The sequence below is a fragment of the Amblyomma mixtum genome, chromosome 3 (assembly GCF_055824585.1).
Source record: "Amblyomma mixtum isolate Tamu chromosome 3, ASM5582458v1, whole genome shotgun sequence".
Classification (NCBI taxonomy): domain Eukaryota; kingdom Metazoa; phylum Arthropoda; class Arachnida; order Ixodida; family Ixodidae; genus Amblyomma; species Amblyomma mixtum.
The window spans coordinates 160,652,699-160,713,646 of record NC_143014.1 but is presented as its reverse complement, the minus strand read 5'-3'; the positions used below and the strand labels follow the sequence as shown (position 1 = coordinate 160,713,646).

Genomic DNA, 60,948 nt, shown 5'->3' with positions numbered 1-60,948 from the left:
CCATTAAAATGACACTTAGGACAACTGTGTCTAATGTTTTTTCGTAGTAAAAATTGATTCTATGGTTATTTCTGATATGTTCATGTCTGCCCGGCAGCAAAAGACGCATTTATTTCTGAGAAACTCCCCTTTAAACATTTTCCCGCTATCCAACTCGAACTCGTGACATCTACAACGGAAAGGAATCCGGGATTACAGTTTTTGAGTGAATGGCGGTGTAACGTAGCCTGAGAAATTTACGCAAAAAAATTAAACATTTTCTGCGCAAGCAATTTACTTGCGAAATGTGTTAATTATGGCGACATCGGTAGTAATTTTCTCGGATTTTTATAGCTTTTAAAAGCTCTGTTTCAAGTGAAACTAGTGTGTCATTAAAAGTCGCCAATCTGTCGTTACAGGCCAACTGCATTTGTCCTAGTGTCCCTTTAACACTGCAAACCCTGCATGCATTAGTGAAGTGCGTGCGTGCGTATGCAGGACATGGACAGCGTGTGTTACGCATTAAAATTTGCGCGAGTGATACTTGTAAGCCTTTGTGTGCGTGGACAACATCGTCCGGGTCAGTCTATGAAAGTCAAGGTATCTCATGATCATCTTCCATTTGCACTCTATCTCTCTTTATCCTTCCCTTCCCTCTTTTCTCCGGTTAGGAGTAGAAGGCCAAGGTCACACTCCCACCGGCCGACCTCTCCGACTTCCTGTCATTAAAATTTTCTCCCTTTCTCTCAGCTAATTGAACGAGCGGCCGTTGTTTATGTCCAGTATCGACGTAGGCAACGTGGAGACCAGTAACGGCTTGTCGAATCCCATAAATGAACGCGTGCACACGTTGAGAAAGACGATGGTTGGGAACACGGAGGGTTTTCTTATCAAGAGTGAAGGTGGCGTCTAAGGCACAGAGCTAATGCTGCTCGCGTATCGTTGTGTAGCTCTTGAAGACGTCATCGTACGAGATCATGAATTATTAGGAGCCCAGGACACGCTACCACCAGCGCTCCTTCTGAGATATCGTCGGAGCACCGCCATCTTCTGTAGCCTGTTAGCTACGTTCGTTCGGACAAACGAGAGACACACAACACAATGTCATACTTTGGTTTATTTTTACACAAAGGTGTTTTACAGCGACCTGGACACATGGAGTTTATTGTGTAAATAAATGCGCACCGCACACATTTTTTTATCGGCGCTCCACGGTCCTCAAGAACGAGGCTTTAAAAAGATCGTGCGTTACTTCAACTAGTAAACTGCAGTTGAAGTCAGTTAAATGTGCATACGCTAATGTACGAGGTTCATTGGCTAGAACACAACTGCTAACAGGCATTTCCTCAGACACAACCTTTTTGAGCAGGATTCAAGCTACTTGCACCAAGCGTTCAAGAGGCATACAGCGAAAGTTGTAGAAGTAGGCAGAGACTTCTTTTGCAGCGACATCAGGAAGATTCTGGAAGGGTTCAAAAATATTCTGAAGTTACGGTTCTGAAAGAGGGAGAGAAACGCTGCCGAATCATCTGAAAATATACATGAATATCCTCAGAAAACAAATTTTGCCAGCTGGTAAGCAGTTCCACAAAATCCCCAGTATTGTATCACAACTCAGAGAACATGAAAAATATGCGTTAAAAGCCACAGGCTCACCCTGATATTTATCATACGGGGCGCAGTATGAAAAACAAAGAAAATTATGCACTGTGGCGTTTAACGTCCCCAAGCAACACGAGTTATTAGGGACGGCGTAGTGGAGGTATCTGGATTATTTCAGATCACCTGTAGTTCTTTGCGTGCGCTGATATCGCATTGCACACGGGCTGCTATATGTTTCGCCTCCATAAAAATACGGCCGCCGCGGACGGAATCGAACCCGCGACCTTGGAATCACCAGCCAAATGCCAATGCCTCTGAGCCCTCACGGCAGGTAAAAGAGTGAACAAAATTACATTTATACAAATGAATAAAGGGGCTTCTTTCACTGCGTTTTTTCATCGTTTTCTTGCGGACGCTATTATCATCGTTCCTTCCATTGCGCTTGATTATTGCAACTTTCATGTTTTTAACAACAGCGACTAGGAACACAGGGTATTCGTATTAAAAGCTCATTGTTAAGACCAGCTTGTACTTGTTAAAACTCGCCGTGCCGATAATGAACTGGTGAATAAAAGAGTTATTTTTGTGCTATTTTTTATTATTATGAGCCGCCAAGTTCAGGCGAACAGCCCTTATCGAAGCCCGGTCCATACTACAGTGTGTACGACAAGTAGCTAGCATTTGGTAAAAGAAAAGAGGTTGACAAATGCTTTAGCTTATGTTGATCGCCAATAGGCAAGTGAAGTCATCAGAGTGGTGAATTCGCACTTACAAAAACAGACATTACACAATATCAGGTTAAATGCCAGCGTCCTTGTGGTTCTTCAAGAAGGAATCTTTTAACGCTCTTCGAAGATTCTTTCCAGTGTCAGATTTTGGAATGCTTTCCACAAATTCGATGCCTCCATGAAGGTGCTTATGGAAAGCGGATTGGTCTGAAAAGCGAGGAGAAAATACGCATAAATCAGTCAGTATTTACATGCCAAAAACTGCACGGTGGATTACCAGGCACGCTATAATAGAAGGCTCCGGGCTAATTTCAACCGCGTGTGATGGGTTTTTTAATGTGCACCTCAGGGAGGTACCGGCAGCTTCTGCATCCACCCGAAAAAAAAAAAAATTTACAGACGATTACGATAGTCGGGAACGCGAAATATGAGTGCAGCCTATTTTCACGCCACGGCTGGCAGGTGGCGTGTTATGCTGCTAGCTACCCTCCGGGATCTACCCGTGGCAGCCACCTTCCGATTGTCCATTCCTCCGCTCTCCTCGTGGCAGGTGGCGTTTCCCTCTGGTCGTACCTGCCACCTGTCAGGTGGCCTCTTACGCCAACAACGCCGACGCTGACGGCTACGACGCAGAATGCACGAACGGGTGCCTAAGAGCTGCGGTCTAAAATAAAAACGCACCTGCCTTGGCCAGATCTGAAAAAGCCACCTTGTGAACAGAGAAATGTAAGCAGGCAGAAAGAGGAAAAAGAGAAAAGTATAACCGAAAAGGCATGCTTTTGTTCGTTAATTTGTGTGAACCCCGACGCTTTCGAGCAAAGGCATTTGAGCCCTACGCCTGCAAAATGTTCTGCGCTTCCTCATCTAATTTGCTGGCGTACTTCGCATTCTGTCCGGGTGTTCAGCGCTGAAATCACATGCACGCGAGCTTGCCTACCGGCTACTAGTTTTGCGATCTCCTTCTTGAGATCGTCGCTCGCAGCGGTGTCCTGGAAGAGGACGACGAAGGCCCGCGCAGCTTCGCCGTACTCTCGGTGAGGCACGCCAGCTACCACCACTTCTTTGACGGCCCGGTGCTGCACCAGCAGGTCTTCGAGTTCCGCCGGCGCCACCTGCTGGTCCATGCACTTGATGAGCTCCTTGATGCGGTCTACGACAAATATCTTCCCTTCCTCGGTGTAGTAGCCAATATCACCTGCGCATATAGTGGCAAGATCGGCAAGACGTTTTCGCAGGACTTTTAGTACAGACTGGCAAAAACGTCACCGCTTGGAAGAACTCAAGCGTATGCCTCCATGACTCGATCACAGCTGTGTTTCCGGAAAACATTACTCCTTTTGGGGCTTGTGATGTAATGCAATACTCAAAAGTGTTAAAAATTAAAACCCTTGTGGGCGTGCGCCATCCAGCTACAGCTTGTCATCGTGCTTACACGCCTCGAATATTAAAGTTTAACGAAACACCTTTGAACCACGGTCCGAGAAATGTAATGTGGCCGAAAGCAATCTGGAAAGCACCCTTTCTGTAATCATGTAAAACGGAAAAGTTGTTAGCGCTATGAGGGCTGATTATGTTGTGAACAGCAGGACAGCATGCTCTGCTGATGCTGTGTGCCACGAAATTTGCATTCCTCTGGTGCAGAATTTTTTTTCGTGGGATATTTAGGTCTTCTTGCAATGAGCCTCTGATCGTTTGCTGCGAAATTTTTAAGTACAACTTTTTTCAAGTATAATGGAAGCACCTGACAAACTGAAAACACATAATTTTACTGCCACATGAGAAACTATGGCGGAGCAGTAAAAAAATTTGTTGTGTATCGTAACTACAGGATTCCTTCTGGGGGATGAGCTGTTGCGTCGCGATTATTAATTGTTCACAGTCAACAAAAACAGGTGCGCCGCTTTGTTGTGAACAGTGCGGAAGAAATGACGAACGATCAACACAGGACACAAGTGTTCCCTTCCGTCGTCACTGTTGATCTGTTAACAACAAAATGTGTGTCACCCACTAACCTACAGAGATTACCATATATGTGCAGCTCTTAGATATCGCCCATATGGCCTGGGGCGATGTAGCCGCCTCGTCATGTGTTCGTGAAGGATAAGCGAGTAGGAAGTGGCACTAGCGCAATACAATTTCCTCCCTGCGCGGCAGTAGTGAGACAGGGTGCATTCATAGAGGCGCTAGCAACGACTGCTAGTTCGTACCTGACTGAATGAAGCCATCGTCATCGTAGAGGTTCTTTGTCGCCTCAGGCTTGTTGAGATAGCCGAGGCAGCAGTACGGGCCTTTCACGCAGATCTCCCCGGACTGACGGGGCCCGAGCTTTTCGCGTGTTTCCACGTCGACGACCTAGGCAGAAAAGGCAAGGATGCATCGTATGACATATCAACAGTAAGAGGTAAATTACACGGAAGGTCGCATATCATGAGCAATAAAAGTAAATGAGCTCTCACTGCAGATGAAATAAAACGAAAATATTGCAGGCCTAACTCCTCCCCTGCGAGCACTACATGAAAACCTTTCACAGTCACCACGATTTTTGTAATATATTGACCAATGGGTCTACTACCTGTCTTCATCCTTTTTATGCGGGTGTGCCCGTACCACACGTGTGCAGTAGAACCTGTGCGGAGATTCAATGTATGTCTGTGCGCACAACCTATATATGAAAACCTGTTGAACTTGTGTTTCGCACATGTATACATGTACAAACGGTGTCTTCCAGCGTCGTCCTGCGTCTCTCTACTGTGCCTGCGCCCTTTCAGTTGATTTTTATTCTTCCAAAGAATGAGTGTTATAGTACCAAACGGTAATTTTTTGGTGCGATAAATTGTGGTTCACAATCGCATGGCACAAAATGCGCGGCGTTCGAGCGACTAAAGGTCAGCAGAAGGGAGAGAGAGAGAGAGAACAACTTTTATTTAGAAAGCCTGCAGAGTCGGTTAGGCTCCCTCCAAGCAGGGAGGACAAGCTTTTACCGCGACGCGGCCACTACGTCAATCTCGTGCGTTGTGCTCCTTGAGGTCTTGTTACGTCCCTCGCTACTTCCGCGGGTTCGAGAGGGCCGCCGCCCCCTTCCTGGGGGTGCCGCCCCCCTCTCCTCGGTTTCGCTCGGTCGCTGCCTCTCGAGAGCTGCCGAGACCTGCTGGACGGCCTTGAGTTGTGTCTTATGATCACAGCTCCTCGTTGCAGCCTCTAGCTGCGGCGGGATCGTCGTCTTCTCGCTGGCTTCGCGCGGATTTACGCTACAGTCCCAAAGGATGTGAGCCGCGGTGGCTCTCTCCTTCGCGCACAGTCTGCATATGTCACTCGCGTACACACTCGGACACACGTGCTTAGCTAGCACCGGGGTGAGCAGGGACCCCGTCTGTAACTGTCTATATAACACTGCCTCCTTCCGGGTATATATAAAGAGAATGATCGGTCTTGAATTCCGAAAGCCCACTTCAGAATGCCAGAACTGCGGTAGCTTGCACATTTTCTCTCCAGTCATGAAGCAAAACTTTCATGGTTTGATTGGAAACAATTTGCAGGTATATAAGTAAGAAAGAAAAAGGTTACGTTGCGAAAAAAAAAAACTTGCTCTTCCACCTTTTACGCCGTTTTAGAACATCTTTGAGAACAAAACTGTGGAAATATTGAAATCTTCAGTTGCAACGGTTCTAAAGCAGCTATTATTGAGTTTCTTGAAAACACATTAGATGTAACAAAAATGCCGAGTAGAAATGTTGCATTTTTTTTTTGCATTCACTTGAAAAGGCGACGTTTTAGTGACGGTGCCTTTTGAGAAGGTGCTTCCCGCTGCCCCAAGAAAATAGCCTGAAATCCGAAACGGTTGCAGTAAAAGCACCTGTTTCCATATTCCGCGAGGTGCTCCAGTACTAATAATTACTGTCATGGCACTTCCAAGCTCGCGCAGCCCCAGTCGCTATCAGTGCGCACCAGAGGCCGCAGTTTGGCACTCTGAGATTTCATGTGCTTTCTTTAGAGAGAGGAAAGGATACGCTTAAGTGGAATTTTCCAGAAATGGCGCTATTTGAGGTTTCTTTCCGCGCTCAACGACCCTATTACAAGCTTTATCGCTTATGCGCTCTCCTTGAAGATCAAGTTAACTGAGCTTAACCGAATTATCACGCAAGTGCACATGCACGTTTTATCTGTCTGTGTGCGAAAGTGTGGCGACACAGAGCATTCACACACCCTATTCCTACGCAAAATGCATTCGACTCAGTTCACCAAGCAAGCTCTCAAATGTTCTATTGGAGTCTGGTTCCAATATACAAAAAGGAGAGCCGGAAAGATGCTTTAGAAGCACGTATTACTGAATCACAAGCATGAACTAAAAGAATTTGCTCCTTACCTTGATATACGTCAGGGGAATAGGCTTTCCAACGCTCTCATAATCATCAATACTGTTGTCGGTGACAGTGACGGCCCCACACGTTTCGCTCATGCCGAAAACTTATATGAACAAAAAAAAGATACATAAAATGTTTAGAATTTGTAGTAAAATCTGCTGTTAGCTTGAACATTTTCACTCTATTGAGGATTTCTTCCAACATGCAGTACGTGTTATTTCGAGATGCTAAAAGAGCAATGAAGCTACAGCTAGATTACTCCTGCATGCCCTTTAACGGGAGACCGGTGAGATACACAGGAAAAAAAATTATCTTACGTCAGTAGCGTAAGAGAGTTTACAACAGACAGGAATACAGTACATATGCGTTTCGGCAAGTGCAAAGCTCCTGGCTGGAGGCAAAGAAAGGGGGGGAGGGGGGATGGATTTGAAGAGGTTTGGAGAAGCCATTTTTTCCGATTAACATGCGCGATTAAGAGAAAAGTAACCCTCGAGCAGAAGTATAAGACCGTCATACAGTTTCTAAGCTGAATATCTTCTAGCTGGCAAAGCGGGCAAGGACATGGCACAGCACACCGAAAAGAAAAAAAAGACGTAACCCCTCAGCATCCTACCATGGCGGAATGCCGTCAGCTTGAACTTGTCGATAATGGCCTTTGCCATTGTGGTTGGAGTGGTCGAACCTCCAACGAGCAACGTTTTCATGCTGCTCACATCATACTTGTCCACGCTTCCGCACTGCACCATCTTCTGGACGTACGTTGGAAACTGGAGCATTAGAGTAGCCTGCAAAAGAGCATAAGAAACGAAAGCTTAAAACAGCTTGCATGTATTTGAAACTGAAACCTGTGATTAGTCCTTTTCATTCAGATTGACGGTATTCGCTATAACGGGCAGAATATTAAGGTACGGAAAGGTTGACGATGAAAATTTCGATGTTTCATTTTGTTTAGATTGCCCAAAATTGGATATTTCGAACGCCTCAGCACTTCTTTGATTAGGCGGACAATGCCTTAAACTCTAGCGTACGCAATCCCCCTATGCTACGCGGTAAGGCAAAGACGAGGCAGTACTGATGTTTTCCAAGGGCGACCGACGAGCTGCTTTCAAGCTAGAGGTCCACGTTAGTTCTGAATTGGGAACATTGCGTGGCAAGATACTTCAGTGAAGAGAACCTGACACGTTTCGAAAGCTGGTATTTCCCAAAACACGCGACGAAGTTGTTGCGCCGTTTTATCCGGAACTGTGCCAATCTGCTTAAACCGCTTGAACTCCTGCTTTCGGCGAAAAACATGACGCATCCACTCGAATGGGACGAAGGTGCACATAATGCGTTTCTTGACGCCAGAAAAGCCATGGCTGACGCAGCCTTGCTTGCTCACCCTAAGCCAGACAGTTCCTTCGTCCTCATGACAGACGCTTCCAGTACTGCTTTGAGCCACATTTAAACATCACACTGATGTTGCCTGGCAGCCTCTAGCTTTCTTTTCGAAGTTAATGAGCTCTAACCAGACCCGTTAAAGTGTGTTCGGCGGGGTGTTGCTAACCATGTACCTGGCAATCCGACCCTGGAGACACCTGGAGGGTTGTGCTTACACAATCTTCCCTGAACACAGGCTTTTAACACGCGATGGACCATTCAGACAGCTTCTACTCACCACGCGAGATTCGTCAGCTCGCGCACATGTCTGAATACACAACGGATATTAGTCACGTCAGCGGCACCACCAACATTTCTGCGGACGCTTGCAGTCATGTGGATGCTGGCAGTACACTTTTCCCCACACCTTTCATGACCTCGACGGCGCTCGGCCTATTCACTCCGCACTGACATATCTGCGAGCGCCTCTCGCATCACTCCAACTCGAGGTTATCCAACATCAAGGCACTTCCCTCACATGCGACTGCTCCATGGGTGTTCCAACTCTATTTGTGCCTGCTTCTTTTCGCGATTGAATTTTCAATGCCCTGCACAACTTGCCTCATCCTGAAATCCGCGCGACGCAGAAGCTCGTGGCATGTTGCCACTTGCCAACGAGCGGAAGTTTACCGCCGTGCTGTTCCGCCAGCCCCACCTTTTCTCCCGACGCACGCTTTGATACGTACGGTCCACGCTGACCTGGTAGGATCGCTTCCTCCTTGCCAAGGCAACAGGCACTTACTCACCTGCGTGGGAAGTTACACCCGTTGGCCTGAAGCAATGCCCTCACCGGCATTTTTACCACCACCATAGCAGCTGCCTTCGTTTCCATTGGGTGGCCAGCTTTGGATGTCCGTCTATATCATCACCGACCATGGCAAACAGTTTTTTCGAGTAGTGTTGTTTCACCTTCTCGGCCCGACTCGCCTGCGAACCAGTGCGTTGCACCCCCGAAGAAATGTCGAACGCTTACCTCGCTATCTCAATGCTGCACTCAACGCGCATGCCGCACAAACGGAGTGGTTCAGCGCATGCCCTTCGCCTTATTGGGCATTCGCTGCGCCTTCAAACAACACCTTTCCTGCTCAACAACTCAGCTCGTTTACGGCACACCATTTCGCCTTCCAACCGATTTATTCGAAGTTTCTCCATCATCTCCCACCCCCAAAGAGCACATCAAGATCCTCCGCAATCTGTTCCGGCCTCAACCATCGCGCTCAGGAACAATTCGCACAGTTTGTCTCGCCCGACCTACCGACCTGGCAACGCATTTGTCCCTAAAGCATTCCACCAGAGCCCGCTTCAGTCGCATTACCTCGGGCCGCTTCGCTTCCTTGCTTTGTAAGGAGGGGCCCAACGCAGAGTGGCACTAGTCGGAACTACGACGGGGGGTCTTTTACTTTTTCCTGCGATAGTACATTGCATACCTGTAGGTAGTACGTGGCAAATAGCGAACTCCTGCAGTAATTGTGCCTAGTACCGAATAATTAACTTCGGGTTCGACTGATCAGCAGAATGCATAAGCCTGGTTACATATCACCTTGGCATCTGTTCCCTATTATTCGCTGCACCATTGCTTTTCAGGTGCCATGTTTATCTGAATCGTCGTTGAGAAGCACCTGCTGAGCTGGCACTGTTCCTGCGCCTCTCTCTACTCATTCGATGCGCTGCCCCTGGGACACTGCGTCGGTGGCGTCGTCTTCAGAGTAAAGAGGAATAGGAAAATGGAAGCCGGAGTGCTTGCAGCACACCTCGTTCTTTGTCGGCCTGTTCAACTAAAGTACTACCGATTCATCTTGCTACACCTACCGCTGAACTGTCTAATCGCTTGAACCCTTGACCACAAACCTTGTGTCTTTCAATTGTCTTGAGAACGCTATCCGGATCAGAGAACGCCGCGATGATGACGCTGGCGCCCACAGTGAAGCATGTGCTGTAGAGCCAAAGACCGGATACGTGCGTGAATGGGGCAGTGCCAAGCATCGTGTCGCTGCTCCTTATGAGGCGCACTCCATCGTCCCTGAAAAGTGTAAGCCAAAAGATGGCGAGAGTTCTCTAATTTTATAGCCAATTTTTTTTCGCCGCACTCAGGGCTTTCTTTTGGTTTTCCACAGCACCTCACGATTATTCCGATACACAACTTTGTGCTTGCCACTGTTGGAAGTGAGGTTGTTTTGAGGAAGAGCTGAAAATTTATATTTATCATCATTTCTTTGCAAATGCGTCAGTGAATTGCTTGGGCTTTTTTTTAATAATAAAAATAAGTGATGACAATAACCAATGAGAACAAACGTAAGTGAATTGAAGGAGTGTACGATTGGGGGCTAGTTGGTAATCCATGAACTAAGAACGAAAACCACGCAAAGGACGATACACAGGGAAGAAGTAGACAGGACGAGCGCGGACTTGCAACTGTTTATTGAAACGCAACAAGCAATCTCTATCTAATCGAGTTCAGGAACTTCAGTTCCTTCTTGTACAGATGGACCGAAGCCTCGCTTACACACTTTTCGGGCCCATATCTATCAATCTGCCAGACTTTGAAGTACTGCCCTATGTACATAAGACCTCGCATGGCCTGAAGAGGGTGGCAAGAAAATTCGGTGTGGAAATCTTCTTTTCGGCGCCTTGTAAGCTGTCCCGTTTGTGCGCGCTAACTAACACTGAATCAAGAACAAAAGCAGGCTGTGGTGTTAACCACGAAATCAAGTTTGTGTCCTGTAGAATGGGAGTAGTGTATGAAATCCCGCTTAGTTGCGGCACAGTTTACGTGGGAAAAACGGGACGCTGCATTAATAAGCGCCTACAAGAACATAAAAATTCGTTGGGCTCTCACAGCGGCATGCATTTGCCAAAACACTGTCTCTCGTGTGACAATAAATGCACGCCACTCTCTGAGCGTACAAAGATAATCGGAAGGGCCAAAGACCAGAAAACACGTGAGGTCATCGAAGCCTGGCAGATTGATAGATATGGGCCCGAAAAGTGTGTAAGCGAGGCTTCGGTCCATCTGTACAAGAAGGAACTGAAGTTCCTGAACTCGATTAGATAGAGATTGCTTGTTGCGCATGCGTAGGGTTGGTGATGGAAGGAAGATATGTTTCAATAAACAGTTGCAAATCCGCGCTCGTCCTGTCTACTTCTTCCCTGTGTATCGTCCTTTGCGTGGTTTTCGTTCCTAGTACGTAAACGTAAGTGCACATGCGGTCAAGGCGCTGATCTCTCTGAGTTCATAAAAAATAAAGCACTATAATAGAGTCAATTACCGTATTATCCGGACTATAGTCCGAGACCGATGTACAGTCCACAGGGGCGAATTTAGGCTTCAAGTAAAAAGTTCTTGCTTAGATAGTCCGCACCCGGTGTATAGACGGCAAGGACAAATCCTGGCTGACAACAGATTTTTTAGGTGGCCAACAACCTTTATGCAATCGGTAAGCAAAAATTTAATGGTCAAGAAGTAATATTCTGGGCCTTTCATAGACAGCATAGATGTCAGGCCTAAACCCCGTCAAAATCGTGCACTTTGCCCAGGGCTGTCGGGATAAAACAAGTCAAGCATGTCGGATTCGACAAAGCTTTGCCAGTGTACGTCATCGCCGTCAGAATCCGACACCTCTGTTGCAGCAGTTTATAGCCCGGCTTTCGTGAAGCCGTTGATGAATTTCCTGGACACTTTCTTCAGCGGTCACAGTCCGAGGCCTTACTTCTCTGCCTCTGGCGTTATTCATTGAGATTTTGCGGTTGTGCTCACAAATACAAGCTCTGATCAAAAAGCAGCCACCACGAGCAGCATTCGCTTGCACATCTAAGCCGATTGCATATGAGAGCTAATTTTATTGTATGATTTAGCGGGGCAAAATGTCGCAAGGGCAGTAGGGGCATGCATTTTTTTTTAACTTTGACTGCCATGCTAGGCTTCTGCTTTTTCAAACAACCTTACAAAAGTAAACCTTGTAAAGCCCGCTCAACGCGACGCGAACTTTCACCTCTTAAACATATACAGCCCGCGGACTATACTCGGGAAAATACATTAATTCATAGATTTACGTCGATTGCGCGCAGAATTGGGTGCTTGGATATATAGCTCCGCGAGAAAAAGCTCTTGGACGCGTGCTCCATGAAGCCAACCATTTAAATCAAGTTTGTGCAGCAGTTTTCGCAATAATGAGAATGACGACCCAGCAGAGAAGCAAACGAGGGGAAAATGAACAGTACCCCACTTTACAATACAGTTTACAACTTTCCTTTCAAAATCAATCGCATACCACTTGCGATCAAGCGGGTAGACCAAGTACGTCAAAATCGCATCCCTTTAGAAACAGCCGAGCCAATATGGCCGTGCTAAAAAAAAAAAATGAGAAGTTGCAGACATGAAAATGAAAGCACTGAAAGTAACGCATGAGGGGGGGGGGGGGGGGGGGGCGACAACAAAAATGTACTTGTACAAGGAGAATGTTAATTCCTGTTTATTTATTCTATTCAAGAAAGTTTACTCTCAACCTTTGATGTCGTAACAAGTAGGGGTGGTTTTCCCTTAACAAAAACGCCTATGGAATTTTAGAGCTATGGACAGGAATGGTTTTTCTTTGTGCAATGTAAATAATAAATAATGACGGTTGCCAGCGGTGGACGCGGGGACATGGTTCGAGCCGGAGGCTGGCTTCTGAGTAAAGGAGTTAAAATACAGGTTGGTGGGTGGGCACCGTTCTTTGCCTTTATGTTTTGTGATCAATGCGCGACGAGGCACAAGGGGGGAAAGTCACGTGCTGAGCATTTAGGCTCAGTTTTAGTAGATTAAATGCAAATGAGATTAGACAGTTTTTGAGAAGTCAGAAGAAGATGCAGAGATTTAATCACTGAAAAGCCGACAAAACGAAAACGAACAGTCACCGGTTTGAAAAAAGTGAGAGAAAGGTATAGTTTGTGTCCCAAGTTGATTCAGCCTACTGAAGTTTTGAACATAGGAGGGTTTTATGCAGATTTATTTCAATCCCAGGGCCTGGCACTGAGTCCTATAAATAGCAAATATAGCAAAGCCTATTGTAGAACGAGAGCGTTAGGGAAAGTTCAACTGCAAGTCAGGCAATAGAAATTTAGGTTCTTTCAAGTGCATGTTCAACTCTTGTCCTTTCAAGTGCATGTATGCACTATAAGTTTCAGCCAGGGCGGTCACATGTAGAGCATCATTTCAACACAGCTGGATAGCTCAGCTTTTCACGCGTACAGCGTGCCCGAAGGAGCGCTTACCCTGAAAGAAGGAGCTGAGAGATAATATTCCGATGGGACATCATGACGCCCTTGGGCAAGCCAGTCGTGCCACTCGAATACAAGACGGCCACTACGCCACGCGGGTCAATGCCAGCAGCCGAGTACCCCGAATGAAATTCTTTCAGCGCAGAGAAGCGCACCATGCCTTCGTGCTCGCCAAATGTCACCAGTGTCTGCACAGATAATAGAGAACGTTAGTACAGGGCGATCCTTGGCCGCCACAGCGATTCGCTTCAAGCTGAGCTATCTGCGCACGCGCAGATGGCCCCTCTGGCTGCAGGCGCGGGCGCACACCTGCCACTGCGCAGGCGCAGCTGTGTCCCCGCGTAAGCGGACCCGCATTCCGCACCAGTTGTTGGAAGGGCAAAGAAACATACTTTAGTGCATGCGACAGGAAAACTAACCGTTGAAACCTAAGTCGCAATTCAGATAACCTCGTCTGAAGCAGCGATAATATTGTACCCTACAGAGTATAGCAGAAGCTCAGCCCACACTTTTGGATAAAATGTTGCACCGGTGAGGGTTTAATCGAAAGAGACACCAAAAATTGAACATGGAAGCGCTTTAACAACTGCAACCTGAGATCTCTTCGATGCTGCGTGTAGAATAAATTCCAAACGTATATCCTGCCAGTTTTTTTTTTTTAGTGTCGACGAAAGCTCTTTTAGCTGCACTCCGGCAGCAGACCCCGTTGATGCAGCGTTTCAGAATATAACAGGATCCCACGTCGCGTGAGTTGAGGGAGAAAAGGGCGCGAAGCGGAGGAGAGCACTTTCATAGGTGGAAGCGCGCGGTAGCTTGTCATCGGAGCAAAATGATACCGTGTTGTTCAAAGGTCACCCCCTATTCCGGGTACTAGGCACAGAAGTAGACTCTTCATAGCTTTCCGTTAGTTTTCCCGAGATTTGCGGCCAGTCAGTGGACGAGACCCAGATGGCGGAAGGTATGTTCCCTGGCTTCTGCTCAGAAATTTGACTCAAAAGAACGGCGGACAGTCCACGTGCAGTATATCTCATTTACAGGGTATTTACAGGGTTTGTGTTCCTATCTTTTGCCCATTTTTAGCGCTCAAAGAGAGCGTAACTGCGTAACCGGCGCATAAGAACGCTTCCTCACATCCATTGCGTTCTTGCATGTGATACAGCTTGCTGGCATTAAGCCTTCACTTCAGGTCTAAAACAGCGCGAAAAACTGAACGTTGTCCTGTTCACGCATGAAAAAAAAAGGGCAAAAAACTTAATCCTGCTTCTACTCCCCATCGTATTAAGTTTATGGCAGCGAAAAAATATATATACTATTAGCACGAAACAAAGCATAAAAACTATGTAGAGCAAAGTATATGCATAAAGCACGACAATACAAGTGCATGGCCTTCGGTATACCCTTTTCTACTATGAAGCGTGTGCGCTTGAGTAGGGTGTCGAGATTGGAGTGGTACAGGTAGCACAGCTGCTTCATACTTGAGGTCACTTGGGTGAAGAATTTCGTAGTACGAAGACAGAGTATGTTTACTATTCACGTCTATTAGTTGCCGGCTGCCACTTTTTGGGTATGAGTAATAACAAGCACCTATATTCCTCACAGCAGCGCAGATGAAATGTTAATATTTGCTGTATGTCACTCAAGTGCAAGTGAAACAATTCACCTTGACTGACGGCACGGTCTCACAAGCAGCCTTTGTTTTTTCAGCGCTTGCGTCGTCGCAAAAAACCAGTTTGGGGCCCGAGTCACTGAACTGGTACTGGACTTCGCCTGTTTTCATGAAAGATAGGAGAAGAACAAAGCCAAATGAATAATCTTCAGGTTTCATATGATTGTGATCGATCATGAAAGGAGGAGGGGCAGCAAAATGCAGCAGAATAAGCAGGTGCGCGTTTTACTATTGCGTTTCATGCTTCCTCAGAGCGTGTATACAGCGAGCCACAACGTCATACATCCGAATCAATAACTACTGCAAGGCCAAGTTAAACCTCTTCGCCGCACATATAAAGCGCATTTAAATCATAAAAAAAACTTTAATTCAGCTTTTAGTTATCTCCATTACTACATCGCCCAGACCTTAATTTCCGGTCTATTTTCGTTCTGTTCTACACTCTGAACACGAATAATCCTATATGGGAGTAAAAAGAGTAAGCTGTCCTCTAGCGCACTCCCTAATAAGGGCATGGTATGCTCTCCAAGTTCTGGAGTGGATTTCGATCACTAAATATATGTAATATTTGTTCTTTTGGCAACGAATGTATATTCCCACTGCAAAGCACAGTATTTGGTTTACACCATATCATTGTCAGTGGTGTAGCGCATCAGAATACAGCTAAGAAGTGATAACTAGTAGGCTGGTTAACTAATACTGAATAGTTTGCTGTTTACCTATTTCTGATTGCCTCATTTATTGAGAGTTGTGTGGCCCACGGTAAGTATTATTACGGGGGGTTAGCCCAGCGGCAGACGGTACAGGCCACAGTCAGAAGGCACACCGAGCTAAATCACTCCAGCACAAACTGCCACGTCCTCGTCGTCGTTCACTGCCGAACGTCCCAAAACAACGTCGTCTTCTCCTAGCAACTATGCACCGTAACAGTATTATTGATGTCAGATTTCCAGAACACAGTTACCCTCGGCGCTGTGGGCCAACAAATGTTGGCTATTTCGAAGAGTTACGTGCACTGGAGGGGTTGCTTTGCCTGCAAAGTTTTCGAAAGCGCATTTATTTTGGTGCGATGAAATGACGCTCTGACATAACAATTTTCGTCCGATTTTCTTTGATTCTAGCAATCAGCCCGCCTCTCTGACTCATTCCGGCGACATCGAAGGCACGGGGCAATCGAAGAAGAAAGAATCGGAAAGAAATGGAATCCGAATGAAATCATCATAGCACTTCCTCCTGTCCTCTACCGAGGATTAAAGAAAAAAAAATCCTTGTACACACAGGCCGTAATAAAAACTACCGTTAGAGAGACAATCAAGCCCAAAACTCTTCGTGCTTAAAATGTGATGCTCATGCTGGCTCTGATGTGTTTTTTTTTAAACAGCGGGGGATCGTATTTAGATGGCCGTTTTAGTCAAGGCACAGTATAGGCTGGGTGCTTGCTAATAATTGCGCTTTCGTGGTCCTGCAGGCGTAGAAACTTCCTGTTCTCACGCTCTCTGTTTGCTGGCCCGTTGCAGAAAACACATGCAAATACCCTTAACGGATCTTTTATCTCGTTTGTGCGCAAATATCCATTTAGTATGACTTCTATGGTACATTTCTGAAAAACGTCTGAATGTGCCGGCGAACAACTCAGGCAAAGGATTGGTTTTGGTTTTGTGGGGTTTAACGTCCCAAAGCGACTAAGGCTATGAGAGACGCCGTAGTGAAGGGCTGCGGATATTTCGACCACCTGGGGTTCTTTAACGTGCACTGACATCGCACAGTACACTGGCCTCTAGAATTTCTCCCCCAAAGAAATTCTAGCCGCCGCGGCCGGGATCGAACCCGCGTCTTTCGGGTCAGCAGCCGAGCACCATAGCCACTGAGCCACCGCGGCGGCTCAGGCAAAGGAGAAAACGACGTGGTTCCACGCGTCGGTTCCCGGAAAATTGCCAATAAGCTGACGGCGTGATAGGTATACTGTCCGCGCCGAGTCTCGTAGACGTGGGTAATGTTGTTTCAAGGTCTTGTAATAGTATGCCTCATCCACCATTGGTCTTGATTTGACCATCCTCTCTCTCTCTCCCTCTCTCAACAGGTGAGCTGGGATCTGGAGAAATATCCAGGTCTTTTCTGCAGTGCGTACAAAAACTTGTTGCCACCAAGTGCGAACGCTAAATCGGGTTCGCGAAAATCCGGCATGCAAACCACAGAAAGCCTTTATGCATTGAAAGTAAAAACTGATGTTTTCGTGAATGCCCCCCCCCCCCCCCAAAAAAAAAAAAAAAAAGAGAGGAGACAGGATACACTTACGCTGGGTAAGGTTGCCCTTGGCAAAGACCATGCGGCCACCGGCGAGAACAGTGCCATAAAAAGCGGTGATCAAGTCGACGTTCACGCCGCTGTGGATTCCCGCCAGGTCTCCCGGCTGGAAGCCCAAGTTTCGCAGACCGGCCGCCACGCGCCGGCATGAGTCCTCCAGCTGCCGGTACGTGCACGACTCGCCCGTTCCGGCGTCCACCTACGCAGAGCAGAGGTGGCACGCGCAGATGCACCTCTCTTTAGTGCACTGACGAGTTGCCAGGCCTCTGAAGAGACGAAGAAATGGCACGCGGCACATGAGGATATCCGAAGTATAGCTTACTTATATAAAGAGGCTAGCTTAATCAGAAACGACAGACAAATTAGCGGCCTGTCGGTAATTTATACACGACAAAACAGTATTCGGGGAGCAAGGGAGTCTTCGGTGGCTCTCTCGAATACGCATAGAAATGCAAATTCAAAGTCGAACGAAGTCAGAAACACAGGTCACGCCTTGGTCAAAAGTCTTCAGGCCAAAGGGGTTTCCTTTTCGACCATGCAGTCTAGCACTTGTAGAATCTGAGCCTGTAAATCATACCCCAGAATTCTAGACAAAAACATTTTTGAGAGGGAAATCGTTTATGCACGCCATTTTTGCATATAATGTAAGATTTCACTATATATCCGCAGATCACCCGACAGCAGTCTTGAATTTTTCGATCAAAGGTGCACTAAAGAGGAATCTGAACTCGTCTTTTTACCGTGGGAACTCGATCTATACGTTCCGAGCATTCTCAGAAACTTTGTGTTATTGCCCTGTGCGGCAATAAAGCCTGTAACACGTGTCAGGCATTTCAAATATTTAGGCGTGACCATATGTGAGGATTTGAATTGGAAATTGCATGTCAATAACATATGTGCATCAGCTGAGAAAAAACTTTGGTATTTGAAACGCAAACTTCGACTTGCACCAGCAGATGTCCGACTCACTGCATACGTGACTTTAATACGCCCCAAGTTAGAATATGCAAGTGTTGTATGGAATCCTTTTAGAAAAAAACCAAATAGATAAAACTGAACAGGTTCAGCGACGGGCTGCAAGGTTCATACTCTCAAAATACAGGTCAACAGACTCAGTCACGGAAATGCTTGATAAATTGAACTTGCCGCAACTTTACCAACGACGACAAATAGCCAGACTAAAATTCATGTATCTAATAAGTAAAGGCCAATTCAATTTCAACACAGAACGGTACCTTCAAACAGGATCATCACGTCCTGTACGCGGTAGCCATCCTAGGCAGTTCCTTCCTCTACAGGTAAGAACAGATACATTTAAGTTTTCGTTTTTTCCAAGAACAATTCAACTTTGGAATTCCATACCATACGACATAATAGAAATCAATTCCCTTGAGCAATTTGAACACTCTATCCTCCACCACTTCGCTGCTGATACATTAACAGTATAGCAGTCAGACAGGTACCCCTTCCTCCCCTTTATTGTTATTTTTATTTACGAAGTGCGCTGTAACCTGAAATGTAGCACCTTTGATAGCCCTCTAACCCCAATTTTTGATGTTACCTTCCTACCATTGTGTTCTTGTACGGCGAGCTGACTGGAAGTGTATCCATGAAGAAAATTGTGTATATAGAAAACTGGCGCTGGCTTGAATTGTGCACTTATGTCGTATTTACTGCACTGTGTTTGTGTTGTATAAAAAAAATTACCGACGATTACGTTACTTCCTAATGCGAAATTTGAGCGCAGCAAATAAGCTGTTTCACCTTTTCGATAGATTGAGGCAAAGAAATCGAGCAACACATGTATGCGCTATCACAGAATTTTTTTTTATTTTTCGCAGGAAGAGGGGGGAGGGGGGCGGCGTGTACACCCAGCGGCAAACGATGGGGGCAGAAGCGCGCGCAGCAAGCGGACAACACGATAAAGGGAGAAGGGAAGAGATAGCAGCGACTGACTGATGCCGCTGACGCCGATAGTGAGTCAACCCCAGCTGCGGAGTTGGTTTCAGGGACAACGCCGCCGATGCCGACACAAACAATATGATACCCTCGCTTCCGCAGCGCTAAGAACCAGGTCTAGCCGTGGGAAGGTGGTCACGTATTCGTCGACGTGCCGTGGCCTACGTGAAATAACCGGCGCGTCGGCAACTGAAGAGCACCCTATCCGCCACACAAGAACAGGGGGGGGGGGGAGGGGGGGACCCTTTCCTCCTCTTTCTGCATGGCGGCGACGGTGTTCTATGCAGTCACGTTATCTTGACTCTCTAGCGGCGTCAGCGGCATCCAGCGGTATCAGTCGGTCGCTGCTAGCGCTGGGGGGATGAAAGGGGGGCGGAGCTGGTTACGAGGCCGACGGCAACGCCGACGACGACGCGAAACCCAGGAACGGACGCCAAAGAGCTGCGCTCTAAAACAAGTCATTGAATTCCCACCCTGTATCGGCCCAAAAAGGGCTAACAGTATCAATAAATAAATAAATAAATAAATAAATAAATAAATTTAAATCGGATTAAACGTGCCAGCACCCGCCTTTTTTAACTCACCGCTGACGGTGGAGGAGTCAACCAACTTTTCAGCCAGTCCCGCTCTGCCATCGGCGCAGTGATACGTAGCGATCGGCGAAAGCAGAGAGTCCGCGCGTATTTTTATTTCCGTGGGCCGAATTTCCAGCTATGTAGTCTGACTAGGTCTATATAATCACGGAACCCTAAAAAACAAAACAAAAGCGAAAGCGAGACTGCCACGCGACTGCCGGAAGTGCTCTCCAAGTGTTATTTGAATCCTCCTACCTTCAGCGGTGAGTTAAAAAATAAGGCGCGGGCCGGGGCGTTTAATCCGATTTAAATTAGGGAAATCGGCCGCACAGGACAATAGCTCCATGTTTCTAAGAAAGCTGGGAACGTGTAGATCGAGTTCCCGCGGTAAAAAAACTCTTTAGTGCACCTTTAACGTTTTTGCTATCGTCAAAAGCGTGCCTCACTGGTTTTCAGTGACACTCTTAACTGTTGGATGCGATCGATGGAAACTTGAAAGAAAGATTTTGCTACGTATCAGAAGAATGGACCATTACCTTCAATATTTCCATAACAGTATCTAAGAATATCCCAATTTTCAAAGTTTTTGTCCGAGAATGCTGGGAAAGAACCTGTGTACTCCCCTTTGAATACCTTTTAGTTTCGAGAGGCGTTGTAAGTGCTACAGTACTCGGCACAGAAACATGACTGAAAAGCAAACCTTACGGCCCGGAGACTTTCGTCCACTGGTGTATACGCGAAGACAAACACGGTGACTTTACGGCTGTTGGCTCGTCGCAATTTTCAGAATTCGCGCTTGTAACTGTAGCATTCAAGCGATCGCAGGAAAGAGCGCCATCTGCGCCACAGTGATAAAACTCGAGAAGTTTGATATGTGGCATCACCTAGTGGCGGCTAAGTGAACTCTTCTATTGCAAGGTGCCGCGGCAGCCTAAAGGCGTCGCTCGAGTTTGTAGTTAACTTTGCAATGCCGAAAATGTAGTAGCGCCAAAGTAGCACTTTTACGAACCCAAATCGAATACCAATAGGCTAGCTTTGCTACCTATAGCGCAGTTAAAACCGAATCCAATCAAATATGGACCTAATAGTGGAAGAACCGAATCAAATACGAATCGAATAAATGTGTGATTATTCGCGACTTGTGCGATGGTTTGTACAAAACGAATAATCATACGAAATGTATGAGCGCTACATATACGTATGGGCATTACGAACGTCGCTACAGAAATGGACGGCGTCGGCGCGGGCTGATCCCTCCTCGCTGCAAAGACAAATCGCAGCGGCATGCTGCACGGCGTCGAAGGGGATCTGCTCCTGAAACAATCGTGAAAGAAAAGTACGGTGTATCCTATACGAACTTCATGCCAGTTACCCGAAAACCATTAAAAAACGAGCGAAAGCCTTCGATTCGTTTCGAATAATTTTTAACACGCAATATTTGATTCCTTCAGTGAATCCAATGGAAAGATGTTCGATTCTCTATTCGAAAATATCGAATATTCGCACACCCCTACGAAGAAAGAAAACCTAGAGCGCCTTCCAAACAAAAATCAGAGAACTTAACTAACGAACCTCAGAAAAAGAGAAGGCTGTAGTGAGGAAATGAAGTGTCTGTGACGACCATACGAGAGCCTTCTTTGCGACATTTAACTGTAAAGGGGTGCGAAGTTCAAAAATTAAGAAAATAATATATATATATATATATATATATATATATATATATATATATATATATATATATATATATATATATATATATATATATATATATATATATATAAACTATTGTGCCGAGCGAAGAAAAGATCAATGTTTCAGGCAGTACATTCATGTAAAATGAACCGCAAACTTTGTTAGGGGCTAGTTATTACGCCACCTGGGAAAGTACAACGCAGAAAGGAGAGGACGACAGACGAAACTCTATGAACAGAAGTAATGACTTTTGATATTTGATTTTTAATATTTTAATGCTCGACTCTTAGGTTGTTGCCCAGTGCTTCACAAACTCAGCAGAGGTCGTACTAGGCTGGTAACAGAAGCTGCAAAGATGGTTAAGGCAGGGTGTGCTAAAAACAAAACAAAAACGCATCCATCGCTCTTTCGATGAAAATGTTATGTAGAGGCTATGGGTTAAATCAGGTCCTGGGTGCTTCTTTCGCTTTCTCTTTAAGCGTTTACCTCACAGGCCTACCACGTCGGTCGGACATGGTCCGTGCCCGTTTTGTCTTTTCTTTTTTAATTAACCTTCGACCAGCTCGAGCCGGATGAAAGTTCCCGATGGGAAAGTTGAGCTGCCAGAATACACTAAGAGCTGTGCAATTTCTCCGAACACGGTTTTTCCAACATTGAAAATTGCGCCAGTAAGGGCTTCTTTAGACAGAACAAGCACTGCAGTTACAGATGTACTTGTTTTTAGACTTAGGTATTACGTGCTATGTAGCAATACACTATGTGCGTAGGGGACCATTTTGATTGCATTGTACTTCACTCTTCTTCCTTTAATTTTTTTGTGTTCATTCCTTAACTGTGGTATGGGGATAGCCAGATCTTGTGCAGCTAATGCTCCCTCTTCTTCATCATTTGATAAACAGTAACAACCTACATGCAGTGCTTGATTACATTAAATGCTATACGCACATGTATTGCTCCCCAATAAAGAGAACAAAATATTAGTTCCTCTGCGCAAGAGCAAATGTCACTTTGTTTCGGACCGTAACAGCACGTGAACTTAATTTTGTAAATATAGCAGCGCAACATACGATACTGTACGCGTTGGACCTTTGTTTTTGACGGTTGGATATGCATTTCCACTTTCAAGGAGTAATGCTCTATTCTTCTTTCAGAAGGCGAAGAGGGGCGGCTAAATTCGGGCAGCCTCTTCAAGCAACAGTTGTGTTGTTCGTGTGAATATTTGCAAATGCGGGTTTCCTTGGGACAGAAGCTGCTTTAAAGAAAACGAGCAACAAGCGCTTCTTCAATCAGGGCATCAAATTTGTTGCTGGAACTGACATTCCTCGAAGAACAGGAAGCAGCACGGAAATCGCGTCCGAATCGTACTTGCTTTGAATATCCTGAAACTATCACCACGAACAATTTTATTTGGCATTCGCATTGCGACAGCATTTTGTCTATTCTTGCCAGTCTCTTGGATGGATGTCGACTGAGGCAAGTCCTCACGTTCCGATTTTTCTCAGGATGATTAAAGAATGCAGCGCCTCTTTGCGCAGGCGAGCGTTGGTATTTCATTGTGGAATGGGGACAAGAGTGCCCAAGGATCCTGTTTTTTACAGGTGGCATTAGAAGTTCATGGGAAGGGGCTGAGTGAAAACATTGGCAAGTCAAACATTATTGTAGGAGTTACTAATACGGGACAAAAAAAAGTAAACGAAGGCCTGCTGTTTGCAACGTAAGAATAGTTTCTAAATTTCGTTTGATTATTTCATCGCACAGTCTTAGATTTGTGCGAAATAACACGTTCTTAAGCAGTGATTTGCTGATGTGACAGCGGATCGGGACCGTTAAATGGTATTAGATATGGTCAAATTTTAGGATGAACGTAGGATTCATTGGCAAAACAGGGTCCAGCTCGACTGGACTGTGAGGTGTGCAAAATTTATTAAAAAATGAGTCGTCTCTAAGCGCAATAAAAATATTCGAAGTTTCGTGCGTAATCCATGCTCGTAATATGAGTTTAATGAAATGATTGACCATTAAGGAAAAGCTGCGTGTGAAGAGGCAGGTAAAAACGAACACATGCTTGTGTTGAGCCTTCGTTAAATTTTCTATATCTCAATTTGAGAACAGATTCTTTTTTCCGTGCTCGAGATTTTGAGCACATACTCGCAGTGTACCATCAAGTGACGAAGGAAAATTTTGAACTTGCTGCCCGCGGAACGATAGCAGTGAGTGCACATTCTGCACTTATGTGATGTGCCTTCAATCATATCCTTGCTCTAGAAACTTTTTTGTGAAGGAGAGTGGCGCGAATATTCAAACTTTGTGAATACCGGGTCATGTAATTCTATGCGATGCTTGGAGTTCGCATTACGTTGGACTCATAGACAACTGAAAACATTTTCTAAGCAACTTAAAGTTCGGTTTTACCGTTTTATGAGGATTTAACGTTGCAAAGCGACTCCGGCTATAAAGGACGCCGTAGTGAAGGGCTCCGGAAATTTCGACCACCTGGGGTTCTTTAACGTGCACTAACATCGCACAGTACACGGGCCTCTAGAATTTAGCCTCCAACGAAATTCGACCGCCGCGGCCGGGATCGAACCCGCGTCTTTCGGGTCAGCAGCCGAGCGCCGTAACCACTGAGCCACCGCGGCGGCGCATCTAAAGTTTGCTTGTGCTCAAAAATAGATCTTCGTTTGGAAGAAAACTAATACCCCTGCTGCACTAGCAAATTTAATGCTATTCTAATCGAATGATATTAGAACCTGATTTCATTAATTGGCTACTACACAGGAACATTTAATGCCATTAGGTTCGAATGACACTCGCCATGTAATGAGTTTGGGGAAGTCATTCGCATTCGATCTCGAACCGAATGCCTACTAGATACGCAGCAGAAACAAAGACGCGACAAAAGAATGTGCGCACTGCCAAAGTTAGAAACTGTATTTTGTAGTTCTGCTAAAAAATGTTAATTTTGATGTGAAGCTGTTCACAGTAGAGGCTGTCGTGGATAGCTAATACTCTCGGCACAGTAGCAGCCAACGGCTGCGGCCGAGCGTGAAGCAGGGCCTTTCCCATGACTGTCGATCATTTTGGGTTACGTGTTTCTGGCTGGTTGGCATTCCATGCTCGTTTAGCTCGGGCGTACTTAAAGACGTAACTGAGCAGTTCACGTTTTAGAATTTTGTTTGTTTACATTTATCGTATTTGTGTTTGACATTGTACTTGGCTTGGATTTTGATGGCTAAAGTGGTGCAGAATGGCCGGACATAATGTTTTAAGCTTATGGTTGGTTGGTTTATGGGTTTTGACGTCCCAAAGCGACTAAGGCTATGAGAGACGCCGTAATGAAGGGCTCCGGAAATTTCGACCACCTGGGGTTCTTTAACGTGCACTGACATCGCACAGTACACGGGCCTCTAGAATTTCTCCTCCAAAGAAATTCCAGCCGCCGCGGCCGGGATCGAACCCGCGTCTTTTGGGTCAGCAGCCGAGCACCATAACCACTGAGCCACCGCGGCGGCTTTAAGCTTATGATATTGTACAGAAATGTTCTCACCCCCTTTTTAAACACTACACAACAATTTCAAACATCTTTTATGCGCGCTGATTTCTTTCAATTGTACAATTTTTTTTTCACTGATCGTCACTGCCATCATTATCGAAGGAAATTTTTTCCCTTATAGCACCGAAAGAGATCGAATGACATTCTATGTGTCGAATGCCATTCGGTTCGAATAACATTGAATTTGCTAGTGTGACAGGGACGTAAGACGGCTATCGCGTAACGAGCTAAGAGGCAGCTTATGAGACACATGACACAAGTGCCCGTTTTTGTGCAGTCGTGAGGAAATATATATCTAGGTTGTTACCTCAGAACTGTTCTGTCGTGTGCATCGCAGAGGAAAAAAAAAGTGCTTAATAGTTCTGCTCTGTGTCCTCGACAGGCTTGCCTTTCGATTTTGGCGACTGCTCTTCACATCAACAGCACCTTGATTTTTTTACCTGGTACCTATTCAAAAAGTTCCTTCTTTAGGTCATGTGTAGTTAATTATGCAGTTTGAAGCAGAAGAGATAATGCACCGATCGCAGTGATGGATGAAGCTCACTTCATATAGGCTTGTAGGTACGAAGCTTGAGTACTAAGCCCATTGTAGACGGAAGAGTTTAGCGAGATTTGTTGCACAGCTTTTAATTTGAGTTGTAAAGAAAACATATTCGTGGGAATTCTCCGGGTGCACACAAATGGGAAAGACCAGAGCAGCTTCTCCTGTATTTTCTATTTCTTGACGGTGAGTCTGCAAAGACCCAGCTTTAAATTGTTTCATCTAGATCTCAACCAACTAGCCTCGCAACAAGTCTTGTGGCCGACTAGCTCCTATCTGACTACGTGCAATATGCGTTCAAAGGCGCACTTCTTTTTATAGCCGAACTCGCCGACATCGTATCAGACAATAACAATGATAGCAGAGACCACGCTGAACAGGGACGGAATAGAGCTGTAAAAATGACCAACACTGGCTCTGGTGTTTGTAGAAAGGGGGTCCAGAGCTTTTGTGCCTTATTTTTTACTCTCTGACGTGTCTCATGCGCTTGTTTTTGGCAGCTCCCTTTTTTGGAAATTCTACAAAAAAAAAAAAGAATTGCAGCATAAAACTAATTCATGCAGGGCACAGCCGAAGACCTGGAGACCAAATTGTTAGCGCCTGGGTCGAGGTTTCGCTTTGTAGGCACGGATAGGGAGCAGTCACATAACGCGGGCTAACATAAGGGTTAGAATAAAAAAATTGAGCGCAATTATTTGTGGACAGACACAAGAGCACAGACGACGGTATGGGCGCTTACTCTAACTATGTTTATTCAAGTGCACACTCCTAATTTTTTTCCAGTTACGAAGGTTGACAGCGCAAGCACACGAGGTATAGCACATGAGCTATCCGAGGCGTATCGCAAATAGCAAGAGGCAGCATGTGCGTCAGTTAACTTTCGAGCCAGTGAAAGAAAGTTACTGAACAATAGGTGATAAAAGGATTATGTTTTGCTGCAAAACCTATAGTATTTGTTTTTTTTTGTCATCTGCTTGCTTTGTTACTTCGTGCGCTTTTGCTGTCGGCATTCGGGGTAACAAGATTAAGGGCGTGAACTTCAATAAACGTAGCTGGAGCCAGCGCCCGTGCGTCATGTGTGTTATTGCGTTCGTCCGTAAAAAGTAACGCTGAATTTCTTCCCATTGGATCACGCTTTACCAATTAGCGCTGTAACGTGCTCTGTTAAAAGTGAACAGAAGAGTACACAAAGGTGACGTAAGCGAGCGCTTGCATGTGTCCTTCCTGTGCTTGCGTTGTTTTACAGTATGTACATGGAAACACTGAAATATTGTCAAAATATTTACTGTGAAATTTTGTTTTCGGTGCGACGAGCGAAATGTTATCAGGTGTCGCGACGAAGAGAGATCAAGGAAACTAAAAAGCGGGTCTAAAGGAAATGGGACAACGTCATTGGTTTGAACATGCGGTTTTTCGGATAATTCATAAAGCCATAAGTAACATGTAAAATGTGAGAATCCTTCAGGCTGATACAGTAGTGGACCAAAGGAGGTGGACAATTAAAACAGCGTGAACTAAGAAGCATGAGCAGCTGCAGTTGACGGAGAACGAATCTGAGCTGCAACGGAAAGGAAGAAAATCTAGCAGTGGAATTATAGGATACTAAGCAGTAGATTCGTACCCAGTTCATTTAGATGGTTCTCTGACTGTACTCCACACCACAGGCAGTATGGAAAAGTATTCAAGATGTAGGGAGTCTTGAGGACACTGCAACAACTGCCAGCTACGATGATAATTTCGAAATCGATGGCTTTACTTGTTCCGACGGCCATATTAGAGAATGGTGAAATTCGAGCATGTGGCGTTACCCAAGCTTCACTTTGGGGTTGCGCATATTATTTACTGATGTAGATGTTAACACTAAACTTTCCACTGGGGCGCCTCTTTTTGCGGTGGATTTTGATGGGAGCGCAGGACACCAGTAATTCCGCACAAATGTCGAATAAAAAGTGGTATGCGTTTCGATTAAGCTCACCATTACAGAACATTAGACTCTTACGTTATCTGCATTCAGGTTAGTACCCTGCGACATAGTCGCTTGGCAAAAATATTAAGATGTAACGCACCCGCGCCTTTTATCAAAACCCAACTCGCGTTATTCAACATGATGCATTTACATTTATTGAGTTTAAACCGAAGAGAAAACACTCGTGCAAGACAGGATCAAACTTCGTTCGTCTCCTTTATACACCGGTTGAAAGCGTTCGAGTGAACCTTCTGATCCGTATTGTTTGATCCACATTACGACACTGACGCCACTAATTACCACAGAGGAAGCACCCTGCGCACTTATCAGTACGGTAACCCCTTCCGCACCCATCCTTCTTCTGAAAAAAAAAAAAAAAATGTGCACTGTGCATGCAGCATCGAGGTGCATTGCGAACCCGATATGGGCTTACTGCGACGCCGGCTACCTCGGTGAATGTTGCGCATAACGCGACTCCTGTAAAACGTCGCATGTGCGGAACGAAACTGATCAGCGTTGTTTTTAAACAGGCGACAGCTGCTGGTAAATCAATTCCAGGATTAGCGTCACGTCACGGGGAAATTTAAAGAACCGCAGCCTAAAATAAGTCGCCGCTCGCGCACAGAGCTCAAGTTTCCGTACGGCAAACGCCACTCGACCTACTAATGACGCACTAACCAACAGGGGAGATATGTTAGAGCTGTCAGAGAAGAGCAGTGTTTCCTTCCTAATCTTGTTATTCTACAGACTAGTCAATTTTCTTGCACACCCGGAACAGGTACCGGCAGCTTTTAAAGGGGCACAATGCCAGGAGTCGTCCTCCGGACAGCGCGGCCATATACACACACGTGCCCATTCAGCACACGCGCGTGAAACCTTAGAAATTGAATGGATGGCCGCAGCGCGCGCCGATCGCCGCTTCGGGCCGCGCCGATTGCGCTGCGCGCCACGTTAGCAATTTTCCACCGGCGCATGCAGCGGCAGTCTGTGCGCGGTGATAAATGCGCCGGCCGAGCCCAGCTCGGAAGCCGGCCGATGAAGCCTGGCGCTGGAAGAGCGTGCGTTTCCTTCCGGCCTCGGCTCCGGCGCACCTTGGGCGCCACCGCGTCCGCCCCGTGCAAGAATGGGCGACTTCATTACGCGCCGCAGATGAGGCGCATTGCTCCGCAACGAGGAAGCCGATCGCACTTCCGCTACGAGAAAACGAATGGTGCGGTCGCCGATCGGCGCCGCCACCCGGTGGGAAAGAAGCAACAGAAGTGAGGCTTCCGCTGCGCAGGTTCGCCCTCCGAGGCATGCAACTTCTTCCCAAGGATCGCCTTTCGTTCTCCACCGGCCGTTGAAGTAGAAGCTTCTGCGACCCATTCTTCTCGCGACTAAATACGTGCTTCGGACATAGGAAGCAGAGCTGGGGTTTCCAAGAATATTTGCATAGCAGCAGCAGCAGCAGCCCCCATGCAGAGAACTCTTAAACAAGTTGAAAGGCGCTGGAGTAGCCGCGCCGTCCTAAGTCGCAACCGGGAACTCGAGCGTTGGCCTGCTGCCCGAGTCCGAAGGGACATGTGAACCGCGGTTTGGACGTTCCAGGGGATGCGCCTCTGTGGTCATGGAAACCGGGTAAGCAAAGGATTGGCAGCGCTAATGTGCGGCGATGAGATAGGAGTGTAGTGACTTCCTTTACCTGGAGGAAAGGCAAGAGGAGACGAATGTGTCTTTCTGCCCACCGCCAAAGGCTCACTAACGATCTGTTTCGCGTCGTTTAATGCGGAAAGGAGCGTCAAAAAAAAAAAAGGATTAAACATACGCTGACGACGCTGCTATGTCCCATTGGATCTCCTTCAACGTAGGCGTATTTCTTCTCAGCATAGCTAGTTTAAACCCAATCTAGACCACTTAGTCGATAAGATTGGTAAAAAAAGATAAAAGGAAACAAAGAAGAGAACCATTCCGCTTGTTCTGCGCATCTCGGCATGCTATCAGAGCTGCGCAGAGACAAGGCGTCCGAAGAAAATTAACAGAAGTGCTGGAAGCTTTGTCGAATTCATGCAACAAGCTTAACGCAACACTCCTGCCGAAGGAGTGCGTGTCTGCACGAACGCAGGTAGCTGGTCGCAGCTACCAGACTGCGAAGGGAAGGAAGTCTATACTGGAGCAGCAATTTGTGGTGAGTAATAAAGACGCATACTTCATTAAGGACCATTAGATCTGCTGTGGAAATCCGGACAGTAGTGATCAAAAGAATTATGGACTAGTCGTTTGAAGACAATGTTAAGGTATGTGCCTCTTAAGAAACAATAGCATAAAACCAGGACTGAAGCCGCAAGCAGTGCAGCGTGCCTTTTGAAGCACGACCCACGAGCGAAATAAAAATGTGCGGCGTGGCAAGGTAGGCGGTGTCCACGAGCCATTTGACGACTTCAGAATGTGGCATACGAAGCTCCAGCTGAAACTTCTGATGCCACAAGCTGCATAGTCGCGTGCCGACGTTAGACTTTCGGTTTAGTTTAATGATGCAGAGTTGTCTCGATCACGACGTGTTAAGATTAACGGGCTCACTTCGTTCAGCGACAACCATTCTTGAAAAATCAGGGAAAAGCTACGAAAACGAGCCGTCAGCTCTAGACCTGTCCGATTGGCGAACTGCACTATCGTGGAAGCCCCCGCTTCGCGCTCGTAATTCTCCCTTAATTGCCGAAGAAAGCTGACAGTATAGTATAGGCCAGAGCAACGCTTCTTCCTTCAGGGGGACACTGGGATCTTTTTAGATGCACAACACACTTAATAGCCATATCGCTATCCTTAGGCCGAACGTTATCAGCTGGTCCAGCCTTTTTGAAGGAGACGACGAAAAACAGCCGCAGATAGCTCGCGCAGCAGGCATTAAAATTTCACTTACCACGGCGATGCGATCCTTGTACTTCCTGCAGCATCCCCTGAAGAAAGTGCCTAGATCGACGTCCGGAATGTACAGGTCCTGAACGGAGGAGCTGACGACGCAGTCTTCAATGACTGCTGCCATGCCGCTTGTGGCTGTTGTGCTTTGCGCTCCAAGAGCTCGACTTCGGTTCTCGCGCGGAACAGGCATGTCTGGTTGCCTATATTCCTTTATACAATGGATGACGCAGGTCTGGTAGCAAGGAGGTCTGGTTGGAGCGGAAGCGTGGACAGCGCACGTCGATTAAGCGGCCACGGTCGACAGCTAAGTGAGTTTTGTCACGCAAGACTCATTATGTGAGCAGGTGGAAGTTCCGACGCAGGTACACACTAGAGCACGGTCATGCCAGCAGCAAAGACCGACCAGTGCCAGAGCGGGTATAAGTATGTTACCGCGACGAGAAAAAAAGAAAGGAGAAATCGCTTTGCAAAGCATTATCAACGCAAACGTATAAGGACGTCTCGGCTATCTTTATGACTCGGATCTTTCCGGATGACTTTATTATGCCTTTAACGTGCCAGCAAAGGCAAGCGACAGAAGGAAAAGAAACAGAAAAACAGTAATTACTGGCACGGTCACTCACGAGACACAACATTAAAGATTTCAGGCCCCGGGGTAAGAACGGAACGTCACACAAGACGAGTTATGCAATTGCTGAAGAGGAAAGTGCCTGAGGAAAGTGCTTTGTGACGACGCAATCTTGAAGGGAAACTGGAGGCATATCGACGTTGGCATAGATTGATAGATAGCCGCTTTCTAAAGACAAAAAGGCATTTTTGCCAACCGAACTCGTACAGGGAAATGAAGGACAGGCTATCTTTATGACTGGCCCCCACTGGCCTCTCCCGCAAGTACGGGGTGATACCGTCAAGGCATTTTTTTTTATTAATAAACGAGAAAACGAGATGACTCGCCCGAATATTTAGGCCGCTTTCGCACTTCTTTTACACAAAGAGTATAAGAAAGCACAAATAAATGTGAAAATACAAGAAGCGAACCCGAGACACTAGACATCACAGCCAACATCATGAGCTTGAAAAGGAGTAGGGAGAAAAAGTATTCCAACTTTAGCTCCACAATACACAGCTACGAAAACGTGTAGAGCCATGAAATACCCAGCTAACGGCTTTTACTTAGAACTAAAATATTGATATCATCAGTGCCGCTTTCTAGGACTACAGAGGCGAAATTTTTTGCTTACGTGCTTTCTTCATTCAAATGACGCATGAGACACTGGTGTACAGCTGCAACGGAAAAAGATTAGCACAAGTGACTCATGACCGGAGCGGAAAAATTGCGAGACGCGGCGCTATTGTAGCCGTATGCGCAGATAGCGAGAGTGCCTGGCACATTCCACTTTCCAAAGTGGGGGTGGCCGACAGAAAGCAGCCCATTCGAAAGCAGGCACTGCCACACATTACTTTTGACCGTGAATCCCCAGCACATTTTTAATAGAAAACGGTGATAAAGATAACGTTGCTCGCCACGCCAGCGTAAAAAAAAATTAAAACGAGAATATGTGCTTAGCCACCTTAGGACATGGTTTGGCTGATAAGACACCTAAAGGCATTCGTTTAAGATGTTGAATTTCTGATAGGCGAATATCTAGGTGGGCTGCTTTCTGCCGGCCACCCCCGCTTTAGGAAATGGAATGTTCCTGGCACTCTCGCTATCGGTGTACTCGGCCACAATAGCGCCGCGTGTCGTGATTTTTTCGCTCCGGTCATGATTCACTTGTGTCATTCTTTTTCCGTTGCAGCTGTACATGGTGCGCCCCGCGGTTTTGCCTATGAACGCTAACTAATGTATAATTTAATTTCTTTTCAAGCTGTTCCGGTTTCGGTTTCATCAACAGAGTGAGGGCCAGGACATATAGTTGGCGTTTAGGTCAGGCAAACTATGAAAAAAAGGTCAATACAACCGCTGAGACGTCCTTTGTTGTCATTCCAGACATTGGAGCAGGCAGGCTTAAGTGTTGCAGTGAATTAAAGCTACACATCTGCGATTATATTGCAAGCTCTTTAATGCCTCACGTGACCTAACTACACGTCACAACCATCGTTCTGTTGATGAAACCGAAACGGCCTCAAGAAGAAATTCAATTACAAATTACAGGTGAATTCCACGCGGTGGTCCATGTATTCTAAAGTCTAACGCATCATTTTAAAGAAGAATACATGTAACTAAAATTTGGTGTTTATAGTGACTAAACACGTATGATGAATTCAAGTTCAGTACACGTGACGCCACTGACGGCAGCGTTGTGTACTTACTGTTACGTTTCTTACCTATACAGTGACTCGCCGTTGTGGCTTACTTGCTTTGGTGTTCGGATGCATAGCCAGTGTCGGGGACTAGAATCCAGGCCCGCAGCAGGCGAACTTCAATGGCGGCCAAACAAGAGCGTCCGTCTGCTGTGCGGTGCCTGTGCACGTTAAGCAACCTGCAGGTGGTCGAAATCAACGCGGAGGCCTCCACTACGGCGTCTCTCGCAGTCAACGTGCAGCTTCTGGACGTACCGCATGACGCACAAACGTACCATAGCTGTTCAACGTGTCACACGGTGCCTCAATGGATTTGGATCGCCACCGCGGCGGCCATATGTCGATGGAGACGGAGTACAAAAACGTTCCCGTGCTCTGCGATGTCAGTGGAGGTTAAAGAACGCCAGTTGGGCCAAATTAATCCGAAGCTGCCTCCGACGCCGTCGCTCATGGCCCAGGTGTCGCTTCGGGACGTTAAACCCCATAATTCACATTTGGTGGCCTGTGTTCATGTCCTTACACTGCGAACCACTGAACGTCAGGCCTGGCTATGTATTCCGCTTTCCTTCGTAGACCGTCGTTACCAACCAGTCCGAACAGCCGCTGAAATGCTGTAGGAAGCTACCAAAGCATGCGAATAAAAAAAAGTATGACGTTCTAGTTGCTCTATTATTATCAAGGTAAAAGCGGAAAAGAATCTTACCCTTTTCTTCGCAGATTGTGACAGATTGTAGTTATGACCCGTCTTTGAATACTTCGTGCGGTAACGAAGGGGGGAAAAACTAAAAATTGCGTTCGCACCCGCGGTAATGCTGATAAGCGTTAGCTGGTCGGCAATAAGCGTTTGCAGTTGTTGCATTTGCTTTAAATGCTGATGCTACGCATGAGCGGGTGACGATTGTGTGAAAGTGACAACTACTTTACGATGTTAGAAATGTGCCGGCACGAAAATCAGCATCCTGTCGTGCGGCGTGCTTGCGGCCAGCGTCCCGCGAGCGTTTGTCGTCGTTTTGACCAGCCGCAGGTTTGTGGCCCCGACCTCCCGCATACGTGCTGTGTTCAGAACAGAATGATCCGCCTCAGCTGCATCCATGGCCCTCCCGCAACGTGACTGTGCCACATCACCGGTGGCGGCTTCATCATAACTGCGGCGGTTGCTACTGCGCAGGCGCGCAGGATGCTACGCTATCCTATCATTTCGTGATGCACTATCGAGCGGTGTTTCGATGCGTTTGACACAGTCTTTTTTCGGTCCTGCGCCCTACCTGATGACGAGGCAGTTAGCGCGATGCATGGCCTTTGTGCACGCGATGGTCACGTTGACAGCGATTGCTCGTCGCAAGGCGGGGGAACTTAGCTGTAACATTTGGCACTCAAAAAATAAAGGAAAAAGACAGCAGACCACTGCTGGCAGCCCACGTCACTGTCTACAAATGAACTGCTCAAAGGCCACTGTGCTTCGCTTTGATTTAGTTCTCAGCGAAGGCTTTGACATACTCGACAATCCGGCCTAATTTTCTCATCAGACGCAGAATCCAATTTGCACAATTAATTTTCCTTAGATAATGGTGAATCAGAGGCTATGGCGCTGTGCTCCTAACGAGTTCGCAAATTGGATATATTGCCACGGCAGCCAGATTTGGCGTTGGACGTAAAGCAAAAAGAAAGACGACAGGAATATAAAAAGAATAACTAAGTGTTTGATATTTCCCTACGGGCTGAAGGAATTCCAAGTGATCGAAACTCCTCTGGAGCGCACTAATGGTGCGCTGTTGACGGTCTATGGAGTGCGTTGGGACGCAAATGCAATGAGCATTGTTATTACGCCACAGGGTGCCAACCAGTAGAAAATAAATCGCTCTTTCACGAAGGCTCAACCTGACATACGTGAAACAGCGCGAAAGAAGAAGCCCGAAGGCGAAACGAAGAAGGGACAGAAAAGAGCGCTGTACTCTGCACTTGAACAACGGGGGGAGGAAGGATGGGGGGGGGGGGGGGGGGGGGGGGGGCGCAGAGCACCATTTGCGGCTTGCCATCAAGTTACAGCCCCGTAACCGCTAGTGCGACAATGAAAGGTCGGCACATCAACTATTTCGTCCGTGCGCTGCGCGCATTCAAAGGCTGTGTTTAGGGGTAGCGCAAACGGAGGCAACTGACTGGTACCGGTGGCTGTTTCGACGCAAGACGAAGGAAGCTCTATTGCATGCGATTTCGCTGTCAGGATAAGGGTGTGGTTAATTGTCTTTCACAAAGAGGAGCTTGGCGCCGATAGTGTTGTCGTGATTTTGTTGGCGTCTTTTCTGTTTGTAACGTCTCGAAGCCACATGTGGGCTGTGCCGGAAACCGTAGTGGAGGGCTCTGGATTAATTTCACCAACCTAGGGCTTCAACGAGTATCATAATGGGATGGCATGAAACCGTTCTCTCTTTTATTCCCCGTTTGGATGCGGGCACCGCGGCCATGAATCGACGAACCCGCTACCTTGTGCTCAGCAGAACTGCTCAGCCGCTGCGATCTGACTGTAAGTAAGAGATGACAGCCCAGAGCGGCCGGTGCGTGTGCATGTGCGTGCGCGTGCGCGCGTGCGTGCGCGCGTGTGTGCGCGCGTGTGTGTGTGTGCGTGTGTGTGTTTGTGTTTTACCCGCCGCAACGTGCGCAGTCCACTTCATGGAATGGCCCGGTACCCCCCTGAAGATGGCTGTAGGCACAAGTCTGCGGGCTTGTTGGCGACACTTCGTTGTTATTTTTACCCTAGGTTAAAATTTTCCTCGGGGTAAAATCGGTCCCAGCAAATCTGCCATGTTCTTAACATCCGGCGAGTATTTTTTTTTCCAACGCGACCACCGCCAAGTCCTCGCAGAGAAGGGTGCATAGAAACGTGGCTCCCCTCGATGCCAACGGATTAAGAGAAGATGACGGGGACAATTGGCGTGGCGCTGAAGGGTAACTCAAAAAATGGGTCACCGGTACAGACCGGGATGCTGCAAACAAGCTAAGCAAAGAGTTTAGAAGCTCCAATTTGACGGGGTACAGAAAGCCGCCATCGCGCGAGTTACGCGGCCCTATGGAGCCTGTTCAGTTGTGTCCAGGAGAAATCATCGCTGACCCACCGCGCTTGCCCATTTCACCATCCACAGACGGTGGAATCCAAGAATGAAGGCTCGTGAAGCGCAGTGGCATTTCAGATGAATAAGCCTCACGAAATATTTTTAAAGTTATACTGAACCAAACTTTTGGAGCTGCTCTTTTGCATGTAAACAAGAGCTTGACTGGTAAAATTGATAAATGCGACAAGCATTTTAGCGAAAAGAGGCGGAGAGCACGTTTTTTTCTCGATTTTATTGCCGTGTCGTTGCGCCTGGCGGCCGCCTGGGGAAGCTGCGACTAGACGTCATAACATCCGCGCGCCCACTGTTCCCGCAGGAGCACGATTGCCATCGATACTCGTGGAGAAGATCAGAAGCCTTATCGCTTGGTCTACCCAAACTGCAGCGCGACACCGCGTTTCGAGTGCCGCGACGAGGGTGTCATCACGTCATGCGCTTCACCTCGCGCCGGTCGGGAGGGCTTGGCGCACGCTCATAAAACATCGAAAATAAACCATCCGCTGAAAAATATGCGAAGTGACGACCAGATTTTGATGTAATCACATTCCGAGAATCTATTTTCAGCGTTTTTGTTAAATTTTAAGATTCTGCTTCAGTATCCCTTTAAGGATCGTGCATCTGTGAGAAAAGGAGAAACGAGACCCTTCTGTGGCGATCATCCTTGTGTCATAGACACGGTGTGCTATTCCTAAAAGATAGTAAGAGCATTCGGCAATGTTAGGCCGCACGAGAACTTCCCTGAGCATTCTGAGCGCAGCGCACTTCGGAAACCAGTATCAGGAAAGAAATATAACGACATTGTAGGTCTACGTGGCGTTCTGCTGACCTCTGATCCCTCACTGCGACGTGCGTGCTTACGCCTGTACACTCTTACTTTCATTAGTCCAGTTGCACGAGTGAAAAGTCCATTGAAGTCGGCGAAAGTTAAGTAGGCGCGCAACTTACGTTACCTTACGTAGGTACGTAGGCGCCTTTTTTTATAAAGAACTGTGCTATTCTGGGGTCAATAAGGTTGACTTATAGGGACATTGAGGACCACTCTTAACAATTTTTTTTTGGAAAAGACTATTTTGTGGTTCCTCTGTCTAAGTTGATATTTGTCTTTTTGGCAGGTAAAGACGCCATTGTTGCTAAGAAAATTGTATTTAAAAACGGCGCGCATGCGGGAACTTCGGGGTTCGATCCCCAGTGCCCCCCCTCCCCCCCCCCCCCCCCCCCGCGCACAAAATTCCCCTCCACTACTAGAGTGCACACCACCTGAAGTCGACGAAGGTAGCGCGAGGCACATGCAGAGGGTCGTCAAGTGATCACGGAAGAGAATAAGGTGTGGGTTCGTGGCATGTGCATATCATTGCAAGGCTGTGAAAGTCATTGCTCACGAAATGTTTTCCTGCCTACCATGGCTCCTGAAGCGCTGAATGAGATGCACTCACGTGGTGAAAGAAATCATTATTCAAGCATAGTGGTTTTCTCAGTGATTTGCTGTCTAATTTGCGAAGATATTGCTGGCATCTATAAGGTTGCCTTCAGATAGCAAGTAGAAATTCGCACTGCGCATACCATAAAAGACGTTTTGGTGCTGATGTTCGAAAAATGAAACAGTAAATAAGTGTGTGTAAGTGTAAGTAAGTGTAAGTGTGTTTACATTTTTTTTTTCAGGTTTATTCCACAATGCATATTTGAATTGTCAATAGCGATTATCGCCATCAAAACATTCCTTCATAATGCGGCATTTGCACGGTTAAGTTTGACTTATGTTCAGGCCACGTATAGCCTTTTTCAAAACTATACGACTCGCTCTATCTGCTTCTGGGCTGAGCAGTGAGGCTGGTTTTGCTTCGAATGTGTTCGGAATCTCTTGAAGCTGAGGGGAGAACCTTCCGTCCTGACCTGCAAAAGCTTCACTGCACGACTCAGAAACAAACCCTTCGGGCAGTATACACTCCTGACAAGGGCTGTATGGCAGATTTGTTAAAGTTGCCCTGCAACACTTATTGAAGCGATGCTGACTATGATTCACATTAATTCTTAATGTTGCCGATTCAGATCCAAAATGCAGGGAGAAGTTGTCGCACCTCCAACATAACTTAATGAAGAAAATTAAAAAAATAAAAGCTAAGAAACTCCTACTCTGAGCTCGGTTTTCGCAACGGCATTCATGTGCCGTTTCACTGTCCCTGGGGCGCAGTTTTGCGCGGTCATTTGAAGCAACCTACGCGCATACTCGGTGGAAACTTACAAGCTATGGTTGCCTTTTCAGTTGTCCTGGTTTGCGCTCGAAATGTCGCCGTCATTTCCATCGCTATATAAACACGTGTACTCCAGATAAAGGTCAGGCGTTCGCTTGGCAGCAATCTTATCTTCCGGGCACTTCCGGGTAACCATGAATCCAGCGCTCCTCCGGTTGCAGCAGGTGACGTGGGAAGGCTTCGTGGAAAAGGAAGCTCGTTGGCTTCTTCATTTTATCAAAGCTATCATTGCTGTCCCCAGTGGGTACCAAGCCTAACAGACGCGACAGTTACCTGCAAAGTCGCTGAATATGTAAAAGTAAACACGGAAAGCTTCAAAAGTAGAGAGATAGGCGGGGCCTTCAGCGACAGGCATATATTGATGAACTTTCAATATTGAAGAAATTAGCAGTAAACTAGGCCTTTACCAGTGATCAGACGTGGGGCGTGGGTCTCGTCATATCCGGTGCTGAAAACAGTCGCTGAATGGTGACACCGGAAATGCTTAATCTTTGCTTCTGTAGCTAATGAAATCATTAGGCATCAAAATCGGTGCGAAGATTGACTCAGATATAATTACTAAACCCAGCTCTGCGCCACGCACAAATAAACCGCATATACTCAGCATTGCTCAGTTTGTATTGCAGGGCCCCTTTGGGACAGATTAGTCACTCAAGCCAAAAGATGAGCGTTAAGGTTGCTTGGGAATAGGCAGACCATGCGCGGCGGATGAAAAAGTGATGAAGAAAGGATTGATGCGGTAACTGTGCTGCTGCGGCAGCGGCAGCAGCTAGCAGGATGCCTGCTGTGTGTGTTGCATTGACGTAATGCAATTACTTGGGGATGGCTCCGCCTCATCAGCTGCGTTATACTGCGCGGCGTACATTATACACGTCTGCGCGGTATCTTATTTACAGGTTATGGCGCAATTTTGGAAACGCAAGAGAGACGGAGCTAAAGCCGGCTGGATAACTACAAGAAAGGGCAAGCAGATAGGGTAATGTAAACGAAATATATATAAAAAAAATGAAACGCCACACATGCCGTAGGTTTCATCCAGCGCAGTCTGCGATGAGCGCAGCTTTCTGACTACGTAGCTGCATGCTGTTGAGCGCCCTCTTGACGGCTCTGACGAATGCAATAATAAAAAAAAAATATACTAACCTTGGTCTTCGTTTTCACGAATGCTTTTTGAATTTAGAAAAGCCTCTTTAAAGAGCATGGATGGCAGTGCGTGTCTGTGACAGTGCCTGCATTTGCATCGCGGAGAATGAAAGCATGATTTGCTTAATAAAAAAGAACGAAAAGGAAATAAAGTAAAAAGTGATTCCAACGCTGGTTATTGGTCTAAGGCCTGTTTTAAAAGCGCCCAAAAAATTTACTTCGCTTTCTTCTCCCAGTTTACAGCTCCTATCTCTCCCCTATACTTTTTTTTTCGCCCTAGACATATCTTGCGTAGCAGTTATCACTGTCAGTTTGTGACCCTGGAGGAGAGCTACTACTCGGGGATTTCCTTTTAAGGCTTGTCACCTTGGTCAACATCAATTACCCTGGAGGGCCCCGATGGGGCGTTACATAATAGTTGGGAGAACAGAAGGTGATAGTAAATTACAAGAGGGCAGTTTTATTTGGCGCTGCCAGAACAAAGCTTATCGGACTCGAATAGCGTAGAAAGAAAGAAAGAAGAGGCGCACTACATGCTGCAATGAGAGAGGGCCATTGCGTGGGCGCTATTGCGAATCTGACTGAAATTATGAACGTTTGAGAATTGCCCCGACGTCTTTGCTCTCACACAATCTAATCTGTCGCCATGCTTAACTGTAGTACTTGGAAGGGCTCATAAATGACGGTCACTTCCCTTATCTCTGTGGGCTCCGCTCTCTGCCCGCCCATATTTACGAGAGAGAAATTAGACATGACGCCCAAAGTAAAAAAAAAAAAAAATACGCGTTTTCATCATCCTGGCGTGCCCAATAGTGCTCGACGTAAGGCTGCATTGAATTTATTCATAGGTTTTTAATCACCAAGATAACAGCGCGGGTCGTGGGTTATGCCATACTGGAGGGTTCCGCCTGGCGCTCGTGTGCAGAAATCTCTGCCCACACGAGCGTCTCTGCGTGCCGCCTCCGTCGAAGTTCGGCCGCTGAAAGCGGAATCGAAATCGGTGCCTTAAGCTCAGCAGCCAATAGCATGGCCTGTGCTCTACCACGGCGGGTAAATGTGTCGAACAGGTAGACAGACACGCTGAATATAATAAAAGTTCTATGTTTTTCTCGAGGCTCCTAAACGAAAAGAAAAGAGCTCATAAACGTGTCCCTACCTTTTCTCTTAGAAGAAAAGTTAGCGTCACTCAATTACAGCTGATGAAAACAGATGTGAACCGGTTCGACAGAAGCCACCAAGGATGACAGGTGATTGTTGGCAACTCATGAGTCCAAGAAGCAAACAGGAAGAGCTTTACGAGTCTGATATAAACTGCTCGGACTTTGCAGCTGCGCCTACGCACTCATTCTTCAGGATCATGTAGTCGGACGATGAACATTAAAAGTACTAGCAGAGTGCAGTGGCAATCTGTGACATTAGGTAAACTGAAGCTAAGGGTAGATTTTTGGCAAACTTACAACACGGGCGGAAACAACCCTTGAAATAACAGCACACAACAGAACAGCATGCGTCAGAACAGCACCCGAAAAGCAGCACAAGAAAACAGTGCCGAAAGAAAAACAGCAGACAGAAAAAACAGCACGGCGGTGCTGCGTTCCTTCAAGAGCGCGTACAGAAGAACTATAGGGGTTATGTAGTCCTCGCTTACATGGCCTTTATGATGTAGGTTTTTCAGTATTACGCAAGCATAATCTGGGCACCTGAGAGAATCATTGCGCCGGCAGAGTAACTGACCGCTTGATTATCGTCGAGTACCCGGAAGCAAAGTGGTTCGACGCTGACGAATTAACCATGTATACGACTGGAGCCAATAGACGATACTTAAATGTGAGGTTGCGCTGTCGTACAACTAATTGCCGGCGGAATAAGCAAGGCTAATTCCACCTGTAGCATACAACAACTCAACTCAACTCAGCTTCAAACAACCAGTTCATAAAGCGTTTACAAGCCTAGAGGTCTTTTGAGGAAAAGCATCTACGTGGCACACACAAAAAGTGTCTTCCTAAGTACTGTACATAAAGCATAACGTAACCTAGCAAAACAAAGTCGCTGCCTTAAGGGTTGTGCATTACACTTTGCGGTTGTGACTATGATTCACCCCTCCTGCAGCGTTGCACCTACAACACTGCGCTATATTGTCGCCGTGCTTGATTTTCCTGTACTCTTCTCTCACCGTGCTGTGTTTTCTATGTCCTGTACTGACACTGTGCTGTTTTCTCCGGCGTGCTGTGTTGACGCATGTTGCTTTTCCCTGTGCTGTTTTGTCGCTTGCCGTCTTTTGTATACTGTTTTACCAAGTGCTGTTTTTTCGTGTGGCCATCCTAACCGACTCAGAGGAGACAGTGTTTTCATTCAGGTAAACAATGTGGCGATGGTCGATAGAAGTAATTTCCACTAATGGTCGCTTTCTGCAATCAGACGCCTCAGTGCCCGGTTCTTTTATCCAAACGAGCAATTAATCGCTAGCATTCCTACGAGTGGAGCCAAACGGTAAATAAAGAATGCTACACAACTTTCTCAGTATCTCTGCAAATAAAAAAAAGCCTAATATAGCTGCGTTCCTGCGGATGCTAATGAATAATTAATCTTTTGATTGATGTCTACTCCACCGCGGGGATACCTGTAAACTGACTGGACTAACTTCATTCCTGCGTCGAGTTCGTTATATTGTTGGACTAGCGCTGCCATATTCTAGTCGTCTTGCTTGCTTAGCTGCTTCGCAAAGCGGAAGCCCCGGACTGACGGTGGCCCCGGATTCTGGTCCCGGACCACTATGTTTGCTATAAATGCGTCGATTCTGAGAAAGTGCTACTGCTTCTCACTCTGGCCGTACCGCGACGCTTAAATAAATGGATGCAAATGAATAATTATTCATTTTAATGAAACCTACTCGCCATGGGGAATTCCCCAGTACATACTAGCGTTGACTGTTCTTTAACTCAAACAACATTCACAAAACGAGAGGTAGTTGCTCAATTCAGCTTCGAGGCGCTTGATCTCGCGCCAAATCTATCTTCCTTTCAGGTACCTTTTCAAATACTCATACTCGAGCAGAAATTAAAGGTTTTAATCAAAAACCTGAAACAGCCGACAGGGATCCAGAAATAAAATTCTTGCGAAGGATTATTTTTTTTGTATTGGTTATTTAGTCTTTCTCCTGAACTTGGTGCTATGTTTTTAGCAGAAAGGAAACGCAGGAACGCACTGACAGCAGAAATGCAGCCACGTGAAGAAAATGAAGCGCAAGTAGTATTTACGGGTATGAGCCAAACGTTAATCATTCTCAGACTGTGGCGCGTGAAAATAATTAGAATTTTGCAATAACTTTAGGTTGCCTTCATTTTAGCTGGGGACTACATGCCTGCCGTTATCATGGTTTAGGCTTTTGTGCTATACTGTCTAGCCAACTTTTAACAGCTGCAGTTATAACGAATGCTCGCTTATTACGAACAAGGGTGGTGCTAGCGTCAATTTATGTATGAGCGCAATGACATTGTATCTGAGGAACAACAAACAAATGTGGCCACACAACTCGGTTATAGCGAACGAGGTGGCGCTGTAAACTCGAGCCCGAAGTCGAAAATCCCCGTTTCTTGCAGGAGCCGGGAGTAACGAGCGCCTCCAAGCCCCCATGCGACCTCCTTCCCCGCTTTATAAGGAAGGAACGCGACCACGCAAAGGCGAAAAAACAATCCCGGATGTTTGGAACAATGCCGCAACGTTTTACCAGATGCGGCCGTCAAAAACGCATGCCTTGAAAGGCGGTACCCAGCGCTGGAGAAAAGTGCAGTAGGCTTCGCGTTACCGTCCTTCTGGGCACAAGCATGGACAGCAGTGATCGGTGGCCGCCGTCTGTCATCGGGAAGGCTCGCAAGGCGCAGTGCTTTGGAAGCTACATTCTGGTGCGCTACAGACACGATACAAAGGGCTGGACGACGCGCGACTTTTTTTTCGCATGAGTGTTCCACTAAGCATAAATTTAGAGGTGGTATGGAGGTTAGAGGCGACTTGTTCGCCGAGTGGCTTCAAGAAAATAGGAAGGTCCTGTTCGTGTTCGATAACCATGCGGTGCACCACTCTTTCTCTGACTGCGGCGATCAGGCTTTTCTGCCTCCGAACGCGACGAGCCAAACTTCCACTTGGCACCGGCATAATTCACGTTGAGATCTCTTAGCGCATTGCTTCCGGAATGATTATTATAGATGATTCTGCGACGCCGTCTTTTAACTGAGCAGAACCAACAGCTCCTGGTTGACAGAACTATCTATTTTACAGCTAGCGCTCTAACGGTATCATTCGGCGAAATGTCGTCGTCGGCGTACGCCGCCCCTCAGCCCATCATCTGCAAATTTGAACGCGCCTTCAAACTCATCAAGACAATGCGGGTAGTTTAAATGATCATCTGACGGCTACTACCCTTCATCTTCGGTCAGTGACATTTCGGACGTCCTTTCCGCTTCAGATGCTGGCTGTGCTAGAAGAGAAATCGCTGCGAACAGTTTTTGTGTTGTTCGTTGTCACGCTGTGCAATTGCCCCAGAACTTCCCCATATCCTGTGAGCGCGCCAAGAAATTCACGTTGTATGCTTTCCGCAGTGGGCCACTTAAAAAAACCTTTCATAGCCAATGTTTTAAGAGGATAGGGTCATCTTCAATAAACTGCACATTTATGCTGCCCAAAGTCTCGATCGATGCAGGCGTGTTGCGCTGTCGTTTTTCAGTGATACGAAACGATTATTTTCTTTGACAAGTGTCATTCGGCTTTTCTACCTCACATTAAAGCCTGAAGGCCGGCTCATTGCATCCGTGAGGAGGAAGGAAATCATCTGCGAACGAAAATATGCTGGGGTATGAGTTAAAATCACATGGCTCAAAATTAAGGAAAAAAAATCAAGGAGTGCTGCGTTCACATCACTGCCATATTCATCCTGCTTTCCCCTCTTTATATGCGCTAAATGTTCTTCGCTTTCCACAGACAATATTATGATGATATACAGATAAGCAAAGAAATAAATGTTAAGCAATTGTGGTAAAAAATCTCCAGCAGTAATTTTTTTTTTCTGAACGACGCTCCTCACTTGGCCGTTTTTACCGAGGTACACATGAAGAAAAACAAGAAAAAAAGGAAACTAAACCTTAGCGCTGATTCCACGGTAGCTTAACGCATTGTCATCATGTTGTAATGTTCTAACAAGCCACAGCAAACGGCGATGCTCTGATTCATCCGCAGTTTGTTAACACTTCCTGACAGCTAGAACTGATACGCGCGAATTTTCTCGCCTCCTTGGCAAGCTATAGTCAGGTTCTGCAAATTACACACTTGTCCAGTGCCCAAACAGCCGCAAGAGGGCAGACTAGTGGGTCAAAGAGCCCTACACGGGGCCTGTGCGTCTCTCCTCGTCGGGGTTGTTGTGGTGCAAATGTCATCCTTTTGTTCTACTTTTTTTTTCCTTTTCTTTCTTTTCGCGTACTGCGTCCTTCTTGATATGTACGTACAAGTGAACGGAAAAGGCAAAGAAAGGAAATTTTGGGGGACAGTATTTTGGGAACGCGAGCTAAAAGACTGCAACCTGTACGTGATGTGTATTTCATGACAAGAAGAGAAAGACTGGCTTTTATACTTTTCTCCTTTCGGCTTTTTTTCATTATTCTTTTACATAATGATAGAGGTAAGGTTCAGACGCTGGAAGAGACAAGAGCAGGTTAGGGAACCAACGCAAGTTAATGACATCCTAGCTGTGATCGAGAAGAGAAAATGGGCATGGGCAAGGCATGCAGTGAGGACAGCCGGAAACCAATGGTCGCTTAACGTAATGGAGTGGACTGCAAGGGAACGCGATATTGCAGGGGGCAGCAGAGAGTCAGGCTGGAGAATGAGATTAGGAAGTATGTAGTGTTATAGGTCGCCATGGCTGGCGCACGCAGGGTTAATTGGAGGTCAATAGGGAAGGCTTCTGTTCTGCAGCGGACGTGGATATGCTGGGGATGATCATTACATCACCTATCCAGCCTTTCCACTCCCCCAGCACCCTTCCCCCCCCCCCCCCCCCCCCCGCACTTTCTTATTTCTTCGTTTCCTTCAGCTGCAGTCCACCGACTTTACTACTTCTGCCATGCCCTCCACATTCTCCCTCCCTCTTGTCCGAGCACCTAGTTCCGTTGCACCTCCTGACCCCCCTCCCTGCTTTTCAGAATTTCAATCTGATCCAATATCTTCCAATCTCCCCAACACCCCCACAGCATTTTATACGCTACCTTGGTCACCGCTTAACATTGCACCACCGGGTTTCTCTACCACCTGTAGTGGGCCTTCAATTTACCCAAACCACCATCGGTGATGGGAAGACCTTTTGCAAGAATTGTTCTTTCGGCGCCTAACCACACTGACCCTGTGAAGGCGGGACACCATGCAAACGCGCGAACTACAGTCTGCAGAAATTGGTGCCCCCATCATTAATTCAACTCGATTCTTTGCTCCACCGAACACGCGCCTTTGAGGACTGGAGCGTCATTCGTGAACTGTCTATACCTGACAAAAAAAAAAAAAGGCAACAAGCTCGCGTCGCGATGAACAAAAGAGGCAGGACGAAGGTGAAAGTCCACTCCGGAGATTATTCCCAAGAAATAGACGAGGAGAGGGCAGAGTAGCTTGGCTTAGCGTGCTAGCTGCGTGCGGACAAGTTCGTTATGCTGTAGTACCACTAGACGAACACGTGCTCGTCTTATGGTGCTTCAACATAATGGCTCCCTACCGACTCGCCCGAATATCCAACCTTTTAGGGATAACGGAGCGCGTGCGTCACCGGCGCGTTCCGATTTTAATTCTATGATATACTAACATATTACTTCCCCCATCTTACGCAGAAAATTTTGATATTATTAAAATAACTACTTCCTTTTTTTTCATCCCAGACAACGAATGCTTTCGGAAGTAAATGTTGTTCAATGCGGTTGGATAGTTGCACTTATGTTTTACATGTGCGTAGCACTTGACACAGGAAAAGGAAAACTGTTCTCATTGGGCGATTTACGAGGTAGATCAGCTACAAAAGTTTCAATAAAAATTTCTGCGAACAGGTGAAAAGCGATAACTTTAATGGAGTCAATTTTATCAACTGCTATTTTGTAAATGATCTCCACATTTATTGAATACGTATTTTGGAAGCATGGAGTCTCTTTTCGTAACGCTACTCTACTATTATTTATGTCAACTCGTAAATTAGATGCTATTTCATCATAGCCCAGCTCTCGAATATCTTAACTGTGGTCGTTGATAGCGGCACTGCGCAGCGCTGTGACCATCCGATACTGTGATGAAATGCTTGGTGAATATACAGCGCACGGCACAACAGAAGGACGGAAACACTGAAGGACACACACGGACGCTGACTACCAGGTGAATTTTATTTCGGAAGAACAAAGAATATGTAGTCGAAGAAAGGGGCGGTACATCGAGAGAAGGCTTTGCGGTCGCCGGAATTTAGTGGTCATGTCAATGAATGAAACATGAAGTTACAAATAATGAACAGAATAAAAGTGATAAAAGCCGTGAGGTGTAAAGGGTAAATGCGCAAAAATGCTGCAATGAAGCTTTAAAAAGAGGAGCTCCCAAAGTACTCTTTTTGTTCGACCAATGTGTGGATCCACTCACTTTAATATGCGAAAATATGGCAGATAAGTTTTGTTTAGGTTTGGTTTATGGGGGTTTAACGTCTCAAAGCGACTCAGGCTATGAGGGACGCCGTAGTGAAGGGCTCCGGAAATTTCGACCACCTGGGGTTCTTTAACGTGCACTGACATCGCACAGCACACGAGCCTCCAGAATTTCGCCTCCATCGAAATTCAGCCGCCGCGGCCGGGATCGAACCCGCGTCTTTCAGGTCAGCAGGCGAGCGCTGTAACTACTGAGCCACCGCGGCGGGTGGAAGATAAGTCTATGAGGCTTCTTGACTTGCGGCTGCATTTTTTCTGATACGCACACCTGTTAGTCCTTTGAATCCAGAGGTAAAAAAAGCCATTCCTCTCATATGCGTATGCTCATACGAAGCTAGTAAAGCAAGGAATTATCAGCCTGTGTTTTCGTAATGCTCTTCAGAAATCTGGCGACCATCGGCTTCAAGACAGCTTGTAAAAACTGGTAGAGCGCCTTCTAGCACTGGTCGAACAAGAAAATTTATCGGCTGACAGTGAGAACCAGCGGAAAATAAAAAAAAAAGTTTTTTAGAACTTGTTTAATGTCTTCGGTGAAACATCCTGTATATGTGGAAGCACTAGAAAGACTGAACCGTTTCCCGAACCGGCTCGGAACGGTTCCTCTGATTCGTTCAGCTTGGAGTTAGTTTAAAAAATGACGAAAAATATTCGGGTTCGTTGCGGTTCCGGTTCCGGTTTTGGGCGAGAATGTGAACTCGGTTCTGGTTTTCTGCTCGGTTCTGGTTCGACCCGCTGGTTATTGTATGCGATTCTTTGCAGTATGTGAAGCACGGATACCTCTATAATTTTTTTAATGAGCGAGAGATGCACAAAGAGTGGCAATTGCAAAATCGTACAGACTCAGAGGGCACCATAAAAGGCGCAATCTAGAAAATATATCTAAATTCTGAACTTCTGTTGTCCCTGCGCTGGGAGAACAAGACTTTGGCCTCAGTTTGGGTATTGCCATATTAGTAGTAAGGAAGGGAGGGCTTCCAGCCGCGGGGTGTTGAAAATGTGCCTTCCTTCTGCGAGTGTTTCAGATGCCGTGTAATTTTACAGCGTGCGAATGGCTCTTCCCCAATGAAGTTACAGCTACGAAAACCCGCCGCGGTGGCTCAGCTAGTGGCGTTCGGCTGCCGAGCGCAAGGACGTGGGATCGAGTCTCGCCGCAGCAGCCGCGTTTCCATCGGAGGCGGAATTGAAAAGACGCACGTGTGCTGTGCGATGTGAGTGCACGTTGAAGTTCCTATGGCTAGCTGCGATATTATAACAGAATTATTGCACCAGTTATTGCAAGTTCGCGAGGTGCTACCAGTGGTCCAGGAAAGCTTTCTCGCTAATCAAGATTTGCTGCGTAACGAAAGTGGAGTTTTAAGTTCTCTACGTCATCCTCCCTCTAATAGGAACTAAACCTTCGTGCGTATTAAGAAATATCGTTTTAAATAACATCGTGTGGGCGTCTGCGGATCGACCATTCAAGGCAGTGGGGCGAAGCCCTCCGGAGGAGGGAGCAAGTATGCGCCTGCGCAGAAAGCGCACCAGCTGCAATGGACGCTAGCAAATCATGGGTCAAAATTTAAAAGTGATCGCGATATTGGCAGATATTTTTGCTATCGTGCATTGGGCTACTACGGCTGCAGGATGGACGGTTACAAGTATATCAGGAAGAGTCCTTACCTGTGAGAGGCTTTCATAGTTCAGGCTCAGGCTTCCTAGCGTAAGCTGTAGATTATGAATCAGTAAAAAGACATTCTGAGGAAGGGTACACTCGATGACCGTAGCACCAGATCGTTCAATCTGCACAGAAGCATACACTTTCGTTGCGTCGATTCATACGGCTCTGACCAGCCGTCCATCAGGTTGATTATACTCGATACGCTTGAGAATACTGGTCAGCTATTGGCCAAGGCTTGGCAGCACCCAAGTTGGCGCCTGCAAAAGAAGTAAATTAGGTGCTTCGTTAATGCCTTGCTCCAAGTTTCACCCCGAGATCGGGTGCGACAATTAATAAAGTTCTTGACCGTCCCTTCAAAATATGGCACTGCAGGGCTGATACGGCGAATTAAAGAAAGCACATTATTTCATTTCAATTGACAAGTTTGTTTTGTACCACATAAGAAAACAAACAAATTTTTCATTTATTTATTGCACACCTCAGACGCCCCTAAGTATAGGATATTATAAGAGCGAAAATACAACACGATACGCAAGATTTATCCTAAATTGATGAGGCTGGGTTAGAGCCTAATATTTCCGATGACATTCTGAAAATGGTCGGCGCTGGTGGGGAGTGTGGCATCGGCAGACAGGTCATTCTGGCCGACTACTGTCTGGAGAAATAACCAATGTAAGTCTGCAGGGGTACGTGCGCACGGAGGATAAACGGCTTTAGCGTGACTGTTGAGGAGCGAAACGTGATGAGCTGGCTTCAGATCTGCGAGGGACAAGTGAGGAAATGTGTGAAAGAGGCTCAGTCTGTAGATTTTGCGCCGTATCCTAAGGTCAGACATGTTAGCTTTTGGTTTCATAACAGTGACACTAGTTGGATGCAGCTCACATGTGAAACATTCTTCGACAAAAATTTTGGATATCGGTTATAAAAATATTAACGGTTCCGATCTTCTTCCATTCTTCCGATGTGCAGCAAAATTTTCGTTTTAAATTGTTTCTATCGGTCGCACCGAGCAGTTAAGACTGCCATAGGAAATCAATGCTGAACGGTTTTGATGATAGCAAAAACGTTAATAGCATAAAAATGCTTGCCTACCGACGGGAGGTCTGCGGAATATTGAAAGTTATTGTGAAATCTTACAATATACCAAAATATTACGTTCATAAACTGGTTCCCGTTCGAAAATGCTTTTGCTCAGTATTGTCGGGCATAAAAAAACCAAGCGGAAATGCCCCTCAAAGGAGCCCCTCCAGCCAATGGCGTCGACCGGTGCTCCCCCTTGGCCAATTTACCCCTCTCTCCCTTCACCGATCCCCTTGGACCTGCTAGCGTGGAATCACCGGGGGGGGGGGGGGGGGGGGGGGGGGGGGGCAAATGAGAATTACTCGTGGCTTAATATTTATATATTTATTTCGAAATACTGCAGGCCAGCATTGGCCCAAGCAGGAGGGGCATGCAAAAACACAAATCACAACACGACGTGAAAACATTTTATGTGACACACAGCAAAAATGAAACTTAAAAGATGCTACATAGCAAAGGCAAATAGAAATGCATGCTCAAAATTGAATATAGGAGAGTCACTTCCTTTTTAGTAAAGTAAAAACGTGTTTAGCGCCTGTTCCACGTTAGGAGAGTTAAAAATCGATTCAGGGAGTGCGTTCCAATCTGCTATTGCTTGAGAGAAGAAACTGTGCTTAAATGCGTTTGTTTTACCAAAAAGATGCTGTAAGGAGGGCTACCTACTATGGCGGGTCCTTCGAGCAGTGGAGTGCCTGAGGAATGAAGGGGGAGAAATGCTAAGCTTACCTGCGATAATTTTATGAAGGAAAGACATACGGTAAAGTTTTCTGCGCGAACGAAGCAACGGAATGTTATTGTGTTTCATGAGCTGTGTTGGGGAGTCAGACCTTCTATATTTATGAAAAATGAAACGTACTGCCTTCCTCTGGATGAGCTCTAGTTGACAGATATATTTCTTGGTGTGCGGCTCTCAAATTTCAGAAGAATATTCAAGTTTGGACCTGACAAAAGTTTTGTAAGTCAAAAGCTTAATATTTCTAGGAGTATGTTTTAATTTACGTCTCAAGAAGCAAAGCTTAGAGAAAACGGCTGAATATATCTCAGAAATATGAGTGCCCCAGGTTAATGGGTTGTTAAGAGTGATTCCTAGATATTTATAGTGTCAGACCTCTCTAATGTGACTGTGGTGAAGGCGATATTGGTAATTACCGAAATTTTTTTCTCGTAAATCCGAGAAATACGCTCTTATCAATGTTTAAATACATGTTCAATTCTTCACACCAGTGGCATATTTTGAGCAAATATTCTTGAAGCAATTGAGGATCTCTAATTGGTGCTATTTCTTTATATACAACGCAGTCATCTGCGAACAATTTTATTGACACAAGCGGAGGAATGGTATCAATTAAATCATTTATATATATTTAAAAAAAGCAAAGGTCCTAACACACTACCCCGAGGAACACCAGAAGTAACAGGAAGCGATTCAGAAAAAGTAAAATTCACATCAACACAGTGACTTCTACCACTTAAATATGTTCTGACCCATTCAATAAAGTACAACGGAATACCAAGTAAATGAAATTTATAAAGGAGCTTTGATTGTGGCACCTTATCAAAAGCTTTCGCCATATTAAAAAAAAATAACATCGACCTGTCCCGAGTTATCCAGCACTCTAAGAAAATCATCAATACTCGTAACCAGTTAAGTGATGGTCGACATACCCTTCCAGATCTGTGATAAAAAGGTGACAGAATATTTTGTTCATTTAAAAAGTCAATTATAAAGCGGGCCACGATCTGCTCCAGAAGCTTACAGGATGTAGAGATAATTGATATCGATCGGTAATTAGTCACGAGTAACTTGTCCCCTTTTTTATGAATCGGCACAACACGAGCCTTCTTCCAATCTTCTGGCAACTCTCTGGTTTATAGAGATCAAGTGAAAAGTTTAGCCAGATGCTTCGAGATCTGACGCGCGTAACGCTTTAAAAAGGCATTTGTAATGTCGTTCAGAACATAGGCCTTCCGAATATTTATTTTTCGCAGGAAAGAGAGAACCCCTTCTGTGGAAATAACAGGAACTTCGTTAGGATCGAAGAATTGTTTGGGTTCATCAACAACCATATCTGAAAGGCTCCCGAAAACACTTTGAAAGTACTTGCTAAAGAGTTGAGCTATTTCCTTCACATCAGTGACGAGGCTCCCATCCTCACTTCTAATTTCTATGAAGGCTTCCTTTTGTCGACCAAGGTATTGCCAAAATTTGCACGGATCTGTTTTCATGAATGAAGGAAGGGTGACCTTAAAGTAATGAGATTTTGATGTAGTCAGTGCCTGTGCTAATTCATGTTTTAATATCTGCAAATGCTGAGAAGATAAGGAGTGACGTCGCCTAAGACATTTAGCTTTCTGCTTCATATGAATAATATCACGACTCATCCAGGGGTTTCCACGCTTGTTTGTAATTTTTCGCCGAGGTACAAAATTTGCGGTACAAAATGAAATGCCCTGCTTGAGGCGTTCCCATAAGCTGTGTGTGTCACCTTCGTTGGTGCACACCAACACATCATCCAAATGATCATTAATAGAAGTGTCGTTAGAGCGATCAAAATCATGGACGTAGGCAACAGACAAATTGCAGGTGCTTATAACGTGATCAGTAGGAAAAAAAGCAACAACAAATGGCGATCCGAAATGCCCGGTTCAACTCTCAGTTCACCCTTAGAGAATAAATCACTGACAAAAAACAAATCCAGGAGAGCATTTTTACGGGTACAGTCACACACAAGTTGGTTAAGGTTTAAGTCTAACATAATGTCCATAATTACATCACTAGAAACAGGTCCCGTAAGCTAAACTCTCCCAGTCCAAGCCTAGTAAATTGAAATCCCCCGTCATAATCACATTATTTTCAAGCTTGGCTAGCAGGTGATTATATAAGCTCTCAAGAAATGCGATATCAGTGTCAGGAGCGCGCTAAACTGCACATAATAAAAAAGATAAAACCCAACACGACACATTTAAAAACAGACTTTCATGATCACGACTTTGGTCGAGGACAGTGACCCGTAAAAATGACTTCACAATTACTGCGACACCCCCGCCCCTTGCACGACCCCTGCTAAAGACGCGTTAGCCAGGGGGAATAATCTCGTCACTATTTATTTTAACAGGCAACCATGTTTCTGAAAGAACAAAAACGTGTGGGTCATAAGAAAGTAGTAGTAGTTCAAGGGCGTCAGTTTTGTTCTTAGTAGTACTTCTGGAGTTAAGGGACAACACGCGTAGATCACGTGCTTGGGCCTGCAACCGCTATCTTTCAGAAGACTCGCCTCCTCTGATAGGCGCTGGAACACGTGTATTCGATGCGCTGTCCCGCATGCAGTAGGTGCTATTAGTTCGCAGTTTGTCATGCAAAAAGGAAACCTTCTTGCCCCTATCACCTTCATTTTTTGCCCTCAGCCAAATTAATTTACGCCTTTTAACAGTCTCCGCAGAATAGTCGTTTTGGATAGACACTCCGGTCCCTTTTAGCTGTCCAGCGCTCCTCCAAACCTGTTGTTTTTCAAAGTAATCCTGGAAGTATAAGATAACTGGTGAATTCGCACATCGGCGACCTAACCTAGGATTATAACGTGGCGGTCGCCGAGGTGCGAATTCACCAGTTATCTTATACTTCCAGGATTACTTTGAAAAACAACAGGTGAACAACAGCAGATGCCCCTCAATGTAGGTCCTCCAAGTCACTTGGAGGACCTACATTGAGGGACATCTGCTGCTTTGTTCTTTAGTTGCGTCTGACTATGAAACAATAAGGGAAATCTGAAAGGATGAACCTAACTGCGCGACTTGCACTGATCCAAGTACTTTAGGCAGATACGAATTCTGAGGGTCCCATGCTGCATATGCAGAGTAGAGGTTTGGACGAATTAACATTACAAAGGCGACATACTTAACAGAGTAAGAAGCTACTCGCAAATTACGTCGTAATAGTTGCGATATATGCCGACCAATAGTGATAATGCAATGTGTTAACTCCTAGGTGCTTACATGGTGATGTGGGTGAAATAACAGCGCCACAGAGTTCATAGTTAAGCATGGAGTAAGGATGTCGACGATGAAAAGAAATTAGCGAGCGAAGTTTTTGTACATTCTGAGATATTAGCCACGTATTGTACTAATATTAAAAGTAAAAAATGTCAGACTGGAGGACGCGGTCATCATCGTTATTGTAAATGGGGCAATAAATAACACAAATGTCAGCCAATAGGTGAACGTTGGTGGAAATGTTTGAAGCGATGTAATTTATATACTGTATTAGAAAAAGTAGACAACCCAGCACAATGCCGTGAAGCCCGCCTGAAAGTACAGGACACCTGGAAGTGGTATTAATGGCATACACAAATTGCTGTCGGTTAGTAAATAACTAAACAGTCAACTCAAACACCTGAGGATGAAGATTAAGACGAGAAAGTTTTAAAAATTGCTGTTTGTAAGGAAGCTTGTCAAAGAATTTTTCGAAGTCTAAAAATAGGGTGTCAACGGGAATGTTAACGTCAAGGCTAGCTTTAAGATCGTTTGTGAATAATGCTAATTTTTTTCACTAGAGTGGCCTTTATGATGTCCATGGAGGTTGGGATGAAAAAAAAGAACTCATTAGAAGAATTACTGCACGTAAATGAGTTGCATTTTCCGTTAGTTTAGAGTAAACCCAAGTAAGGCATACGGGGCGATAGGTACTGGCTGACTGTGAAGACGTTTTTTTTCGATACTGAATGACCTTGCCTACCTTCCAGTCTTGCGGAACCGAGCGTGGTCAAACAGACAGTAGGAAAATACTCAAGTGCTTAGTGTTCATAATATTTATTTATTTATTTATTTATTTATTTATTGGTACATACTGTCAATCCCATATGGGATTATAACAGGAAGGGCATAAGTTGAACAGTCTAAAGCACAACAAGGCAAGCAAGCATAATACAAAGGTAAACACAGCGTTGTGGGGGTAAGATGTTTAACAAGAAACTCAAGAATAGAAGTAAAGGGGTATAAACTTTCAAATGGACGGAACAGAAAACAGTAATCATGGAACAGAACAGACACTGGAAGCCAATGAATCAATATTTTAAAAATAATAGGCAAAAATGGAAGGTAATGCAACGGAAGAACATATAGGAAAGCACACACAATGAACACGATTTGTGCCTGACTGGAAGGCGGGTACATATGAAAAGTACGTCAAGCATTTATTCCGAACCCAGTTGGTGTTCGACGAGGGCTACAAAGGTATTTAATGATGAGCAGCTTGTGATGGTTGGGTCAAGGGTATTCCATTCGCGTATGGTTAGTGGGAAGAATGAGTGTTTAAAGCAGTCGGTCCGGAAAGTGTACTCGTTTAAAGTATGAGAGTGCTTATGGCGTGTGGGCCTGGTATCTGTAAAGGATAAATATTTGGAAGTGTCAATATGCAGCTGATTATTGAGCAACTGGTGCATGAATCTAAGACGTGCTAGTTTGGCTCTTTTCTGCAAGGTAAGCATACCAGCTTTATGGAGTAGGTCAGTTGGTGAGTCAGTTTGGCTATATTTATTAAAAATGAATCTGATTGCATTCCTTTGTACTTGTTCTAGTTTACTTACATGTTGTTTAGTAGAGGGAAACCAGACAGTATTAGGGTATTCAAGTATTGTCCTTACAAGGGTATTATAGGCTAATAGTTTTGTCTCTGATGGTGCTAGTTTCAGGCGTCTTCTCAGGAAGAAGAGTCTTTTTAGAGCCTTTGATGTAATGTGAGTTATATGGGAGCTCCATCTAAGGTCATGGGATATGATTACACCGAGGTATTTGGGTTCCACAACTTGGGGGAGTAGGATATTGTTAATGACATACTGAGATGCTGATTTTTGTATTTTCCTGGTTATTGATAACGCGGCGGATTTTTTTACGTTTAGGTTCATTTGCCAATCGTCACACCATTTATTTACTGCTTCAAGGTCGTCGTTCAGAGCTACATTGTCTGCGGCTGAACTGATCTCGCGGTAAATAATGCAATCATCGGCAAAGAGCCTAATGTTAGAACTAATATTTGATGGTAAGTCATTAATAAAGATGAGGAACAAGACAGGGGCTTATACGCAACCTTGTGGCACTCCGGATGTTACAGGCACTAAGTTCGAGTTTTCCAGGCTAAGTGAGACGTATTGTGATCTGTTTGTTAGATAGTCTGATCCAAGTAACTATGGGGCTATTACCTAATGCAGATTCCAGCTTCATTATTAGTTTACAATGGGATACGTGGTCAAATGCTTTCGAAAAATCTAATAGTAATAGGTCTATTTGTCTTTGATTATCGATACTGGAGGATAAATCATGCACTAATTCAATTAGCTGCGTAGTTCTGGACAACCCCCTTCGAAATCCGTGCTGTAATGGTGATAAGATGTGTTCCCGTTCCAGGTATGTCGTTATATGTTTTAGGATGATGTGTTCCAGGAGTTTACAAGTCGTGGAAGCGAGTGAAATGGGCCTGTAGTTTGCGACATCATCCTTGTTTCCGGATTTGTGTATCGGTATGATTTTTGCAATTTTCCACTCATTCGGAAGAGCACAGGATGACAATGATTTGTTAAAGATTATGCATAGATATTTGGCTGTCCATTCTGCATACCTCTTAAGAAATGAGTTCGGCAGGTTGTCTGGGCCTAGTCCTTTCTTTGTGTCTAAAGCAAGTAATAAATTTAGTATTCCTGACTCGGTCACAGTGAGTGGTTCTAGCTGCTTTTCGTTGCTGTAGTTTAGGTGTGGAGCAAAACCGTTATCTTTAGTAAAAATCGATTGAAAGTAGTTGTTTAGGGATGTGGCAGTAATATGGTGTACTTCTCTTGAGCTTTCAGGTTCACTCTTTTTAGGGTTTATATAATCCCAGAATTTCCGGGGCGCGCGTTCCAAAAGCTTAGGTAGGGTTTTTGCGAAGTAGTTAGTTCTGGCTGCTTTGATTTTTGATTTCATTGTTTGGATGGCTATTGTAAGTTGATTTTTGGCTTGTGGATTTGACTTCAAATGCTTTCGCAGTCTTTTCACCTTCCTCTTGGCGTGAATGATGTCCCGCGTAATCCATGGATTTTGTTTCTTTGTTTTCTTTGTTTTAGTTGGAACAAAACATTGAATGCAGTGCAATACAATTGTTTTGAACCTAAGCCATAATATAATATTCTTCAATTAATTCTGTCTACACCAGTAGATGAAGCAAGTTTCAGGCATTCAATAAGTTTCATGATTCTACAGAGTTCAAATGTTTAGTTAGAGATTAAGGGGTGATCAAAAACAAGAAAAAATCTGGTCAGGTAGTATCAGGGTACGTGTTAACACGGAACAAAAAGTCGAATTTAAAACTCCGGCAGCATCGTGGTCTGGAAGAGATCAAGCAATGATCAATGATCATCTAGATCAAGCAATGAGAAAGACTTTGAGTGAGTAATGTTAATAATTTTACAAACATTTTCAGGGTTATTACGTAGCATGGAAGGCAGAAGGAATGAATAAAATAATCCCTTTGTTTTGTTTGGAGGAAAAAAGAACGAATGCAGCATCAAGCACGCAGACAGGTTTGCGCCGTGCAAGCGTGGGGTAGTGTACTATATACCCTTCTCCTGCGGAAATTGTGCGTAGGACAAACTTCGCATTGCATAAACTTAGAATCCAGGGGCACCACGCAGCAGTAGAGTCATTAGAGGGAGGTGGGCATCTTGTCGACCATTGTTACCACTGCCGTAATTGCGCGCCTCCGTTTCGTGAGACGCGAATCTTGAAAAAGTTTGCATCCTAACTCAGGAGAGAAATATACTAAGCGTACTGTATAAAGAAAGAAATTAGCTTTTGAGTCAGCGAAACACCAGCCTTGCTAACCAAAAAAGAGGCCGGCTATCTAGATGAATATTTGCGCCACACACGCCAGCATACCAGAGTAACGTGATGTATTGTTAGTCATTCTTCCAGGTGGGGTTATGACTCTGGTATAAATATGATGTTTGTGAAGAAAAACTCAGTTGAAGTTCCGCGATCGGTCCTGTTTGTTTCCTTCCTACTTACTTCTTTTCGTTTGCGCGGTTTCATAATGCATTGTAGTTCGAACCACTAACTAACCCACCTTTTGCTGTTGCATACGCTTTCACTGGGAGGTGGTTTTATGTGCCACGCATTTGATTTGAAACATCACGCCATGCATGTTCAGTGTGTTTCGCGCAACATTTGTCGCATTTATTTGTGCTGCAAAAAAACATTTTCAAATATGTCGCTGTTAATTTCTGCGCTCTTGTACGTAGTCGATGACGTCACTCGTGACAACACAGTACCGCCATCTTACACTGAGAAGTGAAAAAGGGACCCCGCGACTTCGTTACCGTAACAAAAAGTCTCTCTGGAATCAAATGTGTGCGGCGAAAGAATATTAACAAAATTTTGAGAAACATACTGCAAGGAACATACTGATGCCAGTAGCAGTGCATTAGCAACTTCGGAAGGTCGGCTAACGACATGAAAGATATTAAACGTCTGGGCAGTATATCCGGACACAAAGCTCAAGAACGAAGTGGAAAATGCCCCTCAAAAGGCCTTTCAGCCAATGACGTCGACCGATACCCATGACGTCGGGGTTAATCTCTGTGCAACTAGCGTGGCATCTCAGGGGGTGACAGATGAAAGGGGTTTAACCATAACTTAATTAGATTGCCCTCAGCGTCATGAAAATATTTTGACGCCATTGGCTAGTAGTCCTTTGTGGAGCATCTGCCGCTTTATCCCTGAGTTGTATCCGACCACAGATAACGCGATGCACGGCTTTGGTCACCAAATTCACCCGGTGTCTTGTATGTGTTTGTGTTTCATGAATAATAAAAAAAAAAACTCTAGAGTTCGGAGGAAATGCCAACAAGTCAACTGTACAGTTAAGTCTACAACACAAAGCAACAACTGACATTCACTTTAGTTTCCGTTTGAGTTGGGGCGCCATAATACGCTGCAGCTTCAGCGGATAATGCGCATAAATATTTTCGCAACAATCGCGCCATCGCGAAGCCCGTTTCCTCCGCGTGAGCGTCACGGATGGAAGGCCAAAGCTGTTTTGACGGCCAGGGAATAATTTCTTTGTCGGCACATTCATTTGCATGCTGAGTCCCCGTGAAGCCACTTGTCGTGGGCGTTGCGTGCTCTATCCGTCATTAGTCATTCGTCCGGACGTCTGAATCGTTCAAGATGTAGTAACTTGGTGATCTCGTGTGGAACGCATTTCTTTGAGAGGTCCGCGAAGGTCGGAAAACTAATGTCGGCAGCGTGTAATTCACGCCTATAGCAACGGGAAGCGCGGACCACGCAGTAAAGTAGAAGCAAAAAGTTGCGCATGGTTCGTTTCTCACACACGACATGAACGGATGTGTGCGGCGCAAAAAAGAAGCAAGCAAACGCTACGCAAGGCTGTTGTCAAGCGAACCATAATTGCGTTCCAGTCGAACGGCTGGTCTCTACGCAAGTTGTGCGCAGCTTTCGCAGTCACCGAACTATCAGTAAAAGGTGACACAGATCCCACACTGTTATTGACTCACTTTGGGATGTGTAACACCTGGTTGCTTTAAACTGAACATTGCAATGTGCTAATTTTGTATCTTGTTGTTGGTGAGTGGACAATCACGAAACGTACAAACCAATACCAGGAAATGGTAGCGTGCTGACTGGCTTTGACTATTCTACAGCTTTGACTGCAAAATATTTGCAGAACTGCCAGCAGAGCATTGCAAAAACGAATTATGTAGCGAATAAGCCAATGCCTTTGTCCCGCAACGTGCCCAAGGTATTTCGCATAGTTTCGAAGCGAAAGCTTCACTACGGGACCTCGGGCTTCAATCGCGGACCGTGTAAATTTGTTCTTCAGCTGAGTTAGTCAGAGGTAAAACCATGAAAATATAAATTGAATCAATATCCATGACTGGGAGTTGAACCCGCGGCTGCGCTAACAGATCTCCTTTCAGGGCCACTCAGCGAGACAACAAAGCTATCACCGCTTTTTTTCTTCAACATGGTATTTATTACAATGATGCGATGTTTATGTATACAAGATACCTACAAACAGTCACTGTTTTTTTTTTGTAGGCTATCGTCGCAGCGAACACGCCTCGTATTAAACTGCACCACACTCTCGCGCTGTGCATTGGAGAGCGTCGTCTTCATCAACTTCCATCTGCTCCGTCGCCGTGCACTGCCTGTTCACCGTCGTTTTCTACGAAGCACAAATCCGTGCTTTCGCTCCGATTCGAATGTATAGTAAACATTCTTTGTAGTTTTTGTTTCGGCGTCTCTCATAGCCTTAGTCGCTTTGGGACGTTAAACCCCATAAACCAACCATAAACCAACCAGTTTTTGTTTCTTTTTTTTGTATTATCAAACAATATAAAGAAGGCCCGAAACAAGCCAGAGAACAGAAAAAAATTGCTTTCTATGTGCACGTAGGTCGCATTGCCAGATCGGCGAGCGTAATGAAAAAGGAAGCCTGCGGCTTTTTTGACCATCCTATTTCCCATCACAGGGGTGCAGAAACAAATAACTACACAAAATATAACTAAGGACATTTGTGTTCTTGTGCTTAGTACCTGTTTTTTGCTGAATAACCTCATAAATGAGAAAACACGTTAGTAATCTTACTTGAATTGATGGGCACTCAATACATAAAACAACGATTGGTCGCTTAACGCAGCTACAGTGAAGAATGTCGTTATTAAATCTGTATTATATGGAGCGGTCTGCACTGCAAGCATGAAGCGAAAAATGGGCTTTGAAAGGCAATGACAGCCTGTAATAAAGGAAGGACATATTGTAATCTCCTACAGTATAATGTCTTTGCCGTGGCTCACTGTGCTATCTTTGTATAAATGTGATTTGCTGAATTGAAAACGAACGCGGAAAACCATTTCAAAAGAACAAATGGCGCTTGAGGTGCAAAAACAAGGCAAAAATTACACTGATCCCAGATGTTTCACTTCATCACCATCATCACCACCAGCCCAGTTACGCTGACACAGGACGGAGGCATCTTTCCTTGATCTACATTTATCGCCGTGTACCCTGTCCGAGCTAGTTGTCTGATTTAATCTTCCCACCTAAATCTCTGCAGCCCCAACTTTGTCTGCGTTCTCTCGGAATTCATCGTTACCCTGCGGAACATCGTTTATCTGTGCTCCGCATCTCTTGTCTCGGCTATGCTTATTTCATC

The 60,948-nt window shown here is 45.6% G+C and overlaps 1 protein-coding gene across 4 annotated transcripts; it reads right to left on the bottom strand.

The window, feature by feature from the left end:
- Positions 1–1,078: 1,078 nt before the first annotated feature.
- Positions 1,079–31,856, bottom strand: LOC149352522 (putative 4-coumarate--CoA ligase 1). 4 transcript variants are annotated; one of them, XM_089581700.1, is made up of 12 exons: positions 31,738–31,856; positions 30,498–30,744; positions 17,307–17,514; positions 15,006–15,112; positions 13,340–13,533; positions 9,938–10,109; positions 7,284–7,455; positions 6,673–6,773; positions 4,517–4,661; positions 3,247–3,504; positions 2,354–2,516; positions 1,079–1,508 (listed from the first exon to the last, which is right to left on the bottom strand). In XM_089581700.1, exons 1-11 carry the CDS (start codon positions 31,761–31,763, stop codon positions 2,380–2,382), a joined length of 1,767 nt encoding a protein of 588 aa, XP_089437826.1. In that variant the 5' UTR covers positions 31,764–31,856; the 3' UTR covers positions 1,079–1,508; positions 2,354–2,379. The 4 variants fall into 4 exon arrangements, with proteins under 4 accessions (XP_089437826.1, XP_089437829.1, XP_089437827.1 ...); XM_089581703.1 differs by having other exon boundaries at positions 1,079–1,476; XM_089581701.1 differs by having other exon boundaries at positions 1,079–1,441.
- Positions 31,857–60,948: the final 29,092 nt, after the last annotated feature.

Coding starts and splice junctions, on each gene's coding strand:
- LOC149352522 (XM_089581699.1), bottom strand. CDS start 31,763: ATGCGTCATTTGAATGAAGAAAGCAC. Junction 10,110..13,339: donor TCTCAGCTCCTTCTTTCAGG/GTAAGCGCTCCT, acceptor TACACTTTTCAG/GGACGATGGAGTGCGCCTCA. Junction 2,517..3,246: donor GATCGCAAAACTAGTAGCCG/GTAGGCAAGCTC, acceptor CTCGCTTTTCAG/ACCAATCCGCTTTCCATAAG.